The 72,089-nt window shown below is 33.0% G+C and overlaps 2 protein-coding genes across 2 annotated transcripts; one reads left to right on the top strand and one right to left on the bottom strand.

Annotated features, from left to right (window-relative positions):
- Positions 1–16,670: 16,670 nt before the first annotated feature.
- On the bottom strand, positions 16,671–20,743 carry LOC139521697 (universal stress protein Sll1388-like). Its single transcript, XM_071315232.1, has 4 exons — positions 20,574–20,743; positions 18,391–18,471; positions 17,605–17,717; positions 16,671–17,018 (listed from the first exon to the last, which is right to left on the bottom strand). Exons 1-4 carry the CDS (start codon positions 20,641–20,643, stop codon positions 16,818–16,820), a joined length of 465 nt encoding a protein of 154 aa, XP_071171333.1. The 5' UTR covers positions 20,644–20,743; the 3' UTR covers positions 16,671–16,817.
- Positions 20,744–24,499: 3,756 nt separating this feature from the next.
- Positions 24,500–28,386, top strand: LOC139519043 (uncharacterized). The gene is made up of 2 exons (XM_071310802.1): positions 24,500–25,048; positions 27,601–28,386. The coding sequence occupies exons 1-2, from the start codon at positions 24,643–24,645 to the stop codon at positions 28,257–28,259; spliced, it is 1,065 nt and encodes a 354-aa protein (XP_071166903.1). The 5' UTR covers positions 24,500–24,642; the 3' UTR covers positions 28,260–28,386.
- Positions 28,387–72,089: the final 43,703 nt, after the last annotated feature.

Genomic DNA, 72,089 nt, shown 5'->3' on the forward strand with positions numbered 1-72,089 from the left:
GTTAGTTTGACAGTTGTATATAGGTCCGCTATACTGACATAATTGGTTAGTTTGACAGTTGTATAAAGGTCCGTTTTACTGACATAATTGGTTAGTTTGACAGTTGTATATAGGTCCGCTATACTGACATAATTGGTTAGTTTGACAGATGTATATAGGTCCGTTATAATGACATAATTGGTTGGTTTGACAGTTGTATATAGGTCCGTTATACTGACATAATTGGTTAGTTTGACAGTTGTATATACTAGGTCCGTTATACTGACACAATTGGTTAGTTTGACAGTTGTATATAGGTCCGCTATACTGACACAATTGGTTAGTTTGACAGTTGTATATAGGTCCGTTATACTGACATAATTGGTTAGTTTGACAGTTGTATATAATTCCGTTATACTGACGTAATTGGTTAGTTTGACAGATGTATATAAGTCCGCTATACTGACATAATTGGTTAGTTTGACAGTTGTATAAAGGTCCGTTCTACTGACACAATTGGTTAGTTTGACAGTTGTATATAGGTCCGTTATACTGACATAATTGGTTAGTTTGACAGTTGTATATAGGTCCGTTCTACTGACATAATTGGTTAGTTTGACAGTTGTATATACTAGGTCCGTTATACTGACATAATTGGTTAGTTTGACAGTTGTATATAGGTCCGTTATACTGACATATAATTGGTTAGTTTGACAGTTGTATATAGGTCCGTTATACTGACATAATTGGTTAGTTTGACAGTTGTATATAGGTCCGTTATACTGACGTAATTGGTTAGTTTGACAGTTGTATATAGGTCCGTTATACTGACATAATTGGTTAGTTTGACAGTTGTATATAGGTCCGTTATACTGACATAGTTGGTTGGTTTGACAGTTGAATTTAGGTCCGTTATACTGACATAATTGGTTAGTTTGACAGTTGTATATAGGTCCGTTATACTGACGTAATTGGTTAGTTTGACAGTTGTATATAGGTCCGTTATACTGACATAATTGGTTAGTTTGACAGTTGTATATAGGTCCGTTATACTGACATAATTGGTTGGTTTGACAGTTGTATTTAGGTCCGTTATACTGACATAATTGGTTAGTTTGACAGTTGTATATAGGTCCGTTCTACTGACATAATTGGTTAGTTTGACAGTTGTATTTAGGTCCGTTATACTGACATAATTGGTTAGTTTGACAGATGTATATAAGTCCGCTATACTGACATAATTGGTTAGTTTGACAGTTGTATATAGGTCCGTTATACTGACATATAATTGGTTAGTTTGACAGTTGTATATAGGTCCGTTATACTGACATATAATTGGTTAGTTTGACAGTTGTATATAGGTCCGTTATACTGATGTAATTGGTTAGTTTGACAGTTGTATTTAGGTACGTTATACTGACATAATTGATTAGTTTGACAGTTGTACGTAGGTCCGTTATACTGACATAATTGGTTTGTTTGACAGATGTATATAGGTCCGCTATACTGACATAATTGGTTAGTTTGACAGATGTATATAGGTCCGTTATACTGACATAATTGGTTGGTTTGACAGTTGTATATAGGTCCGCTATACTGACATAATTGGTTAGTTTGACAGATGTACATAGGTCCGTTATACTGACACAATTGGTTAGTTTGACAGTTGTATATAGGTCCGTTCTACTGACATAATTGGTTAGTTTGACAGTTGTATAAAGGTCCGTTCTACTGACATAATTGGGTAGTTTGACAGTTGTATATAGGTCCGTTATACTGACATAATTGGTTGGTTTGACAGTTGTATTTAGGTCCGTTATACTGATGTAATTGGTTAGTTTGACAGTTGTATTTAGGTCCGTTATACTGACATAATTGGTTAGTTTGACAGTTGTATTTAGGTCCGTTATACTGATGTAATTGGTTAGTTTGACAGATGTATATAGGTCCGTTATACTGACATAATTGGTTAGTTTGACAGTTGTATATAGGTCCGTTATACTGACATAATCGGTTAGTTTGACAGATGTATATAGGGCTGTTATACTGACATAATTGGTTAGTTTGACAGTTGTATATAGGTCCGTTATACTGACACAATTGGTTAGTTTGACAGTTGTATATAGGTCCGTTATACTGACGTAATTGGTTAGTTTGACAGTTGTATATAGGTCCGTTATACTGACACAATTGGTTAGTTTGACAGTTGTATATAGGTCCGTTATACTGACGTAATTGGTTAGTTTGACAGTTGTATATAGGTCCGTTATACTGACATAATTGGTTAGTTTGACAGTTGTATATAGGTCCGTTATACTGACATAGTTGGTTGGTTTGACAGTTGAATTTAGGTCCGTTATACTGACATAATTGGTTAGTTTGACAGTTGTATATAGGTCCGTTATACTGACGTAATTGGTTAGTTTGACAGTTGTATATAGGTCCGTTATACTGACATAATTGGTTAGTTTGACAGTTGTATATAGGTCCGTTATACTGACATAATTGGTTGGTTTGACAGTTGTATTTAGGTCCGTTATACTGACATAATTGGTTAGTTTGACAGTTGTATATAGGTCCGTTCTACTGACATAATTGGTTAGTTTGACAGTTGTATTTAGGTCCGTTATACTGACATAATTGGTTAGTTTGACAGATGTATATAAGTCCGCTATACTGACATAATTGGTTAGTTTGACAGTTGTATATAGGTCCGTTATACTGACATAATTGGTTAGTTTGACAGTTGTATATAGGTCCGTTATACTGACATATAATTGGTTAGTTTGACAGTTGTATATAGGTCCGTTATACTGATGTAATTGGTTAGTTTGACAGTTGTATTTAGGTACGTTATACTGACATAATTGATTAGTTTGACAGTTGTACGTAGGTCCGTTATACTGACATAATTGGTTAGTTTGACAGATGTATATAGGTCCGCTATACTGACATAATTGGTTAGTTTGACAGATGTATATAGGTCCGTTATACTGACATAATTGGTTGGTTTGACAGTTGTATATAGGTCCGCTATACTGACATAATTGGTTAGTTTGACAGATGTACATAGGTCCGTTATACTGACACAATTGGTTAGTTTGACAGTTGTATATAGGTCCGTTCTACTGACATAATTGGTTAGTTTGACAGTTGTATAAAGGTCCGTTCTACTGACATAATTGGGTAGTTTGACAGTTGTATATAGGTCCGTTATACTGACATAATTGGTTGGTTTGACAGTTGTATTTAGGTCCGTTATACTGATGTAATTGGTTAGTTTGACAGTTGTATTTAGGTCCGTTATACTGACATAATTGGTTAGTTTGACAGTTGTATTTAGGTCCGTTATACTGATGTAATTGGTTAGTTTGACAGATGTATATAGGTCCGTTATACTGACATAATTGGTTAGTTTGACAGTTGTATATAGGTCCGTTATACTGACATAATCGGTTAGTTTGACAGATGTATATAGGGCTGTTATACTGACATAATTGGTTAGTTTGACAGTTGTATATAGGTCCGCTATACTGACATAATTGGTTGGTTTGACAGTTGTATATAGGTCCGTTATACTGACATAATTGGTTAGTTTGACAGTTGAATATAGGTCTGTTATACTGACATAATTGGTTAGTTTGACAGTTGTATATAGGTCCGTTATACTGACATAATTGGTTAGTTTGACAGATGTATAAAAGTCAATTATACTGACACAATTGGTTAGTTTGACAGTTGTATATAGGTCCGCTATACTGACATAATTGGTTAGTTTGACAGTTGTATATAGGTCCGCTATACTGACATAATTGGTTAGTTTGACAGTTGTATAAAGGTCCGTTATACTGACATAATTGGTTAGTTTGACAGTTGTATAAAAGTCAATTATACTGACACAATTGGTTAGTTTGACAGTTGTATATAGGTCCGTTATACTGACATAATTGGTTGGTTTGACAGTTGTATATAGGTCCGTTATACTGACATAATTGGTTAGTTTGACAGTTGTATAAAGGTCCGTTATACTGACATAATTGGTTAGTTTGACAGTTGTATATAGGTCCGCTATACTGACATAATTGGTTAGTTTGACAGTTGTATATAGGTCCGTTATACTGACATAATTGGTTAGTTTGACAGTTGTATATAGGTCCGTTATACTAACATAATTGGTTAGTTTGACAGTTGTATACAGGTCCGTTATACTGACATAATTGGTTAGTTTGACAGTTGTATATAGGTCCGTTATACTGACATAATTGGTTAGTTTGACAGTTGTATATAATTCCGTTATACTGACGTAATTGGTTAGTTTGACAGATGTATATAAGTCCGCTATACTGACATAATTGGTTAGTTTGACAGTTGTATAAAGGTCCGTTCTACTGACACAATTGGTTAGTTTGACAGTTGTATATAGGTCCGTTATACTGACATAATTGGTTAGTTTGACAGTTGTATATAGGTCCGTTCTACTGACATAATTGGTTAGTTTGACAGTTGTATATACTAGGTCCGTTATACTGACATAATTGGTTAGTTTGACAGTTGTATATAGGTCCGTTATACTGACATATAATTGGTTAGTTTGACAGTTGTATATAGGTCCGTTATACTGACATAATTGGTTAGTTTGACAGTTGTATATAGGTCCGTTATACTGACGTAATTGGTTAGTTTGACAGTTGTATATAGGTCCGTTATACTGACATAATTGGTTAGTTTGACAGTTGTATATAGGTCCGTTATACTGACATAGTTGGTTGGTTTGACAGTTGAATTTAGGTCCGTTATACTGACATAATTGGTTAGTTTGACAGTTGTATATAGGTCCGTTATACTGACGTAATTGGTTAGTTTGACAGTTGTATATAGGTCCGTTATACTGACATAATTGGTTAGTTTGACAGTTGTATATAGGTCCGTTATACTGACATAATTGGTTGGTTTGACAGTTGTATTTAGGTCCGTTATACTGACATAATTGGTTAGTTTGACAGTTGTATATAGGTCCGTTCTACTGACATAATTGGTTAGTTTGACAGTTGTATTTAGGTCCGTTATACTGACATAATTGGTTAGTTTGACAGATGTATATAAGTCCGCTATACTGACATAATTGGTTAGTTTGACAGTTGTATATAGGTCCGTTATACTGACATAATTGGTTAGTTTGACAGTTGTATATAGGTCCGTTATACTGACATAATTGGTTAGTTTGACAGTTGTATATAGGTCCGTTATACTGACATAATTGCCTAGTTTGACAGATGTATATAGGTCCGTTATACTGACATAATCGGTTAGTTTGACAGTTGTATATAGGTCCGTTATACTGACATAATTGGTTTGACAGTTGTATATAGGTCCGTTATACTGACATAATTGGTTAGTTTGACAGTTGTATATAGGTCCGCTATACTGACATAATTGGTTAGTTTGACAGTTGTATATAGGTCCGTTATACTGACATAATTGGTTAGTTTGACAGTTGTATATAGGTCCGTTATACTGACATAATTGGTTAGTTTGACAGTTGTATATAGGTCCGCTATACTGACATAATTGGTTAGTTTGACAGTTGTATATAGGTCCGTTATACTGACATAATTGGTTAGTTTGACAGTTGTATATAGGTCCGTTATACTGACATAATTGGTTAGTTTGACAGTTGTATATAGGTCCGTTATACTGACATAATTGATTAGTTTGACAGTTGTACGTAGGTCCGTTATACGGACATAATTGGTTAGTTTGACAGTTTTACATAGGTCCGTTATACTGACATAATTGGTTAGTTTGACAGATGTATATAGGTCCGTTATACTGACATAATTGGTTAGTTTGACAGTTGTATATACTAGGTCCGTTATACTGACATAATTGGTTAGTTTGACAGTTGTATATAGGTCCGTTATACTGACATAATTGGTTAGTTTGACAGATGTATATAGGTCCGTTATACTGACATAATTGGTTAGTTTGACAGTTGTATATAGGTCCGTTATACTGACATAATTGGTTAGTTTGACAGTTGTATATAATTCCGTTATACTGACGTAATTGGTTAGTTTGACAGATGTATATAAGTCCGCTATACTGACATAATTGGTTAGTTTGACAGTTGTATAAAGGTCCGTTCTACTGACACAATTGGTTAGTTTGACAGTTGTATATAGGTCCGTTATACTGACATAATTGGTTAGTTTGACAGATGTATATAGGTCCGTTATACTGACATAATTGGTTAGTTTGACAGTTTTATATAGGTCCGTTATACTGACATAATTGGTTAGTTTGACAGATGTATATAGGTCCGTTATACTGACATAATTGGTTAGTTTGACAGTTGTATATAGGTCCGTTATACTGACATAATTGGTTAGTTTGACAGTTGTATATAGGTCCGTTATACTGACACAATTGGTTAGTTTGACAGTTGTATATAGGGCTGTTATACTGACATAATTGGTTAGTTTGACAGTTGTATATAGGTCCGTTATACTGCCATAATTGGTTAGTTTGACAGTTGTATATAGGTCCGTTATACTGACATAGTTGGTTAGTTTGACAGTTGTATAAAGGTCAATTATACTGACATAATTGGTTAGTTTGACAGTTGTATATAGGTCCGTTATACTGACATAATTGGTAAGTTTGACAGTTGTATATAGGTCCGTTATACTGACATAGTTGGTTAGTTTGACAGTTGTATATAGGTCCGTTATACTGACGTAATTGGTTAGTTTGACAGATGTATATAAGTCCGCTATACTGACATAATTGGTTAGTTTGACAGTTGTATATAGGTCCATTATACTGACATAATTGGTTAGTTTGACAGTTGTATAAAGGTCCGTTATACTGACATAATTGATTAGTTTGACAGTTGTATATAATTCCGTTATACTGACATAATTGGTTGGTTTGACAGTTGTATATAGGTCCGCTATAATGACATAATACTGACATAATTGGTTAGTTTGACAGTTGTATATACTAGGTCCGTTATACTGACATAATTGGTTAGTTTGACAGTTGTATATAGGTCCGTTATAATGACATAATTGGTAAGTTTGACAGTTGTATATAGGTCCGTTATACTGACATAATTGGTTAGTGTGACAGTTGTATAAAGGTCCGTTATACTGACATAATTGGTTAGTTTGATAGTTGTATAAAGGTCCGTTATACTGACAGAATTGGTTAGTTTGACAGTTGTATATAGGTCCGTTATACTGACATAATTGGTTCGTTTGACAGTTCTATATAGGTCCGTTATACTGACAGAATTGGTTAGTTTGACAGTTGTATATAGGTCCGTTATACTGACATAGTTGGTTAGTTTGACGGTTGTATATAGGTCCGTTATACTGACATAATTGGTTAGTTTGACAGTTGTATATAGGTCCGTTATACTGACATAATTGGTTAGTTTGACAGTTGTATAAAGGTCCGTTATACTGACATAATTGGTTAGTTTGACAGTTGTATATAGGTCCGTTATACTGACATAATTGGTTAGTTTGACAGTTGTATATAGGTCCGTTATACTGACATAATTGGTTAGTTTGACAGATGTATATAGGTCCGTTATACTGACATAATTGGTTAGTTTGACAGATGTATATAGGTCCGTTATACTGACATAATTGGTTAGTTTGACAGAAGTATATAGGTCCGTTATACTGACATAATTGGTTAGTTTGACAGTTGTATTAGGTCCGTTATACTGACATAATTGGTTAGTTTGACAGTTGTATATAGGTCCGTTATACTGACATAATTGGTTAGTTTGACAGATGTATATAGGTCCGTTATACTGACATAATTGGTTAGTTTGACAGTTGTATATAGGTCCGTTATACTAACATAATTGGTTAGTTTGACAGTTGTATACATGTCCGTTATACTGACATAATTGGTTAGTTTGACAGTTGTATATAGGTCCGTTCTACTGACATAATTGGTTAGTTTGACAGTTGTATATAATTCCGTTATACTGACGTAATTGGTTAGTTTGACAGATGTATATAAGTCCGCTATACTGACATAATTGGTTAGTTTGACAGTTGTATAAAGGTCCGTTCTACTGACACAATTGGTTAGTTTGACAGTTGTATATAGGTCCGTTATACTGACATAATTGGTTAGTTTGACAGTTGTATATAGGTCCGTTCTACTGACATAATTGGTTAGTTTGACAGTTGTATATACTAGGTCCGTTATACTGACATAATTGGTTAGTTTGACAGTTGTATATAGGTCCGTTATACTGACATATAATTGGTTAGTTTGACAGTTGTATATAGGTCCGTTATACTGACATAATTGGTTAGTTTGACAGTTGTATATAGGTCCGTTATACTGACGTAATTGGTTAGTTTGACAGTTGTATATAGGTCCGTTATACTGACATAATTGGTTAGTTTGACAGTTGTATATAGGTCCGTTATACTGACATAGTTGGTTGGTTTGACAGTTGAATTTAGGTCCGTTATACTGACATAATTGGTTAGTTTGACAGTTGTATATAGGTCCGTTATACTGACGTAATTGGTTAGTTTGACAGTTGTATATAGGTCCGTTATACTGACATAATTGGTTAGTTTGACAGTTGTATATAGGTCCGTTATACTGACATAATTGGTTAGTTTGACAGTTGTATTTAGGTCCGTTATACTGACATAATTGGTTAGTTTGACAGTTGTATATAGGTCCGTTCTACTGACATAATTGGTTAGTTTGACAGTTGTATTTAGGTCCGTTATACTGACATAATTGGTTAGTTTGACAGATGTATATAAGTCCGCTATACTGACATAATTGGTTAGTTTGACAGTTGTATATAGGTCCGTTATACTGACATAATTGGTTAGTTTGACAGTTGTATATAGGTCCGTTATACTGACATATAATTGGTTAGTTTGACAGTTGTATATAGGTCCGTTATACTGATGTAATTGGTTAGTTTGACAGATGTACATAGGTCCGTTATACTGACACAATTGGTTAGTTTGACAGTTGTATATAGGTCCGTTCTACTGACATAATTGGTTAGTTTGACAGTTGTATAAAGGTCCGTTCTACTGACATAATTGGGTAGTTTGACAGTTGTATATAGGTCCGTTATACTGACATAATTGGTTGGTTTGACAGTTGTATTTAGGTCCGTTATACTGATGTAATTGGTTAGTTTGACAGTTGTATTTAGGTCCGTTATACTGACATAATTGGTTAGTTTGACAGTTGTATTTAGGTCCGTTATACTGATGTAATTGGTTAGTTTGACAGATGTATATAGGTCCGTTATACTGACATAATTGGTTAGTTTGACAGTTGTATATAGGTCCGTTATACTGACATAATCGGTTAGTTTGACAGATGTATATAGGGCTGTTATACTGACATAATTGGTTAGTTTGACAGTTGTATATAGGTCCGCTATACTGACATAATTGGTTGGTTTGACAGTTGTATATAGGTCCGTTATACTGACATAATTGGTTAGTTTGACAGTTGAATATAGGTCTGTTATACTGACATAATTGGTTAGTTTGACAGTTGTATATAGGTCCGTTATACTGACATAATTGGTTAGTTTGACAGATGTATAAAAGTCAATTATACTGACACAATTGGTTAGTTTGACAGTTGTATATAGGTCCGCTATACTGACATAATTGGTTAGTTTGACAGTTGTATATAGGTCCGCTATACTGACATAATTGGTTAGTTTGACAGTTGTATAAAGGTCCGTTATACTGACATAATTGGTTAGTTTGACAGTTGTATAAAAGTCAATTATACTGACACAATTGGTTAGTTTGACAGTTGTATATAGGTCCGTTATACTGACATAATTGGTTGGTTTGACAGTTGTATATAGGTCCGTTATACTGACATAATTGGTTAGTTTGACAGTTGTATAAAGGTCCGTTATACTGACATAATTGGTTAGTTTGACAGTTGTATATAGGTCCGCCAAACTGACATAATTGGTTAGTTTGACAGTTGTATATAGGTCCGTTATACTGACATAATTGGTTAGTTTGACAGTTGTATTTAGGTCCGTTATACTAACATAACTGGTTAGTTTGACAGTTGTATACAGGTCCGTTATACTGACATAATTGGTTAGTTTGACAGTTGTATATAGGTCCGTTATACTGACATAATTGGTTAGTTTGACAGTTGTATATAATTCCGTTATACTGACGTAATTGGTTAGTTTGACAGATGTATATAGGTCCGTTATACTGACATAATTGGTTAGTTTGACAGTTGTATATAGGTCCGTTATACTGACATAATTGGTTAGTTTGACAGTTGTATATAGGTCCGTTCTACTGACATAATTGGTTAGTTTGACAGTTGTATATACTAGGTCCGTTATACTGACATAATTGGTTAGTTTGACAGTTGTATATAGGTCCGTTATACTGACATATAATTGGTTAGTTTGACAGTTGTATATAGGTCCGTTATACTGACATAATTGGTTAGTTTGACAGTTGTATATAGGTCCGTTATACTGACGTAATTGGTTAGTTTGACAGTTGTATATAGGTCCGTTATACTGACATAATTGGTTAGTTTGACAGTTGTATATAGGTCCGTTATACTGACATAGTTGGTTGGTTTGACAGTTGAATTTAGGTCCGTTATACTGACATAATTGGTTAGTTTGACAGTTGTATATAGGTCCGTTATACTGACGTAATTGGTTAGTTTGACAGTTGTATATAGGTCCGTTATACTGACATAATTGGTTAGTTTGACAGTTGTATATAGGTCCGTTATACTGACATAATTGGTTGGTTTGACAGTTGTATTTAGGTCCGTTATACTGACATAATTGGTTAGTTTGACAGTTGTATATAGGTCCGTTCTACTGACATAATTGGTTAGTTTGACAGTTGTATTTAGGTCCGTTATACTGACATAATTGGTTAGTTTGACAGATGTATATAGGTCCGTTATACTGACATAATTGGTTAGTTTGACAGTTGTATATAGGTCCGTTATACTGACATAATTGGTTAGTTTGACAGTTGTATATAATTCCGTTATACTGACGTAATTGGTTAGTTTGACAGATGTATATAAGTCCGCTATACTGACATAATTGGTTAGTTTGACAGTTGTATAAAGGTCCGTTCTACTGACACAATTGGTTAGTTTGACAGTTGTATATAGGTCCGTTATACTGACATAATTGGTTAGTTTGACAGTTGTATATAGGTCCGTTCTACTGACATAATTGGTTAGTTTGACAGTTGTATATATTAGGTCCGTTATACTGACATAATTGGTTAGTTTGACAGTTGTATATAGGTCCGTTATACTGACATATAATTGGTTAGTTTGACAGTTGTATATAGGTCCGTTATACTGACATAATTGGTTAGTTTGACAGTTGTATATAGGTCCGTTATACTGACGTAATTGGTTAGTTTGACAGTTGTATATAGGTCCGTTATACTGACATAATTGGTTAGTTTGACAGTTGTATATAGGTCCGTTATACTGACATAGTTGGTTGGTTTGACAGTTGAATTTAGGTCCGTTATACTGACATAATTGGTTAGTTTGACAGTTGTATATAGGTCCGTTATACTGACGTAATTGGTTAGTTTGACAGTTGTATATAGGTCCGTTATACTGACATAATTGGTTAGTTTGACAGTTGTATATAGGTCCGTTATACTGACATAATTGGTTGGTTTGACAGTTGTATTTAGGTCCGTTATACTGACATAATTGGTTAGTTTGACAGTTGTATATAGGTCCGTTCTACTGACATAATTGGTTAGTTTGACAGTTGTATTTAGGTCCGTTATACTGACATAATTGGTTAGTTTGACAGATGTATATAAGTCCGCTATACTGACATAATTGGTTAGTTTGACAGTTGTATATAGGTCCGTTATACTGACATAATTGGTTAGTTTGACAGTTGTATATAGGTCCGTTATACTGACATAATTGGTTAGTTTGACAGTTGTATATAGGTCCGTTATACTGACATAATTGCCTAGTTTGACAGATGTATATAGGTCCGCTATACTGACATAATTGGTTAGTTTGACAGTTGTATATAGGTCCGTTATACTGACATAATTGGTTAGTTTGACAGTTGTATATAGGTCCGTTATACTGACATAATTGATTAGTTTGACAGTTGTACGTAGGTCCGTTATACTGACATAATTGGTTAGTTTGACAGTTTTACATAGGTCCGTTATACTGACATAATTGGTTAGTTTGACAGATGTATATAGGTCCGTTATACTGACATAATTGGTTAGTTTGACAGTTGTATATACTAGGTCCGTTATACTGACATAATTGGTTAGTTTGACAGTTGTATATAGGTCCGTTATACTGACATAATTGGTTAGTTTGACAGTTGTATATAGGTCCGTTATACTGACATAATTGCCTAGTTTGACAGATGTATATAGGTCCGCTATACTGACATAATTGGTTAGTTTGACAGTTGTATATAGGTCCGTTATACTGACATAATTGGTTAGTTTGACAGTTGTATATAGGTCCGTTATACTGACATAATTGATTAGTTTGACAGTTGTACGTAGGTCCGTTATACTGACATAATTGGTTAGTTTGACAGTTTTACATAGGTCCGTTATACTGACATAATTGGTTAGTTTGACAGATGTATATAGATCCGTTATACTGACATAATTGGTTAGTTTGACAGTTGTATATACTAGGTCCGTTATACTGACATAATTGGTTAGTTTGACAGTTGTATATAGGTCCGTTATACTGACATAATTGGTTAGTTTGACAGATGTATATAGGTCCGTTATACTGACACAATTGGTTAGTTTGACAGTTGTATATAGGTCCGTTATACTGACACAATTGGTTAGTTTGACAGTTGTATATAGGTCCGTTATACTGACATAATTGGTTAGTTTGACAGATGTATATAGGTCCGTTATACTGACATAATTGGTTAGTTTGACAGTTTTATATAGGTCCGTTATACTGACATAATTGGTTAGTTTGACAGATGTATATAGGTCCGTTATACTGACATAATTGGTTAGTTTGACAGTTTTATATAGGTCCGTTATACTGACATAATTGGTTAGTTTGACAGTTGTATATAGGTCCGTTATACTGACACAATTGGTTAGTTTGACAGTTGTATATAGGGCTGTTATACTGACATAATTGGTTAGTTTGACAGTTGTATATAGGTCCGTTATACTGACATAATTGGTTAGTTTGACAGTTGTATATAGGTCCGTTATACTGACATAGTTGGTTAGTTTGACAGTTGTATAAAGGTCAATTATACTGACATAATTGGTTAGTTTGACAGTTGTATATAGGTCCGTTATACTGACATAATTGGTAAGTTTGACAGTTGTATATAGGTCCGTTATACTGACATAGTTGGTTAGTTTGACAGTTGTATATAGGTCCGTTATACTGACGTAATTGGTTAGTTTGACAGATGTATATAAGTCCGCTATACTGACATAATTGGTTAGTTTGACAGTTGTATATAGGTCCATTATACTGACATAATTGGTTAGTTTGACAGTTGTATAAAGGTCCGTTATACTGACATAATTGATTAGTTTGACAGTTGTATATAATTCCGTTATACTGACATAATTGGTTGGTTTGACAGTTGTATATAGGTCCGCTATAATGACATAATACTGACATAATTGGTTAGTTTGACAGTTGTATATACTAGGTCCGTTATACTGACATAATTGGTTAGTTTGACAGTTGTATATAGGTCCGTTATAATGACATAATTGGTAAGTTTGACAGTTGTATATAGGTCCGTTATACTGACATAATTGGTTAGTGTGACAGTTGTATAAAGGTCCGTTATACTGACATAATTGGTTAGTTTGATAGTTGTATAAAGGTCCGTTATACTGACAGAATTGGTTAGTTTGACAGTTGTATATAGGTCCGTTATACTGACATAATTGGTTCGTTTGACAGTTCTATATAGGTCCGTTATACTGACAGAATTGGTTAGTTTGACAGTTGTATATAGGTCCGTTATACTGACATAGTTGGTTAGTTTGACGGTTGTATATAGGTCCGTTATACTGACATAATTGGTTAGTTTGACAGTTGTATATAGGTCCGTTATACTGACATAATTGGTTAGTTTGACAGTTGTATAAAGGTCCGTTATACTGACATAATTGGTTAGTTTGACAGTTGTATATAGGTCCGTTATACTGACATAATTGGTTAGTTTGACAGTTGTATATAGGTCCGTTATACTGACATAATTGGTTAGTTTGACAGATGTATATAGGTCCGTTATACTGACATAATTGGTTAGTTTGACAGATGTATATAGGTCCGTTATACTGACATAATTGGTTAGTTTGACAGATGTATATAGGTCCGTTATACTGACATAATTGGTTAGTTTGACAGTTGTATATACTAGGTCCGTTATACTGACATAATTGGTTAGTTTGACAGTTGTATATAGGTCCGTTATACTGACATAATTGGTTAGTTTGACAGATGTATATAGGTCCGTTATACTGACACAATTGGTTAGTTTGACAGTTGTATATAGGTCCGTTATACTGACACAATTGGTTAGTTTGACAGTTGTATATAGGTCCGTTATACTGACATAATTAGTTAGTTTGACAGATGTATATAGGTCCGTTATACTGACATAATTGGTTAGTTTGACAGTTTTATATAGGTCCGTTATACTGACATAATTGGTTAGTTTGACAGATGTATATAGGTCCGTTATACTGACATAATTGGTTCGTTTGACAGTTGTATATAGGTCCGTTATACTGACATAATTGATTAGTTTGACAGTTGTATATAGGTCCGTTATACTGACAGAATTGGTTAGTTTGACAGTTGTATATAGGTCCGTTATACTGACAGAATTGGTTAGTTTGACAGTTGTATATAGGTCCGTTATACTGACATAATTGGTTAGTTTGACAGATGTATATAGGTCCGTTATACTGACATAATTGGTTCGTTTGACAGTTGTATATAGGTCCGTTATACTGACATAATTGATTAGTTTGACAGTTGTATATAGGTCCGTTATACTGACAGAATTGGTTAGTTTGACAGTTGTATATAGGTCCGTTATACTGACATAATTGGTTAGTTTGACAGATGTATATAGGTCCGTTATACTGACATAATTGGTTAGTTTGACAGTTGTATAAAGGTCCGTTATACTGACATAATTGGTTAGTTTGACAGTTGTATATAGGTCCGTTATACTGACGTAATTGGTTAGTTTGACAGTTGTATATAGGTCCGTTATACTGACATAATTGGTTAGTTTGACAGTTGTATATAGGTCCGTTATACTGACATAATTGGTTAGTTTGACAGTTGTATATAGGGTGGTTTCACTGACATAATTGGTTAGTTTGACAGTTGTATATAGGTCCGTTATACTGACATAATTGGTTAGTTTGACAGTTGTATATAGGTCCGTTATACTGACACAATTGGTTAGTTTGACAGTTGTATATAGGTCCGTTATACTGACATAGTTGGTTAGTTTGACGGTTGTATATAGGTCCGTTATACTGACATAATTGGTTAGTTTGACAGTTGTATATAGGTCCGTTATACTGACATAATTGGTTAGTTTGACAGTTGTATAAAGGTCCGTTATACTGACATAATTGGTTAGTTTGACAGTTGTATATAGGTCCGTTATACTGACATAATTGGTTAGTTTGACAGTTGTATATAGGTCCGTTATACTGACATAATTGGTTAGTTTGACAGATGTATATAGGTCCGTTATACTGACATAATTGGTTAGTTTGACAGTTGTATATAGGTCCGTTATACTGACATAGTTGGTTTGTTTGACGGTTGTATATAGGTCCGTTATACTGACATAATTGGTTAGTTTGACAGTTGTATATACTAGGTCCGTTATACTGACATAATTGGTTAGTTTGACAGTTGTATATAGGTCCGTTATACTGACATAATTGGTTAGTTTGACAGTTGTATTTAGGTCCGTTATACTGACATAATTGGTTAGTTTGACAGATGTATATAGGTCCGTTATACTGACATAATTGGTTAGTTTGACAGTTGTATATAGGTCCGTTATACTGACATAATTGGTTAGTTTGACAGTTGAATATAGGTCCGTTATACTGACATAATGGGTTAGTTTGACAGATGTATATAGGTCCGTTATACTGACATAATTGGTTAGTTTGACAGTTGTATATAGGTCCGTTATACTGACATAATTGGTTAGTTTGACAGTTGTATATAGGTCCGTTATACTGACATAATCGGTTAGTTTGACAGATGTATATAGGTCCGTTATACTGACATAATTGGTTAGTTTGACAGTTGTATATAGGTCCGTTATACTGACATAATTGGTTAGTTTGACAGATGTTTATAGGTCCGTTATACTGACATAATTGGTTAGATTGACAGATGTTTATAGGTCCGTTATACTAACATAATTGGTTAGTTTGACAGATGCCCGGCAAAACTGTGTAAACATATCACACACTAACATTACAACTGACTTAAAAAAAAAAACAAAAAAAATATTCAAATAATGCTGACAAAGACGCCAACAACAAAGTTATTGTATAAAAAACATAATGCCGTACTAATATAACAATAGACTGATATAAACGATATAATACTGACTTTTATTCAAAACATTATCTTCAACAAATATCTATAGTTTATGAAAATACCAATTAAATATATATAATATCAAACAGCGTCAAATAATCTGATTACACATTCTGTTCATTTGAAATTGACGATGTTTGCTAATCGTTTTCATTTTTACACACTATTACAGGAACAAGTGAATGATGCAGAACATAGTCACTAACGCTACCTAAAAATGTTCTCCGTATTTTACCCAGTCCCCTGCTTCCGACAACAACATATACCGCTTTTTCTCTATTTGCTACATCAACAATACCTGGCCCTGCATCGCCGTTGACTCGTACTACTTTACCATTTATCTAAAATATAATACAGATAATTTACAAAGTTGTCACTAGTTGTAGATCGTATTAAGTTTTGTATATTTCCAGTATCATGTGGTCTTACTATTATCATTTGTCTATTAATACATAGTGGATCATAATTTTATCATTGCTCCGGAATGGCACATAATCTGTTCTAAAAGCTAACCAGTATCTTCCATGTTCAACGGACAAAAAATATTTAACAAGACCAAGTTTTATTTAGAACCATTAATTTGCGGGAAAAGTAATCTTTGGGTACTGCATTTTACCATTTTAGAGAAATACAATTTAATTAGGATATGATAAATAAAAAAACATTGTTTTTATAAACGTGATTCCCCCCCCCCCCCCACCTATTTAAAGCCAGATCATGGTTGTTTCTGTCGTGTATTGCGTCTCCTCATTTTCTGTATCTTCAAAATCTGATATATATCTAAACTATATTTGAGAAATAAACTTGTGTGGTTTTAATTTTGTACTGATCAGTTCCGCTTGATCGGTAAGCTCGGATTTGTTCCATGCAAAACCAATTTGATTACAATACAGATCCTGAGTGTGTTCAATCCAGATCGATTCTTACCTTATGCTTTTTTACGAGAGCATTGAATTTCTCTGCTATTTCCTTTACATGTTCTTCTTCTTGTGCCACAAGGTTTGTAACTAGCGTCGGGTCTACAGACATCAATGTTACAGCTACAAAAACAACACACATAGATAAATGATTTGTGATACGGTAAGATACAGCATCACACCGTATATCAGTATTAAAGATGTTGCTGTATCTGCCCTGTTTCTATATGAGTAGAATTTGTACTTTTAGTGATGCGAACATTCTTCGAGTTGATATTACGTGTAAGAAGTATTGCATTTTAAATTGTAGCCCCTTGATTGATTATATAAGTCTATGATATTCCTGGACATGTTTAAGTCTTGAATTCTTATTTCTAAAAGTCATTGTATATATATGTCTTTTAATGGGAAATTTTAAACATAATGTTTAACTCAATTCTCAGAAGAGAAGGTAACTGAGAGTTGCTCAGTCTTTAGTGTTCTATATTGTGTTTTGTATATTGGTGTTTGTCTCTTTGTCATTTTCTTTTGTCCCATTGCGTTGTCAGTTTATTTTGACCTAATGATATGAGTTTGAATGTGCCTTTTGTATCTGGAACACTTATGCTTTAGTCATTAGTTTTAAATAAATTGTTTTGTGACTTGTTTGTATTTGTGTCGTCTGTCGTTTTGTTTTAGCCATTGTATTGGCAGTTTCTCTTCAGAATGTTGACCGCTTGTTTTAGTGTGTTAACCTCTTGTTGACATTTAGTTAGCTCACATTCCTAATTATTCATTATAATATTTTGCAACTTACGTTGTGAATTTATCCGATTGTATTCTGCGCAATAAACAATTACCAGTCTGTCACTTGATCTAAAACCATTCTTTACGTACCCTAAAATTGTAAAATATACTTTTGATAACTAGAGGTATTAAAGAAAAGTTGTTATTCATTTGTCAAACAACAACAAAAAACAGGACGTATCCATTGAATTCGTTTTCACAAAAGTTATTAGCAATCCTCAAACTCGTCAGATATATCATTAAAACAAAACAAAACCCACTTATTCATGTACATTCATTGTTGACAAACGTTTTTCTTCTGAATGCTATTTCCAATATCCCATAACAGTTTAATAGATTCGAAGATATCATTAATTATTGGGTTTTTTTTCAAGGTCAAGGCCTTTTTACCATTTTTTTTTTTTGCATTTGCGGAGAAAACTTTGGTTGTATAAATACAACAGTAAAATGATTAGCTAGACAAGGTCTGCACATATATGAACTTAGTCGAAATTGTCTGTCAGCTCCATATAGTAGTCATTGCCCTAAAATGACGATTTTACCCATCTTTACATAGACCAAAGATGCTCTAAAGGGCCTCTGGTTAACTCACCTGACTCAATAGGCCAAGTGAGCATTGGTCATCACTTCGCGTCGTCATCCGTCGGCAGTTAACTTTCACAAAATATTTTCCTTTGAAACTACTAAATTTTACAAATATTGGCCACAATCAATATACGATATTTGAGTGAAAGAAAAATGTGCCCGTTGACTCCGCCTGCCAACCAACATAGCTACCATGGCTAAAAGAAAGAACACAGGGCAAAAATACCAGTTCTGTCTATTATTTTGAAAACCGTTACCAATAGAGAAAATCTGACAGGAGCAAAACGGTTCAGAATGTCGGACGACTACTTATAGGAGTTATTGCCCTAAATGACAAATTTTATCATTCTTTTTTCTTCATTTTTCCTTATATCTTGAAAACTATAATAGATACAGAGAAACTACAGAGACTCCTTATTAGACGAGCAATAGAGTTATTGCTCTTTGATAATTTGTTTAACCATTGTTTGGCGTTTTTGTCTGATATCTTAAAAAATAATATACATAGATAGAAAGTTGAATAATAAAAAAAATAAACAGCAAGACAACATCTACAATTCGGTTTTAGTCTTCAATTTACTTAACAAATTCTCATAAGAATAAGGATAGCCTATATGTATCTGGAATAACAGAATCTTCTTTACTGACTTTTTACGTAACAGTAACATTTCCTTATGGAGTAAGGAGTCTACTGCAGGCAAGATATAAAAAAACAAAAACAAAAGAAACTATTTAGACTTTTAACATGTCAAAGTTAACAAAAATACAATATGCTTTGTCAACATAACTGCCAATCATTTTCCGTATATGGCCGATGATTTCGTTGAGTTTAGCACAATATCTACGTACAATGTGCCTGCATCTATTGAGTATGTACAGTAATATTCTAAACTATTTTGTGGTAACAGTGGACCGTGTATATTGTATTAAATATAGATCTAAAGTAAAAATCAAAGATTGACAAACAAAACTATCCTATGGCTTCATCTCAGTACTTTACGACAACATTTTGTAATTGACATACAAGTCAAGGCTATGAGGATTATTGAAATTTTTATTTAAATATTATAATTTCAAAATGATGCATTATTTGAACAAAGTGTCCTGACTAGCCGTATCATGATCATACTACAAGGCTGTGGCCTCATTTATGGTCATTAAAGGGCTTACATTCTTTCGTATCCACGAGACTGACAACCTTGGTGAATGATAAAAGTCAATTGAAGAAATATTGTGTATCTTAAATGAAAATAAAAAATATATGATATGAAAAACATGTATTTTTACATACACTAATATCAAACAATACGTCAACGAGCTGTATTGATGAAAGCCGTAGGACATCTTGAGACAACAGATGTCTATAAATGGGACATACATTCAAATGAAATGTAGTTACTTAACTGTCTCTTCTTCTTTTCAATAAATGGCGAAAAATTGATTATTTTCCTTCAAATAGTCACAGCATCTTTAGTTTTTTATGTTAATTCACCTTTTGTATGAATTCGCAAGGTCAGAAGGGCAATGAAACAGGAATTTATTGAACTTCAACAATCAAATGAATTTAAACAATCAGATACACATATTGAAAGGATTTTAAAAACTTACAGTTAAATGCATTTTCCGCATTGTCACTTCCATCCATTGCCACAACTACGGTTCTTTCTTCTCCGGACATTTTTAAATTTTATTATGTTATATTTTTAATCAAATTTGATAAACTAAATATTTATCAGGTCGAATAGATTACATACGTAAACACGTAAGACAACATGTGTACATAGAGAAGTCACTATCGACTGGTTTCCGTTGTTAAAACAATCAGTAAAACATTGTGTACCAGATGAAATGAGGTGTTGTGTTATCCTTCATATAAAACTTAAAAAATCAATTAAATGATTAAATAAAATATTGCTGTTTTAACACACAATTGTCAAATTTTAAATACCGAGCGCTAAATTGTCTAAAACGTGAATTGAGACTGAAAAATTAGTTATACTATCACTTCCATTTAGAAACAGAAAATATAATTTTTGTTAAATAAAATTGAGAATAGAAATAGGGATTGTGTCAATGAGACAACAACCCGATTAAAGAGCATATGACAGTCGATGGCCACAAATGGGTCTTCAGATTGAAATAAAGTGATACACAATTAAATTTCCCCATAGGCGACAATGATTTCGAGATACAGACTTTAAAAAGTTGATTTTTTTTTAACGAAACCTTGCTAGAATTAAAGAACAGTTATAAGAACAGTATATTTTGGTTAAAAAAATATAGGTTCGCGTTGTTTTTCTAGCGTAATTTGTACTTATCTCCCATGCCTTTCAATTTTGCTTTTAGAAATACGTCTCATCCTAGCGTTGAAAAGACATCTCAGTTCCGTTACTGCTAAGGAAAATGATTTATTTGGCCTTTGGCATAACCAGAATGCACGAAGTCTCTAAAAATAAGAAATAACGGGCGCACATATCAACCAATAATGATTAGCTATATTTGTAATTCTGAATACCATGTTACGCCAATTAAATCTAATGGTTTATTGTAACCTTCAACGCAACGAAAAATTCCTGCACGCACAGGCATGCTTCATTTGGCCCCTAAACAAAATGTACACTAGTTCAGTGATAATGGATGTCATACTAAACTCCGAAATATACAAATGAGAAATAAAACAAAATTGATTGTTATTTTATAAGTCTGATATCGGTGACTGAACTTCAAAGAAGATTTAAAACAATAACGTCTTAAATTCATGGTAAAGGAAGAAACAATCTTGAGCAATTATCACAACAAACTGTACATTTGAGTCTTCAAAAACTCATAAAAAAAAACAGGTTCATCATTTGTTATGCTAAACGCGCGTTCCATCTACATATAACTCCCCAGAGGCGCTGTACTAAATAAAAAGTTGGAATGCAATATAAAGCACTAAGTTGGAGAGCTTTACAAGCCGAAAAATGCCGTAAAAGCAGTGCCAAAAAGTGGATAACATGATTATTTATGGTTAAAAAAAGATCGGCTTTGAACTACCCATAGTTCACTTAAAACAAAACTAACAGTATCAGTTTTATTGTGTATCAATGAGACTACAGAGACAAAAAGAGATCTTCAATTTGGACGCAAAAAGGAATTTTCGATTTTCGATTTGGGTGCAATACACCATTTTAATGCCTTATCACTCGATAAAGCTTATCAGCGTACTTTATAAGAGTACCACAATGGGTGTCACATAATAAGCAGGATCTTCTAATCCTTCGTGAGCACATGCGATCATCCACGGTTTTTAGTGGGGTTTGAGTTGCTTAGTCTAGTTTTCCATGCTGAGTGTGTTCGATCAGTGATCGTATCGTACCGACAGGGTAAAACAATAATCCTCTAACTAAAACGTTGCGGGGCATAACAATGGGGTTGATCTCAGTTACTGTGGTGAATATAAAGAAATACTTTTCTAAAAGATTGAGGACCGAGTTATTCTAAGTGAATGACACCGTTAAAATAACGAGTGGATTTCTCAGCATGAAAGCATAATATGTATTGATGTCGAATAATGCGAATGAACCAACGAATATTAACAAATAAAATGACTTTCTTATCTACTGGTGATTTAAAGCATAACCTTGTCACCAAACAAACCTCTATCATACAACCTGACCATAGTCAAATACCAATGTAGCCAAGAATACAGAAATTTGCTTTATCTATACAATAACTCGGTAAGCATGCAAGCAGCAGTTAATACCCGGTTCCGGGAAACTGCTCATCCCGATAATCATATTTCGATGGTACCCAGCATCAGTTGGTACCACCCGCTACCCGGCGGCTGCTTATTCCTGTACTCGAACACTACTCGTACATACACAAATCTTTTTGGTGTCTCCAATTTCTGTGTAAACGTAATATTATCAATTTAAAATATGCCTTTTTACTGATTGTTACTACTAGTATAATTTTCAGTGTCGAATATTTCATTTATATTCAACACTAGAATAAGAATATGATTATTTCAATAAGATATGTCGACCATTCTAGAGGGTGTAACATTTTAGCTGATATAGTGAAAAGTAAAGGTATGCTAGATAGTGGCAGACATTCTGCAACTATATATATATATATATATAAAGGATCCGTCTGAGAATTGTCGCAAGGGTTCTATAACATGCAGAGATCGCGAAACTCATCCTAGGCCTTAACGAGGAATCGGATTTAACATCAATACTTCGACCAGATGTAGCTACGTATTTATACATTTTAGACGCCTTATTTTAAGAAGGGTTTAACTGTTGGTTGGAACATAAAATTTGTTCAGGGATGACAGTATTTCTAAACATTGTACAAGGGAAGAAGTTTGTGCAAACAAATTTAAGATGTTACGTCTGATGTTTTTGTGGTGGTTTTTTTCAACGAGAGTGAAGATGTTGTAATCAAGAAAGAATAAGTGTGTCTTAGGTTGTTTCTTTTTCCAACGTAGTCGGTATAGTTTCGGTTTGTGCCCTTTGAAATTAAGGACGCTTAACTATGGCAACAGAATACGCATGCTCGAAAATCCTTTCTGTGATTTGACAAAATGCTGTCATGGTGGGTGATTTGGTTGTGTTCGAAAAAACGTCTCGTTAATTATATCGTGATGGAAAGCAAGTGAAAAACTATAAATATTTGAAATAGATTTTACAAAGATTTATATTATTTTTATTAAAATAATTGTTTCTCCAATAGCTCTTTGCATCCGTGACAGCTGTTTATTCGGGACAATTATATAATTTTTAATGTAAACTTTGTTGTACGAACGTACATGACTTTTAAAACGCACCTACGCATGTGAGATTTCCGCGGGGTTTTGGTGAATGTAAACAGAAAGATAAGAGGACCGAGAATACTACAACACAAACAAAGAAAACGTTTTTTTAAATGGTATCTTTGTGCTTCTGAAGGTTATCGAAATGATAGTTTTAAACATATACTCAAATTTTAATACGTCGGATATCTTTTTTAAAGATAGTTCTTGTTAACTTGTAGCTAGGATATCTAAATAATCAATATCTCTTGAATTAAAGAAAGTGCTGAAACATTCTTAGTTTATTCTTAGTAATCGTGTAAAACATCATTAGTGTTGTGTTCAGTCCTATTGTTTTGCCTATTATAGAATTCCCTTTCCCCGTTGTACATTTAAAAATGGTAAGATTCTTTCTTTTATTGAAGAAACCATTAATTGTTTGCACTCAAACACAACGTTCATGCATCAGATTATAACACAAGATATAATTTAAAATACAACTTTTCGAAAAATGTTATTCTTCTAGTAATGTGTATTTCATTAGTATAATCAACAATAGATTGGAAGTTACTGTAGTAAAGCATTAATTTACATTTAAATAATTTATCACATTTTAATGTGTACTTTGAACTCGTTAATGGTCTCATTATCCGACATGGTATTATATTAATGATTAGCAGACGACATAAATCGATCGCATCACGTTCTACTGAGTCATTAAATTAATGTATCGTATTTATAAAGTGATTTTCCATAGCAACGGACTAGTGAGCTCATTAAATAGTTAAGATACAACTCTCAAGGACAAAGAAAAGGTTACAATTTGTCTGTTGAATACTTCTCGTTATAAAACACGCGTATAAAGTGTACACCTGTTAGAATTTAGAGGACAATAATAACATGGATACGAATAGACGCTTTGATCAATTTCCGGGTTATATGTTTGGGAAGTCAAAAAGGATTCGTAACAAAAATTGGGAATTGTTGGAAATACAAGTATTGAAAAAAATGATTGACAATCATTACGAACTTCTAAATTCGCGCCACACTAATGCCATGATAAATGCCAGGAAAAATCTCGTTTGGAAAAGAATAACTGATAGTATAAATGCACTAGGATTACATCGACGAACTGTTAGAGAATTGAAAATCAAATGGTCTAACATGAGATTAACAGAGAAGAGAAAGTCGTCCGGAAGTCAACACACATCACAAGATTATGATGCCGAACGTACAGACGATGTAGTAGATGTTTCACAGTCGTCGTACGAGTCTGAGAGCCAGCTTAAATCACCCATTGGACAAGGTTTGTACAATATAAGATTTAGATATGTGTTAGCTGTCTTGATGCTAAGGTGCCTCCAATCATATGAGCTATTTACATCACTTGGCGTCCGTCGTAAAATTTTGTAAAATTTTCTAATCTAAGCCATATAAATCCTATTTCAACCCTCATGACCAACCAACTTAGCATAAATGCCATAAACGGTTATTAGTAAGGAAAATCCGTCAGGATAAAACAAATTGTATGGTTCACTCACTTATATATTCGTATAATCCTTGTTATACATTCATTTTTTTTTATATAAACATGATAAATAAGGCCGTTAGTTTTCTCGTTTGAATTGTTTTACATTGTATTATCGGGGCCTTTTTTTTTAGCTGACTATGCGGTATGGGCTGCTCATTGTTTAAGGCCGTACGGTGACCTACAATGTATAGTTGTTAATGTCTGTGACATTTTAGTCTCTTTTGGACAGTTGTCTCATTGGCAATCATACCACATCTTCTTTTTTATATGACATATTTTAGTTGGTGGTGTATATAATAAAATTGAGAATGGAAACGGGGAATATGTGAAAGAGACAACAACCTGATCAAAAACAGCTTACAGGAGGCGGGCTTTAGCTGGACCCTCAATGAAATGTGTACTAGTTCAGCGAAAATGAACGTCATATTCAACTCCAAATCATAAATGAACTAAAATTTAAAAAAAAACATACAAAGCTAACAAACATGAAAAAAGCCAGAGGCTCCTGACTTACGACATGATCAATAGTTGTCATTGCTCTTTAACCATATCACACTTTGAAATAACTCATGTTTACCAATTCTGGTTTTATTTTGGTTATCTTTGGTGTACTTTTTTTTATCCATTTTAAAAACTTGAAAACACAAATACAGTCCTGCAACTAAGCCCGAGAAATCACATCAAAATGATGTTGGGCTTATCATCTGCACCACTTAAAAAAACACCATAATATCAAATTAAACTGTCACTCCAATTAAAATTTGTTAGATGACAGGAAGCACATGTTATTGTATCCTGATCCACAAATGGCAATTGTTGCATAAATGGATTAATAGTAAATACACAGCACTGCCTCCCACTTTTTTGAGAGGTTTTATATAAAAATGACCCTCCTTTTTATAACATATTATATAAAAATACATTTACGTTTGATAACTATATATATTGAAATGGGGTATGTATGATCTTCATTTCATATATGAATATGCTATTCAGAATCTTGAATTATAAATAGTAAATGTTATTATACTAAATTAAACTAATAAATTAATATGAAAGTTCACCTTCTAAATAAGTTCCAAATGCCTCCCCCCCTTTTTTCATGGGAAAAATTTGGTTTATTATTTAGGGAATCACTGATGACTAGAGCGGCCCCCTATTAGGTCAGTCAGCCCCCCCCCCCTTTTTACAAAAAGTTCTGGATCTGCTCCTGACTTTAGGTGCTGAACGTTATGTTACATGTATATTAAAATTGTTCATTTTTTAGGCCAGAATGGCACACCCCTACCATAAAAATATTGAGGTATCATTTAGTATCAATGGGATCTATCCCCTAGATGAGAAAAGACCTAATTGTTCTTCTTATATTCTTTTCTTTTTTTTTCTTCTTAACATCTTTTGACAATCTATCAAATTGACAATACATGCAATAAAAGGGTATGGTTGAGCTCTCATAGTATTTTAGTAACAACAAATTAATGTATATGTAATGAACTTAATTAAGCTGTTGAAATTTACTGAAATTTACCATATTAAAGATTCAAAGCTTAAATATAACATATAAAACTATGAAAAATAGTACGTTATTCAAAACTCGTGCTTCTTCTTTTTAATATCTGATGAGGTAATGTGTAGATGTAAAACTAAATCAGAATATTTACTTTTTACTTTTGTAATTTCTTAACTTGAGGGTTTATCAAAAATTTACACACTCAGTTTTTGTTTTAAACATCTGTTTATGTTATATCATCTGTCCCCTAATCAGTAGTGGATGACATATTTATATCTCTACTTAACCATTTTATAATTGAGAGAAGATATGAAATTTTCACTCTGAAGGGCTTTTAATAATAGTTTGAAGACTGAATAAACTGAATACAGAAAAATCATCACCGATTCAGGAACTACGTACATGTATGAGTATAATGACTGCATTCATTTATTGACTACACGTGTACTGATAATAATACTTTTAGAACTAATTGCATCTATTGATGAATGACGATAGCTCGCCTATTATAAAATGAATGATTGATTCTTCAATTGTTGCTTGTGTATCATCAACATGATCAAGTCGCAATTACTGCATGCATATTGAGTACGAAAAACATATTAATAATTGATACAATAGTTAAATTTAGAAGAAATCGTCACGGACTGAAATGAGGACATGTTAGAAAAAGGGACAGAAATTCAGGTAGAGTCCTGAGTATATTGGTTTTTTTTGTAGAACATTTATGTATTAAAGTATAAAAAAATATTTTTGAGTTGTTCCTCTTTGACAGAAAAAATATATGCATTGTTGAAAGTTTTAATGTTTATTGCAGGACTTACACAAAATCAAGAAGATGCAATCGTTTCAAATAACGTTACAAGCGTGAATAGTACTTTACAACACCAACAACTTTCGTTTTGTGAATCTAATGTTATTCCAAACCATCACCTTGGAAATAATAATGAATTAAACAGACCTACCGGGAGGCTGAATACTGCTGAACCAACCTTGCCAGTCCAAAAGCACCATTCCGTTAATATTGAAAATGAAATGTCAACTAGTCAAATAACATCATGGCCTCTTTCAGAATATTCTTCGACAAAACTCAGACAAAACTCGGGTGAAAGCACTATTCAAAATTCGTCAAAAGACAATGTTTTGGACTTTAGTCAGGATAGAATCTATATGCCGGGTGTAGTGATAAAACCAGAACCAAACAACTTTCAACAAATGGTTAATGTGAGGGACACAGACAGTTCTGTACGTCGAATTCCAGAATTTCGATCGATTGCCATTCAAACCGAATGGAAATTATCTGGTGTCGGAGATAACGTATGTCCATCATTATCCGTTTCCGAGAGAGATATTTCAGCTATTAAATTCGAAATTTTGAATCTTGAAAAAACTAATCTACTGTTGAAAAACGAAAACATGGAATTACAAAATGCCAAATTAAGATTGGAAATTTCAAGACATCAAAGTGGCTTGTAACATATGGATCCAACATATATATATATATGTTCCAGACCATTTGAGTATCTGGCTTATTTAAGAATAAGATGTCAAGTTTATTAGATAGTATTGTATATTCCTGATCAACAAAACGGAAATCTCTAAAAAGTTTAAATATTAAAGAAACCAAAACTTAGCAATTTAAGTACCGGTCTTTGTAAAAATCATGCAGAAGGTGATTCATGGCATGTCACAGAAGTAATTTTTTTTGCCCTATATCATAAGAACTTTGGTAGATGGTCAAAATTCTGTCTTTATTTTCCCTGTATTATGCCCGTTGCCATGGTAACCATCAAATCAACATTTTGCCTGAATATGTGAAAAAAGACCCTTTTTGAAAATATAAAATAAGGGAATTTAAAGTCCCAAAGAAATAAAGTTAATCAATACAAAGGATATGTATATTTACAGTATTGACAAACAAAACCCCAAACTATATAAAAACGTTAAAATTTTGAATTTACTAAATAGTTTGTTTCCATAGCAACCATTTAAAAATGTGTTAAAATTCGAAAATGAAAAATTTCAAAAACTTTAAAATTTTAAATCTGTTTATCTCCCAAGACCAACAATACCATGACATGTCATTGACAAATTTTGAAAGACCACATTCTATATATTCAGAAAATAAAAAGAAAGTCGTGTGTTTTTTTTTTCTTTAAAAAAAAAAATTTAGTCAAAAATTGTCAATTTTCACCAAAATTCAGATTAACAATCAGATGAATAATCAAAAATTTTGAACTTAAAAAGCTAAAACATTCCATTTATATGTGCAATTCTGACACACATTTGTTAATTTTAAAGGAGAATATATGATAAATGAAGATATACTTGTACAAAATGAAAAATCATCACTCTGGGTATGGTGCACCCCCCCTTTTTTTTCGATTTTTTTTTTTTTTTTTCAAAATTATAAAATTTGTTGAAAGAAATGTGGTATCTCATTGTGTTTACTTGTGAACTAAGTATTTTAAGAATTTAAGCATAACACAACTTCTAAAGTTGAGGGCAGCATATGTATCCCCTCCCTTCAATCTTATATGTAAAAAAAAATGGTAATACGCATAACCCGTTGTCGTGTCTAAGACTGATGCTGTCAGTGAAAAAGAATAAAGTTGAATCCAAAACTTAATTACTAGTAAGTCTATGTATAAAGATAAGAGGATGTGTTGTAATTGTCAATGAGACAATTAACTCTCAACCAGAGAGAGCAAAGACATAGAAATAAACAACCACAGATCACCGTATATCCTTCAACAATGAGCATAACATGATTATCTATAAAACAAATCTTACTGAACATTTAAAAAAAAATAGCTTAGGATACTTTCTCTTTCAAAATGGCTATAAAGAAGTTACAGTAACAATTTAATGCAACTCATTGTTGGTTTTTGAAACAGATTGATGCTTTAAAAACTTTAACCCTAGACTAAGATCTGCTAAACAAGAAGACTCACCCTGAAATGTCTGGTTGGTTTTATTTATAATTGAATTACTTTTGAAACTCTGTAAGTGTTATGTAAAGATTTTAATACAAGTATCATATTAACTTAACATTATCAATGTTCTAAGAAAATGAGGTCAGGGTAAGATGAACTATGTCAGACAGACGAAAAAAAGAGAACGGAAACGGAAAATTCAGCATTTTTTCCATTTTTAAAGGGGCATAACTTATTGACAGTACCTGTTACACCAATAACATTCTAACTGTTTTGAATTTTATGGAAATAAGCATTGTGTATAAGTTTCAAAACGTTTGGTTGTGGCAAACTTAAGTTAGAGAACGGAAACAAAAAAGTCAGCATTTTTTTTCCATTTCTATAAGGGTATAAGTCTGAAACGGACGTACTTACAGACAAGGGTACAACTTAATGCCCCCTTTGCTACAGTGGGGGCATACAAATTCTACATGTTCTATCTGAGGAAATATATACCAACGATCTACATTAATTGTGCAAGAATTTGTCAATGTTTCTATTGTATATGGTGGAAAAGGACAGCTTGTCTATTATTTTTTTTTAAACCTAACTGAATTATTATTTGTATACCGCATTATAATTGCGTTTTTTTTATGGTTCTCAAAAATATTATCCTTGTGGCCCTGAGGAAAATTTGCTGGTCCGAACTATTGTATACTGTTTTGATTCTCAAACCTTAATGACAACCATGTGCAATGGCCATTCTTGAATTTTGCCTAATTTAATCAATTGTTATATTTACATATTTTTATGCCCCCGCAGTGGCGGAGGGGGCATTAAGGTTAACCCTTGTCCGTCCGTCAGTATGTCCCAACGTTGGTTTCTGTTCTCTATCTTTAGTTTGCCTCAACCAAATGTTATGAAACCTAATCACATTGCTTATTACCATAAAACAAGACTAAGTTTGGTGGTGTCACTTAAACCGTCCAAGAGTTATGCCCCTTTACAAATAGAAATATTGCTGAATTTCCGTTTCTGTTCTCTAACTTTAGTTTGTCTTTACCAGATGTTATTAAAATTATACACAATGCTTAAAACCACCAAATGCAGATCAACTTTGAATTTTGGTGGTGTAACTTTCACTGTTCTATGCAATGCCTCTTTATAGAGGGAAAAAGTTGCTGAATTTTTTGTTTTGTATTTCTTTCTTTAGTTTGCCTCAACCAAATGTTACGAAACTTTTACACAATTCTTATCACCATAAAAGTTAGTACACAATTGGTCAGTGTCTTCAGTCATGTCCGTTTATGACTTTTATGATATGGAAGCGGGAGCATCATCTGTGTCCAATGGACACATTCCGCATTTATTTCAAATCTTTTAGATAAGTAAGATTATTATATATTAGAATAAAAAGAAAGGTTCTGTAGTTCTTCTTCAATTTCGATACATGTCGATTTACATGGGAGGTAAATAGTAACAGCCATTATGTGTACATAATCTGACTCTGTGCAATAGTATACTAGTCCACAAAAGAAACGATGCAAGGCAATGTATTTTCCATAGATAATGAAATTGGAAACACTGTACCAAGATTAAAACTGTCCCATTTGTCTAATCTTTACAGAGTGTTATTATCTTATCAACACCACTGATTTAAGACAAAAAAAATATTTTATTTTTTTATTTTTGTTACATCAAAAATAGTATTTTTATAAATAAACCAGATGCTCCGCAGGGCGCAGCTTTATACGACCGCAGAGGTATTGCACAATACTTAACATAATAATTTTGGACCCCGATTTGGACCAACTTGAAAACTGGGCCCATAATCAAAAATCTATGACCATGTTTAGATTCAGCATATCAAAGAACCCCAAGAATTCTTTTTTGTTAAAATCAAGCTAAGTTTAATTTTGGACCCTTTTGATCTTAATGTAGACCAATTTGAAAACAGGACCAAAAATTAAGAATCTGAATACACGGTTAGATTTGGCATATCAAAGAACCCCAATAATTATTTTTTTGATGAAATCAAACAAAGTTTAATTTTGGACCCTTTTGGCCCCTAATTCGTTGGGACCTAAACTCCCAAAATCAATCCAAACTTTTCTTTTGTGTTTATAAACCTTGTGTTAAAATTTCATAGATTTCTAATAACTTACGCTTAAGTTATTATGCAAAAACCAAGAAAAATGCTTATTTGGGACCTGTTTTTGGCCCCTAATTCCTAAACTGTTGGGACTAAAACTCCCAAAATCAATCCCAACCTTCCTGTTGTGGTCATAGAGACCTTATGTTAAAATTTTATAGATTTCTCTTTACTTATACTAAAGTTATTGTGCGAAAACCAAGAAAAATGCTTATTTGGGCCCTTTTTTGCCCCTAATTCCTAAACTCTTGGGACCAAAACACCAAGAATCAATGTCAACCTTTCTTTTATGGTCATAAACCATGTGTTTAAATTTCATAGATTTCAATTTACTTTTACTAAAGTTAGAGTGCGAAAACCAAATGTCTTCGGACGACGACGACGCCAACGTGATACCAATATGCGACCAAAAAATTTTCAATTAATAAAAATCGAAATTAGAACTTAATTTTTTTCGTTTAAACATGGTCTGCTTAAAATTTTGATTGCCATCCGTCCTTGTGTCCATCTGGCTGTCCTTGCAGCGCTCGCACATGTACAAATTATGTCAGATTTTTAAGAAACTAATACTTTAGGTTATTATAAGCAATATCTCGAACAAGTTAGATATTGGTGGTCAATCGACTTTAATAAAAACATTTATAACCCTTGAAAATAATAAATTTATGGAAAATAGCCCCTTTAACGCTCCCACAGGTACAATTCTTGCCAGATTTTTAATAAAACTTATACACTAGATTAATATCAACAATATCTCGGATGAGTTCTATAATCATGGACAATTGACTTTTTTAAAAGAGTTATGACCCTTAAAAATATTAAAATTTATGGAAAGTTGCCTTGTTAGCGCTCTCGATGGTACAAATTTTTTATTTTTTATTTTCAGTTTATTTCTGATAGAACGGACGTAGTTTTTTTAGGTCACCGTTTCAAAGGAACTGTGAATTTTGCCATCACTTTGCTTCCGTTGTCGTCTGTCCGGTGTAAAATATTTGAAACATTTCCACTGAAACTACTTAACCAATTCCAGTAAAACTTATAAACTGAATGATCCTTAGGATATCTAGAATTAAGTTTGTGTTCTATTTTCTATTTTGTAAAAAAACATGGCCGCCATGAGTAAAATAAGAACATAGGGGTAAAATGCAGTGTGTAGCTCATATCTCAAACACTAAAGCCTTTTAAGAGCAAATTTTCAGATAAATCTAACAACCCATTGTTGGGTTGCTGCCACTTAATTGTTAATTGTACGGAAATTTTGCAGTTTTGGTTATTATCTTGAATATTATTAATGACAAAGATAAACTGTAAACAGCACAACTTTCAGCAAAGTAGGATCTACAAATAAGTTTATATGACCAGAATTGTCAATTGAATCCGTATGGAGTTATAGCCCTTTAAAGAAATTTTTCACAATTTGTTCATCTAGTTTGCTTCCTTTAAAAAAAAATCTTCTTTTGATATTGAATATGCTTAATCAATTTCAGTCCAACTTGGGAGTTATAATCTTGTATAAATTTAGTTTTTTATTTCCTTGTACTTCAAGAAACTTAGCCACTATGGCTAAAATGGAACATAGGGGTAAAATTCATTTTTTGCTTTTGAAGAAAAAACGACAGATACAAAGAACATTTAAATGGAATTGTTAAGCCACTCATTGATATATATTGAAGGGACAAATAATCATTGATGCGATGCAAGATTTAACCAAAAATTACAGGTGATCGATTCAGGTTCTTTAGAGTCAATTTTAAAGACCATGAAATAGAATCTAAAGATTTTAAATTTCTGTTTGGGTTGTTCTCTCTTTGACACATTCCCCATTTCTAAAAAAAAATCTAATATATAAAAATGGTGTAGGGGGTTCTATTATTGCCCTCACCCTTTGAAGAAATTTCATGTTTTAATGCTCAAAATGTTCACAATTGAATTCCATCTTTTAAATTTATTAATGATTTTTTGAATTTTGAAAAAAAAAGGGGGGGGGGGGGCACCATGCCCAGAAAGAAAAAATGTCCTTCTCTACAAAAATATCTCTATCAATCATATTTTCTCATTTATAATTACCAAATTTGTGTCAGGAATGCACGCATAAATGGAATGTTTTAGCTTTTTAAGTTCAAAATGTTTCAGTATTCATCTGTTTGGTAATCTGAATTTTGGTGAAAATTGACAATTTTTGACTAAAATTATTTTTTTAAAGAAAAAAAAAAACACACGACTTTCTTTTTATTTTCTGAATATATAGAATGTGGTCTTTCAAAATTTGTCAATGACATGTCATGGTATTGTTGGTCTTGGGAGATAAACAGATTTAAAATTTTAAAGTTTTTGAAATTTTTCATTTTCGAATTTTAACACATTTTTAAATGGTTGCTATGGAAACAAACCATTTAGTAAATTCAAAATTTTAACGTTTTTGTATAGTTTGGGGTTGTGTTTGTCAATACTGTAAATATACATATTGTTTGTATTGATTAACTTTATTTCTATGGTTCTTTAAAATCCATTATATTTCAATTTTCAAAGGCTACTTATGGACGTATTTAGGCAAAATTTTGTAAGGATGGTTTCCATGGCAACCAAAGTTGAAAAGAAAAAATTAATACAGAAAACTTATTTTCATACCATACCTTCATCATAAACAAAATATAAAGACATTTGAAGAGGGGTCATGAATCGCCCATCAACAGGAACCTGCATGATTCTTACAAAGACCGGTACTTAACTATTTTAAAAAGTCACATTAATTCAATATTTTTAGCTTCTGTATTTAATACGTCAGTAATACATATTTAATTTTACTCACTGAAATTGAAGTTATCGGACTGTTGGAAGAAAAGATTTTAGAATATTTTGGAACTTTACCACAAAAAACCGTCAAAGATCATACTAGACAAAATCTATAAAAAAAACCGTCGAAAATATAATTAAAACGTGTCGAAAATTAATGCAAAGAATGAATACAGTAGCTTTGTTCAATACTCTAACAATACCAGTTGTTGATAGCATTTTTCCTGATTAGTGTGTAAGGTTGATGACATATATTTCACGTTATTCGTCTAATTGCAATAAAATTAATTTGTAAATTCAATAAAAGATTTAGATAAATGTTTATCTAAAATTAACCCATATTGTTCAAATACATATATTGTCTAGTTCGTCCTAGACCGTATGAGTATACTCATATGGTCCGACCGTACACGTATGGTCGGACCGTACGCGTACTGTCCAAATACTCATATGGTCTGGAACATATACATGTATATGTAAATGCAAAATCATCATATTACTATCGAACAATGGCCAGGTTATCCGTTTTACTTTGTCGGTATAAGTGTAGTCAGAATTAAGTTCAAAGCTTTGTTAACCATCTGTAAAAATGCAGTATCTATAATTTGTTGTCATAAAGGGCAAAGTATCGCTCAATAGGCAACTATATTGACATAACATTATCTAACCATTTGCATCAATAATAAAATGTATCGGTTGATGCCTTTCATGTCATAAATTAAACATTCATCCGTACTTTAAACTATAATGTAAAAAAGAAGATGTGGTATGCTTGCCAATGAGAAAACTCTCCACAAGAGACCAAAATGACACAGAAATTAACAACTATAGGTCACCGTACTGCCTTTTACATTTTTACTTAGTTTACTTTTACAAAGTTGTGACTTGGATAAATAAACTTAATATCATATTTACCAGGATTGAAATTTTATATTTGCACCAAACGGGCGTTTCGTCTACAAAATACTCATCAGTGGCGCTCGAATAAATAAATGTTAAAAAGGCCGAATAAACTACAAAGTTAAAGAGCATTGAGGACCAAAATTCTTAAAATTTTTGCCAAATACAGCTAAGGTAATCTATTCGTTAGGTAGAAAAGCCTTAGTCATGTAAGTTTTTCAAAAATTCAAAGTCTTGTAAACAGTTAATTTATAATTTGAACATATCAATGATGACTCAAGTCAACACAGAAGTACAGACTACTGAGCTGGTGATACCTTCGGGGTATTAAAACTCCACCAGCTGTGGTATCTACCCAGTGGTTTTAAATAAACTCATCATAGTCCAGTCAATCTAGCATACATTTGACCCTAAGGCAGCAACCATTTGATTTTCTGGGGGGGGGGGGGGGGGGGGGCTATGTTTTTTTTTCTGTACAAACTTTTTTTAGCATTGCATATAGTGGCAGCTGAATTCAAAACAAATTATTTTTTTCTCCAAAAACTGGAAACAAACTTTTTTTTCCAAAAAAAAACCATAGCTCATTTTGAGTTTTCCTCAAGTTAGATTTTATGGGACTTTTTTCTGTGTATATACAGGGCATAATGCTGTAGATAAGAACATTTTCTGTTGCAATTAGTTTCAGGTTAAATCTTAGTTTGACTGGACTATCATAGATACAAGGATCGAAATGTTATTTTTTCGCCAGATGCGCGTTTCGTCTACAAAAGACTCATCAGCATGATCAGTGACGCTTGAATCAAATGGAGAGTTGTCTTTTGGCACTCATACCACATCTTCTTATATCTATCAAGGTATTGTCGACGAGAAAATCGGCTTAGCAGAAATAGGTTGAAGGTCAGTGACGTTAATTCAAGTAATAATATATTGGTAAAAACGGGAAAATCTAATGAAACACAATTTATAATAGATTACCCTAGCAGTATTTGGCACAACTTTTTTGAATTTTGGGTCCTCAATGCTCTTCAACTTTGTACTTGTTTTGGCTTCATAATTATTTTGATCTGAGCGTCACTAAGTCTTATTTAGACGAAACGCGCATCTGACGTATTAAATTATAATCCTGGTACTTTTGATAACTATTCAACAGTGTACATGTATTAAACATAAATATTAATATCTGAATATAGTCGCAATGTCTGGTAAAGGGGATAATGCGCAATAAATAAGTTAAAAACAAAAATAATTCTGTAGTAGAAATGTGTTGTAAATGACGTGAAAACATTTAAATCATTTATTCCGTCATGTGGTTTATAATAAATAGTGTCCGAGAACACGACAAATTTGAAGGTGGCAACAAACTATATTTAACAGGTAACGCTCTTTCTGTGATAAATATTACACCGTGTTGGGATACATATCCCTCCGACTATTCTGAACACACACACATATGGCCCATATGGTGTACAACCTCTATCTTTGTGATGAAGAATTGTTCGTACAAGTGCTGACCAACTTGAAAAACGTGTGAATCGTTCCGGTTCTATATCTAGTACAACATTCGTCACATTGAAGTTTAAACATATTGTTTGGTTATCGTCTGGATCAACAAGTAGATGTACGTTTTTGTAAGTTTTGTTCAGTCCCAGTAAGTCTTCGCCCTTGTCGCACACCAGTCATTCGTGCCAATTGACTTGAAGTAATATATTTCTGGAAACGTTTTCTATCGACGACATAGATAGAGTATACCATTGTTCCATTACTTGTACTTCCAAAGAATACTTTATTGTCCTTAACGAATTCTAGAGATTTGTAGGTAAATCTAGATAATCCATACAACACTATGTGATTTTATATTTGGTAAATGCTTTCGGATACTCCGTTTTGAGTATGACTGCATCCTCTATTAGTTGGCATGATTTTAGAGCATCATTGCCGTACCAGTACATTATCACAGCCTTTGTCACGTGACTGTCCAATTTTAGTTCAGAATCAAAAGCTGAAACAGTTTGTGTGACGAGTTATAGGCGACAACATAATCTGTTTGTCTAGCTGCAAAACGTAAAGTAACAAAAATATCAAACTCCGAGGAAAATTCAATACGGAAAATCCTTAATCAAATGGCAAAATCAAAAGATCAAACACATCAAACGAATAGATAACAAATGTCATATTCCTGACTTGGTACAGGCATTTTCTTATGTAGAACATGGTGGGTTTAACTTGGTTTGAAATATCTAGCTATTAATTTAAAACCTCTCATGTGTATGATAGTCGCATACAATTTCATTACATGTATATTGCCATCGATGTGTGAACAAAACAAACATAATAGGTAAAAATGCCAAAAAAAAAAGAAGAGTGAACGGCAGTCAACATTGTGTTATAATCTTAATAAATAAACATTGTGTACGTCGAATGGTGTGGCAACTTTTGGGTACAATATTCGCTTTCCCAACCAGGTGTGATGAGGAATCATTCCACACTACCATTGTATTTTCGAAAATATTTTAAAGAAGACATGTGGCTATTTCGTTATTTGAACACCGAGAGGAAACACTTGAGTTCAATTTATGTAAAAAGGTTTAACACATCTTCAAGGATTTTTTAAACTACGATTCCAATTCATTAGCTGTATCAAGAGAGAAGGGTCGGTCTGCAGTCGACCGTTTCTGACATTAATTCTCAAATAAACTTTTCGTGTTTTAAAACCGAAGCTAAAATTAAACCGTTAATACTTTTAAATGTTTCTAATGGTCCTCTCTTGGAGATGCGATCTTCTTCAGACGATTATTTGACTAGAACATAATCGTTGGTAAAAACCTTAATCAATCAAAGCGTCCGTTGCCAAAGTTTATTGTCTGCGCCAAAGATCCCTATTTGCTCGTCTATTCATTTAACTGTTTAATGTTTTGGGATTGATTGTATATATTATATTCACACAGACTTGACTGATGTTAACCTTTTAAAAAATGTAAATTTTACACCTGTGAATTTGTCCTTATATATTTCATCTAAGTACTAAACTAATATTGCATCGAAGTGCTAAATTAAAGCGACAGATCGAAGGAACCGCCACTCTTACAATGCACGAATCACCTGCCATTGGAATCCATACTCCATCAAAAAGTCAAAATCGGAATTGGGAGACCATCGATGAATTAACAGATCAAACGACTGCTTACCCTTCCGGAGCACCTGAGATCACCCTTAGTTTTTGGTGGGGTTCGTGTTGCTTATTCTTTAGTTTTCTATGTTGTGTCATGTGTACTATTGTTTGTCTGTTTGTCTTATTCATTTTTAGCCATGGAGTTGTCAGTTTATTTTCGATTTATGAGTTTTAATGTCCCTCTGGTATCTTTTGTCCCTCTTTTATGTTATAGTTATCCAATGAGAAAGACCGAATGGGATAACTATTTTACATCCCAGCTGCATGTATTTTGGATTAGACGAACAAACATTATCAATTCATGAAATCTAGTTTAGAACGCCACACAACAAATAAAATATACTTTATACATTACTATATAATATATCCCTCTTATGACCCCGAACATGAAGTAAAATATGTCAACTCGCCCCACTGGCCAATCGGCCCACATTCTATCGCCAATATCTACAAAATCACCCCACTCCTGTTATCAACTCGCCCCACTTATGAAAAGGGTAAAATCCCATTTTACAAACCTGTGCATGGCAATTTCTTTGTTATTCAAAGAAGAATTATATTTTAAAAATATAAAACAACACGTTTAATAATTTATTGCGTCCGAAGCGCTTTTCTGGATTTACCTTCATCAGGAACGCTCAAAGCCAAACATTTGAAATCCGAAGATGTATAAGTACCGAAAATCGTTGAAGAGCTATATGTTAAATATACCTAAAATAAATAGCCAAATTCATCTAAAGCCAACTTTGCCTGAGGGAGTTGAAACCTTAGTTTCATAATAATTTCAAAATTTATAAACGAACAATTTAAGTAAAGTTTGTTTAATCATGTCAGTACCGAAGCACTGACTACTGAGCTGATGATACCCTCGGGGACTAATAGTCCACCAGCAGAGGTATCGACCCAGTGATGTAAAAATATAAAACAACACGTTTAATAATTTATTGCGTCCGAAGCGCTTTTCTGGATTTACCTTCATCAGGAACGCTCAAAGCCAAACATTTGAAATCCGAAGATGTATAAGTACCGAAAATCGTTGAAGAGCTATATGTTAAATATACCTAAAATAAATAGCCAAATTCATCTAAAGCCAACTTTGCCTGAGGGAGTTGAAACCTTAGTTTCATAATAATTTCAAAATTTATAAACGAACAATTTAAGTAAAGTTTGTTTAATCATGTCAGTACCGAAGCACTGACTACTGAGCTGATGATACCCTCGGGGACTAATAGTCCACCAGCAGAGGTATCGACCCAGTGATGTAAAAATATAAAACAACACGTTTAATAATTTATTGCGTCCGAAGCGCTTTTCTGGATTTACCTTCATCAGGAACGCTCAAAGCCAAACATTTGAAATCCGAAGATGTATAAGTACCGAAAATCGTTGAAGAGCTATATGTTAAATATACCTAAAATAAATAGCCAAATTCATCTAAAGCCAACTTTGCCTGAGGGAGTTGAAACCTTAGTTTCATAATAATTTCAAAATTTATAAACGAACAATTTAAGTAAAGTTTGTTTAATCATGTCAGTACCGAAGCACTGACTACTGAGCTGATGATACCCTCGGGGACTAATAGTCCACCAGCAGAGGTATCGACCCAGTGATGTAAAAATATAAAACAACACGTTTAATAATTTATTGCGTCCGAAGCGCTTTTCTGGATTTACCTTCATCAGGAACGCTCAAAGCCAAACATTTGAAATCCGAAGATGTATAAGTACCGAAAATCGTTGAAGAGCTATATGTTAAATATACCTAAAATAAATAGCCAAATTCATCTAAAGCCAACTTTGCCTGAGGGAGTTGAAACCTTAGTTTCATAATAATTTCAAAATTTATAAACGAACAATTTAAGTAAAGTTTGTTTAATCATGTCAGTACCGAAGCACTGACTACTGAGCTGATGATACCCTCGGGGACTAATAGTCCACCAGCAGAGGTATCGACCCAGTGATGTAAAAATATAAAACAACACGTTTAATAATTTATTGCGTCCGAAGCGCTTTTCTGGATTTACCTTCATCAGGAACGCTCAAAGCCAAACGTTTGAAATCCGAAGATGTATAAGTACCGAAAATCGTTGAAGAGCTATATGTTAAATATACCTAAAATAAATAGCCAAATTCATCTAAAGCCAACTTTGCCTGAGGGAGTTGAAACCTTAGTTTCATAATAATTTCAAAATTTATAAACGAACAATTTAAGTAAAGTTTGTTTAATCATGTCAGTACCGAAGCACTGACTACTGAGCTGATGATACCCTCGGGGACTAATAGTCCACCAGCAGAGGTATCGACCCAGTGATGTAAAAATATAAAACAACACGTTTAATAATGTATTGCGTCCGAAGCGCTTTTCTGGATTTACCTTCATCAGGAACGCTCAAAGCCAAACGTTTGAAATCCGAAGATGTATAAGTACCGAAAATCGTTGAAGAGCTATATGTTAAATATACCTAAAATAAATAGCCAAATTCATCTAAAGCCAACTTTGCCTAAGGGAGTTGAAACCTTAGTTTCATAATAATTTCAAAATTTATAAACGAACAATTTAAGTAAAGTTTGTTTAATCATGTCAGTACCGAAGCACTGACTACTGAGCTGATGATACCCTCGGGGACTAATAGTCCACCAGCAGAGGTATCGACCCAGTGATGTAAAAATATAAAACAACACGTTTAATAATTTATTGCGTCCGAAGCGCTTTTCTGGATTTACCTTCATCAGGAACGCTCAAAGCCAAACATTTGAAATCCGAAGATGTATAAGTACCGAAAATCGTTGAAGAGCTATATGTTAAATATACCTAAAATAAATAGCCAAATTCATCTAAAGCCAACTTTGCCTGAGGGAGTTGAAACCTTAGTTTCATAATAATTTCAAAATTTATAAACGAACAATTTAAGTAAAGTTTGTTTAATCATGTCAGTACCGAAGCACTGACTACTGAGCTGATGATACCCTCGGGGACTAATAGTCCACCAGCAGAGGTATCGACCCAGTGATGTAAAAATATAAAACAACACGTTTAATAATTTATTGCGTCCGAAGCGCTTTTCTGGATTTACCTTCATCAGGAACGCTCAAAGCCAAACATTTGAAATCCGAAGATGTATAAGTACCGAAAATCGTTGAAGAGCTATATGTTAAATATACCTAAAATAAATAGCCAAATTCATCTAAAGCCAACTTTGCCTGAGGGAGTTGAAACCTTAGTTTCATAATAATTTCAAAATTTATAAACGAACAATTTAAGTAAAGTTTGTTTAATCATGTCAGTACCGAAGCACTGACTACTGAGCTGATGATACCCTCGGGGACTAATAGTCCACCAGCAGAGGTATCGACCCAGTGATGTAAAAATATAAAACAACACGTTTAATAATTTATTGCGTCCGAAGCGCTTTTCTGGATTTACCTTCATCAGGAACGCTCAAAGCCAAACATTTGAAATCCGAAGATGTATAAGTACCGAAAATCGTTGAAGAGCTATATGTTAAATATACCTAAAATAAATAGCCAAATTCATCTAAAGCCAACTTTGCCTGAGGGAGTTGAAACCTTAGTTTCATAATAATTTCAAAATTTATAAACGAACAATTTAAGTAAAGTTTGTTTAATCATGTCAGTACCGAAGCACTGACTACTGAGCTGATGATACCCTCGGGGACTAATAGTCCACCAGCAGAGGTATCGACCCAGTGATGTAAAAATATAAAACAACACGTTTAATAATTTATTGCGTCCGAAGCGCTTTTCTGGATTTACCTTCATCAGGAACGCTCAAAGCCAAACATTTGAAATCCGAAGATGTATAAGTACCGAAAATCGTTGAAGAGCTATATGTTAAATATACCTAAAATAAATAGCCAAATTCATCTAAAGCCAACTTTGCCTGAGGGAGTTGAAACCTTAGTTTCATAATAATTTCAAAATTTATAAACGAACAATTTAAGTAAAGTTTGTTTAATCATGTCAGTACCGAAGCACTGACTACTGAGCTGATGATACCCTCGGGGACTAATAGTCCACCAGCAGAGGTATCGACCCAGTGATGTAAAAATATAAAACAACACGTTTAATAATTTATTGCGTCCGAAGCGCTTTTCTGGATTTACCTTCATCAGGAACGCTCAAAGCCAAACGTTTGAAATCCGAAGATGTATAAGTACCGAAAATCGTTGAAGAGCTATATGTTAAATATACCTAAAATAAATAGCCAAATTCATCTAAAGCCAACTTTGCCTGAGGGAGTTGAAACCTTAGTTTCATAATAATTTCAAAATTTATAAACGAACAATTTAAGTAAAGTTTGTTTAATCATGTCAGTACCGAAGCACTGACTACTGAGCTGATGATACCCTCGGGGACTAATAGTCCACCAGCAGAGGTATCGACCCAGTGATGTAAAAATATAAAACAACACGTTTAATAATTTATTGCGTCCGAAGCGCTTTTCTGGATTTACCTTCATCAGGAACGCTCAAAGCCAAACGTTTGAAATCCGAAGATGTATAAGTACCGAAAATCGTTGAAGAGCTATATGTTAAATATACCTAAAATAAATAGCCAAATTCATCTAAAGCCAACTTTGCCTGAGGGAGTTGAAACCTTAGTTTCATAATAATTTCAAAATTTATAAACGAACAATTTAAGTAAAGTTTGTTTAATCATGTCAGTTTTAAGATACCCGGACGATCCTATTTAACAAAGGTTGACTATTGTTTACTTGTTGTCCTTTTAACTTAAAAACCCGGTGCAGGTCTTTAAGTTGAGGTTGAATTATAAAAACTCTCTCACTTTCTCACTAATGAGACACGCCAAATAAATGACCAATTGGGGTCACGAAAGGAGAGAAAAATCCACCAGCCAACGTTGATTTCTTTATAGGAAATTGCTTTACATCGAAACACTCTAGATCTTACAACATAATACAACTACAATAGACCTACAAACACTGTACAATTCATGAACATTTACAAAACGTTCATAATTTTATTTTTGAAATAGCGTTATTTAACATGAAATATTTAAAGCTTTATATTGAATATGAAACTTAGTGTTGTTGGCTCAGCGACGGATTCTCTTCGGACAGCCTCTAATTATTGTTAACAACCTGGTAGGAGTGTCATGACTAGTTTTTTCCTCTTGCGATTGTGATTACGTCTCTGTGCACGTGGTAGTTTTCTGCTTTTTGCCATACCAGATCTCTGATGACTCATTTTGTTGGAAGTTTGCTGTCCTTTTGTAACTACGAACAGTATTACGATGACGTAGAAAAATTTGTTATTTTTTAGTTAGAATTTGATAAGAAAAAAACTGACTATATGTATGCAGCGATTACATGTTTAGAAAAGAAACGTAAAAAGAGCATTTATACCTATTCGATTATTTAAAAAAAATACAAAATGTTTTTTTTTCAATGTCTTCCACGCGAAAATTGACCTATTGACTCCTCTCAAAAAGTCTTTTTGGTTATCCTCATCAGTTCTGAATTTATTTTAATGTCTTACAGTTGAATAGTTTTAACAGTTTTGTATGATGTTCGAATTGCAAGTATAAACTTTTCATTATCATTTATAGTTGCAGGACAATTGCAAGGACCCCAATTCCGTAAGAAAAAACTTATCTAGTTTATGAGGTAAAATGGTTCGACCGTTCAGGGTATTTTTTTCTTTTTCAAAGCAGCATCTAGTTATTCCGGGCGGAGTGTTTTTTTTACACGGGCGAAATGGTAATTTACAACTTTTGCTAGTACGACTTATTTTTTTAGTATTTTGTCTTTATTATTGCTTTCGTTGTTCGGTAATACTGTGGCCAGAATATTTATTTCAAAATTCTTCTACGAATAACAAAAATATCATGGTTAAATATTCGTTTTAGTCGCAGAAATATTCAGAAGTATATATAAAACAAGATGTGGTATAAAATGCTTTAATTTTTACATTACGCGCTAGATTTTTTAAAGATAAAGTACAATTTGCCTTACACTTTAAACGTTATCAGTTCAAATTTAAAAAAAATCAAAACAATTAGATAACTTATTGAATGTAATAAAGGAAACTATTCGCATAGAGATATATCTGGGATGTAAATATGGATATTATGAGAAATGAGATATGAAAATAGTAATACAGATGTCAGAAAATTATCGAAAAGACGGTAAGCGCCTCGAAAGATGACGTCAAAAACAGGACGCCTCATTCGATGCAATAACAGATCCGAATGGAAAAGATTAAGAAACTGAAATATATAAATGACACCCTCTTCATTCTGTGCATATTTTCCCTATAAAAACATAGATTGTCTGTTGCTTCGTGTAAAGTGGCAAATATTTCATGCATTTAAACACAGATTTGTTGACTCTAGATAAAGTAAAGTGTTGATTCTTGTTTTAATATCGGAAAAAAAATCAATTGTGTTATTGTATTAACATACCATAAGCGTTTGTACAATACATCTGTCTGGATATTCTATATTTTCATAAGCTTTGACAGTCTTTGGTGTATATATTTTTGTCTTTCATGCCACCAGCATTTGTTTTGGATATGTCTTCCTTGTATAGAATATATTTTTGTGTAATTCCGAATCAATGTATGGCCCTATTATCTGTGGATTTTTTACTTACTTACTTACTTACTGCCCTTGTACGCCATTTGCGTGTAGGGCAGTAACGAAGATTTTCCACTTTTGTCGGTCGTTGGCGGTTTTCTGTAGTGTGCCCCATGTCTGTTGGTATGTATTAGCCTTTGCCTCTACAGTTCTTCTCCATGTCATTTTGGGTCTTCCTCTCTTTCTTTTACTTTCTGGGGTCCAGTGGAGTGCTGTCTTTGTGATATCCTCCTGGTCTTTCCGTAGGACATGCCCAATCCACCTCCAGCGTCTCCTCATTATTGTTGTGGCTATATCTTGTTGTTGGCATCTGATGAAAAGGTCCTCGTTTGAAATTTTATGTGGCCAAAAGATTCGCAGAAATCTTCTCAGACTTTTAGTATGGAATACAGAAAGCTTGTTTTGGTCTTGTTCTGTCATCATCCAACATTCTGAACCATACAAAAGTACAGACAAGACAGCTGCTGTAAAGTTTGAGTTTGGTCCGGATGGTATATTGAACAGATCTCCATACAGCCTGCAGGTTGTAAAGAGCTGACCTTGCCTTTGATAGTCTTCTTTTGATGTCACATTCTGCGCCGCCATTGGTAGTGACAGTGTTGCCAAGGTATGTGAAGGTATCAACATGTGGTAATGTTTTTCCATCCAGCAATACTGACCCTGGGTTGTTTTTTATATTAAGTGTCATGACTTCAGTTTTCTTTAAGTTGATTTTCAGCCCCATTTTATTTTTCAACCTCAAATTACGGTGTTCTTTACCGCCACGTAATGCAAAATGTATACCATTTAAATAAACCATTGTATCCAACAGCTTTGTGGGATTATCCGACCCTATGACTGCTCTCTCCCACAAAATATTTTCCTCAAGACGTGAAATTGGTTCTGCCCTTCTTCGACTCGCGGCACCTAACCCCTCTGCGGATCTTTTTTTCATCATAGAGTCCAGTACTTTGCGGCACTTGACATAAGGTTGGGTTAGTAGATTTACGGCTGGATCACTCAATCTTATTTGTCCTTGTATAGCCACAAACAACTGGTACAAGGACGCTGACGGAACAGTCGGGTAGTCATTTCCATCGGTCTTTTTAGCTTCAGCTAGGAAATACTGCAATGCTGTGTCCCTTATACATGGTTCCATTTCAATAATAATCTGTGTAATTGCTTCGACTGGGATGGGTAAATTGTCGGTAACTGGGCGAGCCCTCCTCTCCTTTTGCCAATTACTGAAAACGGTATATCCCCATTTATAATGACATCGCGTCGATTGAGGAATTGCTGACTCTATTAAAATTCGAAATTTCTCCAGGGGTCACGGGTAGTTTATGTCTAATATACTCTGGACCATTTTCAGCACTACAATTTGAGGTGCAGTTTCTAAAATTGAATAAAAAAATACAATTTTAGGTTCGAAAAAAGTTGTTGTATATCAAATGTCATGAAAAAATCGCATTTTAACTAGTTTTTAGTTCAAAGCTGTTTATAACAGTTTACTGAGGTATACAGAGAATCATCTAATATTAATTTTGAAATGTATTTTATTCTTGAAATACCGAATCTAACCGTGTATTAAGATTTTTGGTTTCGGGGTATTCATATTTGTCGACGGTCTAAAGTTTGACTAATTAGAAAAAAAGGAATCTAAGGAGTTCTTTGAAAGCTGAATGCAACCGTATATTTAGGTGACCGTGTTATTTTACTTTAGGACTGTTTTTTTACGCTAACGTCCAAAGGGTCCAAAGCTAAACTTCTAGGAGTTCTTTGGTATGCCAAATCCAGCAGTGTATTTAGAGTTTTGTTTTTGGGTCAAGCTTTCAAGTTTGTTCAAATCGGGGTCTAAAATAAAGCTTTGTTTAATTTCAACACAACTTGAGTATATATGAGGTTCTTTAAAAAGCTTAATCTAATTGTGTATTTATATTTTGGATCTTGGGCTCTGTTATCAAATTGGACCACATAGAGGTACAAAGGATCCAAGATTAAATATATTCGTTATTGTAACGTGGATCTTAACACCCCTTTTTGTTCGTAGGTCTTTTAATTTCAATATCAACTTATAATTGAACTTTTACAATTACATAATTCTAAGTTTTATTGTGAATTAGGCATTCCCGTCAAAATATAACAAAACAAAGGAAGGCATGCAAAACAAAGAAACTCAAGCTGGAGTGATCTGGCAGGAATGATCCGGAGCTGGGATGTAAGTCATCTAACATGTCGAAGATCACGGAAGTATGTTGGAATACAAAGTTAATATTTGTAGTTTTATTTGTTGGATAATTTCATCGAAATACCAATCATTTGACGGCTATGTCAAACCAAACCAGTTAAAAGCCCAAATCGATTAATATTGTAGATAAAAAGAGTAGTTTTGAACGTTTTTTTACGTTTTATAAAAAGTATGCTACAAAAAATATCTTTGAACGTACATGTATCAATAATCAATGATATTTCATTCCAGCACAACGACTCAAACGTATGAATGCAACCATATTATTTACATATTTTTGGTATGACATCTTTATTTTTTATGAAACAAACCAGTGATTGGTATTTGCATGTGAATTGATTATATCGCAAAGACCCACATTTAATATTTTGACCAATTTCAATATGAGCAACACGACGGGTACCCCATTACTGGATTATACCTGATGACAGTAATTCGATTCACGTTCATCCAAAGACGGCGGTTGAAAAATTAGGTCGGTATCTGTATTGTCTTTTGAAGGTTCTATATTATTTTCTTACATAAACATAAATTGGTATGATGTAAATTTATATAAGATTCACACAGAAATCACAAATTACTACGGAGAAATGTGTATAAAACAGGAAATTCGATTTGAAAAAATCGCGAAGTACTTGCATCAATTATTTCTGAAATAAAAAAACAATTATAAAGATAGAAAAACTAAAAAAAAACTACCTAAGTTTCACCTGTAGATCAAACAATAATAAGATATAATACACAACTAAATATTAGAACGAAATTTTCTCATGACTATCAAATAATTGTACTTACAATTCAAGTATTAATTGGTTACCGTGTGATATCGAATTTATAGGTTTGAAGTTTAATAGAAAATTGTAGACGAGTATATTTCAAATGATGAAAATATGCCAGGGTCACATTGTAATATAATATCTTATCCTTTTTCTTCCTCGGAGTGTACCAAGACATTATAAATAATAGTATGTGTCAACTTCATTAACTATACAACTTGAATAATACATTATAGGTGCTGATGTGTACCCTTTCATTTACTTTGCAGTTTCCCCCTTGATTAGTACAAAATGACGTAGTCGGTATAGTTTCGGTTTGTGCCCTTTGAACTTAAGGACGCTTAACTATGGCAACAGAATACGCATTCTCGAAAATCTTTTCTGTGATTGGACAAAATGCTGTCATGGTGGGTGATTTGGTTGTGTTTGAAAAAAACGTCTCGTTAATTATATCGTGATGGAAAGCAAGTGAAAAACTATAAATATTTGAACTAGATCTTACAAAGATTTATATTTTTATTAAAATAATTGTTTTTCCAATAGCTCTTTGCATCCATAACAGCTGTTTATTCGGGACAATTATATAATTTTCAATGAAAACTTTGTTGTACGAACGTACATGACTTTTAGAACGCACCTATACATGTGAGATTTCCGCGGGGTTTTGGTGAATGTAAACAAAAAGATACGAGGACCGAGAATACTGAACACAAACAGAGAAAACGTTATTTAAATGGTAAATCGAAATGATAGTTTTAAACATATACTCAAATTTAAATACGTCGGATATCTTTTTTAAATATAGTTCTTGTTATCTAGTCAGATTACTCTAAACGTTATCTTTCGTTTCGTTATATCTTTTATCTATATGTTTCTTTATTTGTATTTTTTTTGGTTAGAAAAGTGTGTTTATGTCATTACATGTATGTTCTACTAAATGTGTGCTGGACCATCAACTATACAAACCTTTTTGGATGGCGTATTAGTTAGATGTATTTGTATGTTTGTTATCAACCGATGGGGAAGTCTAGGTCGTTAAACACCCCCTCCCTTGTTTCCCTAGTGTTTGAGTGTTAGGATTTTTTTTGTAAAGTATTTTTTGTTGTATATCTATGATGTGTGTTAAAACAATTTTGGCTACTGGATCCAAATTAATGTCATGTTAACCAATTATGTCTGTTGAGGTTGCTCACATCAAACAACTGTCACACATGTGGGCGGGGTCTCTATCTTCATAAACAGATTGAACCCACAACTTTCTTCGAAACAAACTTGTGCCAAGTCAGGAATACGACGGTTGTTTTCCGGTCGTTCCGTAAGTTGATATAGTTGAGCTTTTTGGATTAAACATACTTTAACTAGTTGAAGCCTAATTATATCTAGTCCTTCGTGTAGCTCGGTGAATGTGATGAATATTTTGATTATTTTCAACTCAACTCCTCGACGTAGACGCAGTCATGGTCATGGTCATTATACATTACCTACTCGGCATGATGTTTCTGTTAATGACTTACTGCCATTTATACAAAAGCTGCAAGGAACTCATCACATTCGCACGAAATCTTCATTACAACTTTCAAAACTTCCTTCTTGGTTCAACCACAGTTAAAAATTCTCATTCAAACCAATACAAACTTACAGCTATCATCTCGAATATTGCAAGTCACAGACTTTTCAAACATGTTCGCATTAGAAAAGATGAAAAAAAGTTTTCCTTTGCCAATAAAGGTCTCGATAGCGTTAACTTCGGCAATATCCTTCATCATGAATTATTTCAGTCAAAATACCTCCTTTTTTCAAAGATCAGTCTGTACCTATCATTTCTTATACCTGTTATTTCCTATACCAAACCAATTGCAACTAAAATTTTCAATTACAAACACGTTTTGCAGGACTTCAAGTCTAAACCTCCTGATTGCACTTGTGCTAGTTTCCTATTCACATATAATCCGGCTTGCCACGTTATTACCGTTGACCTCAACCTTATCAATAACACTTCCCTGCGAAATGTCCGAAACATCGTGAGCCTAAATCCATCAATTGGAAATACAACTTCAAAATACTGATGGATTCAGTCGAGGATTATGCCAGGCAATGGACTAAACGCGAGAAGGAAGACGATATACTCATTCCGAATGGATTAAGTCTTTGAGGTCGTTGATACAAATCATAATTAAGAAACTGAATGTGTCTATCAATACTATAATAAATATTAAAAGTAAATTTCCAGTACTGCATTTTTTTAGTACAGAAATAGTACCTATGCAAAAGTAGCTGTGTAGTGCTCCACGAAACCTCTTTTTAAATTATAAAAATCTATTTATCAGCAATCAAAGCCGGGCTTCAAAGTTATTGTGAAACTACCTATTCTAGAGTTGTTGTGAATCAGATGTTGATACTGAAAAATTCCAAAGATCTTTTAGAGTACATACAATCTTACACGCTTTCATCTTGCAATAGTAATACATACAAGTATCTTGTCTCAGGGAGAGTTAAATCCTACTTTGTAAAGGATCACACTAATTCAAACCAAAAAGTCTCTGAATCTGACATTATCAAGATGCTTGATATATTGATTGACAACATATTTGTTTAGAGGAGTGTTTTTAAACAGACTGCATTCCAATGGGAACCAATTGTGCCCCTGTTCTTGCCGATTTGTTTCTTTATTATTATGAGGCTGACTTCATACAGTAACTTCTGATGATAAAAAATAAGAAGTAAGCAATATCCTTAAACTTTACTTTCCGCTATATAGATGATGTTCTTTCACTAAATTATTCAAAATTTGGTGACTATGTTGAAAGCATCTATCACATCAAACAAGAGATAAAGGATACAACAGATACAGTTAAGTCTGCCTCATATCTGGACTTACAGCTAGAAATTGACAATGAGTGTCAGTTGAAAACAAAGCTTTACGACAAACGAAATTATTTCAACTTCCCAATTGTGAACTTTCCATTTCTATGTAGTAACATTCCAGCAGCGCCTGCATACAGAGAATATATCTCCAAATTGATGAGATATTCCCGCGCATGTATTTCCTAACATGATTTCCTAAGATTTCCTAAGAGGTTGCTGGTCACAAGGAAGCAATTAAACGAAGAGTTTCAAATTGTGAAGTTGAAAGCATCCCTTCGTAAATCTGTCACGAGTTTGTTGACCGTTATGGAATTACCGTTTCAAAGATGATATTGGATATGTTTCTTACGTCGTAACTACACTCCGCTTCCCTTTTCATGAATGTGGCCTACCGAATTAGACTGTTTACCGGGTTTGTAATAACATGAGCAACACGACGGGTGCCACATGTGGAGCAAGATCTGCTTACCACTCCGGAGTACCTGAGATCCCCCACAATTTTTGCATAGTGGGGTTCGTGTTGCTCAGTCTTTAGTTTTCTATGTTGTTTCTTATGTACTATTATTTGTCTGTTTTGTCTTTTTCATTTTTAGCCATGGCGTTGTCAGTTCATTTTCGATTTATGAGTTTGACTGTTCCTCAGATATCTTTCGCCCCTCTTCTAATATTTTTTTTGGGTTAAATATCGTAATTCGTCAGATCGATCGACATTGAAGTTTTGAAAATTAGTAGAAATGAGTGTTTACATTTTTGATTTTGCTCGTATGACAATTACCACATTATAAGTATACATATTGTATACAATATAAAGTTTTCGGCATGTATTTTAAAAAAAATTATCTAATTGTAACAGCTTTAGACCAATAAATCAATTATCATAGTCAAAAATAGAAAAAAGGAAAGAAAAAAAAAGAAAATTATCTTCCGACTGCCTTGCAATCATTTTTTTGTAACTTAAATAAAAAATTCAGGTAAAAATTGATGCAAAGTCTATTTTAAATTTAAAAGCAAGAATTTCGGACTTCTATGATTAACCATTTATTAGTTGTTTTTACTGATTTGTGTTATATTGAGTAATTGTACAATACACGTATGCATTAAACACTTTGGGTTTTTCTTAGTAAACACAAAAACTCATTCATTTTCGTAAGTGGTATGCATAAAATATTTAAAACTCCGTTAAAATATAATAATTATATCAAGATTTGTATACTATTTCTTGAGGTACAGAAAAATCATAGTGTTCGGAGGGAAATTATGATAATTGTCAGTTTTTACTTGTAAACCTATATAAGGCATTTTAAGAAGTAAAAGTAAACAGATTTATTTGAATTGTTCTTTGTTGTTATTTCTTAATTGTTGAAAGGTACATGGATTGTGTTTTCAATAATTGTTATATTGTCAAAAAGACTAACTGACTAAATGAAAGTTTAATCTTGAATACTGCCCGAATCACTGTTTGAAATGTATATAGTCGGGTATAATATATTTAAAATGTTTTACTGTTAAAGGGACACTAGCTACGAGATATATAAACAATGTAATTTATTATTTATTTTGCTCAATCATTAATGAAATGCAAATAGTGAAATAATTATTCGCTTTTAGCAGCCAGTATGGTTCAATTTTGTCAAAATAAGCCAAAAAATCATTGATTATGAATTATTAACTGGCAAGTAAATAATTCGACCTCATTGAATTCGTATTCATATGAACTTCAATTTAACCCCGTAGCTTGAGAGACGTAAATTGTATGTGTTTAGTTATTTAAATAAAAAGAAGGTCAACATGGAAAAAGAAACAAAGGCAAATCATTTGAATGACTGATTCGATCCACAAAAATCATTCTATTACAAGTAAAAACGATGATAAACATTTATTTTTCATCTATAATATGGTATTAAATAGTTCTAGAAAAAAAATCCAACAGCATAAGTTTGCTTAATCTATTTATATCTATATCTATGTTTACATCGTTAATATGGTCATCGAATGACTTTAGAGGTCAACTCGATAGTTAATTAGATGGCGTCTAGACTAAAATACACACGAAACGAAGCTACGTATTTTCTTGCCCGTGCCCTGTTAATGGTTTTATTCAGATTTTTAATAGTTTGGATAAATGTTTTACATTGTTATAAATCAAATATGAAAAATAAAATAAAATCGGTGAACATGAATTTGACAGCTAGTGCCCTTTAAAAATTTTTCTTTTTACCCTTATTACCGAATATATATAATAATTTTATTTTTTTGTCAGTTGGTTAATATATGATATAGTGTAATTCAGGAGCCGGTTATACAGTGGTTTAAAATTCGATTTATTTCTTTCATGAACAAGCTTTTAGAATTGATTTATTATAATTATTCAAAATTCATTGCTCCCACGTTTTTGTGGAAATAATAATCGCCCAGATGATCTCTGAATTGAAATTGAAAATTTATAAAATCTGTTTGTTATAATATTATGATAAAAAAATAATAGTTTAATAATAAGCAGACACATTTCCGTTCTCAATTTAAAAAAAAAGATTTTCCAAAACACATCTTCCTTCAATTTAACCTTATGACGGTATATGAACAAGAAACCCCAAAACAATTCTTTTAATACGATATCCGTCTTTTGAATAAACAACAATGGTCCTAGATATCATGTAAAGTTTAAAAGAAATGTTTCCCTCTCGGATCCATATATATTTCGTCCAGTGCTACGGTACACAAGGTACATGTTCGATATACTTTCCGTTTAAAAGTATACACTAGTACGAAGTGTCAAATACAAAACTAGTTGTGAAAAAGTATTAAAAAAACGTTACTGAATATTTTAAGAAATTAAAGAATTTTAGAAAATGAATCTTTCACCACAAAGTGTTCACATTTTGTCTTTAAGGAAATATTTCTTTATATTATTTTATTTCATTTATTGTAAATTAGGTTTTACACACGAAGAAACTAATTTTGATCTCTCTTTATAAGTAGTTAATTGTTGTTCATATCTATAATCAGTTAGGAAGAGGCAAATCTAGTTTACAAAATAAATCTGAGTGAATGGCATTAAATACAAAAGAAACAAGACCGGGATCGTAGTTGACGATGATAAAAGGATTACATAGTAAATTGATAAAAGAGGGACGAAAGATACCAAAGGGACAGTCAAACTCATAAATCTACAATAAACTGACAACGCCATGGTTAAAAATGAAAAAGACAAACAGACAAACAATAGTACACATGACACAACATAGAAAACTAAAGAATAAACAACACGAACCCCACCAAAAACTAGGGGTGATCTCAAGTGCTCCGGAAGGGTAAGCAGATCCTGCTACACATGTGGTACCCGTCGTGTTGCTTATGTGATAACAAATCCGGTAAAAAGTTTCATTCGGTAGGTCACATTCATGAAAGGGAAGGGGATTGTAGTTACGACGTAAGGAACATATCCGATATTGTCATACATGTATGTTTGTTCTGAGGGTCCCCTCTCATTTAAAAGTATTCTTAATTCAACAATAATTTATTTTGTATATAATACCAGGCCTTACGGTCATAAAACTATCGAGTCAGTTTTTTGTACTCGTACTCGAAAATCAACCAATCAAAATGCTGGATTTCATGTTTCGAGCATGAGTTTTGTGCTCCAAGCACTGATCAAAGTTTTATGACTTCAACCCCAGGTATGCTTTTAAAGCATAAAAGAAAACAAATATGTATTTTCTTCCGTAATTTACTATACGAAAAGTGTAATCAACCTTTATTTTAACATTTACAAGACTTAGATATATTTCGGCTTGTTATTATATCCCACATAATTACATAATTACTCAAATTCTTCAACTCATTTAAATAGAATAGATTGCAAGTACCTTTTCCAAGACTACGTTTTACAGGATTTATATAACATTTTGGCCTAAAAATTCTTATTTTCATGAGCAAGGATAAAAATCCACTACCATATACATCCTCCAACCATAGAAATGGAACTTTGCTTGTAGCATGATACATTTTTCTTACGATGTCTATTGACATAATAGAACTGTGTCCAGCACAATATGGTAAGAATTTTGAAAATGGATATTCCTCTAAAGTTATAAACCATTTATCTTTACGTCGACGCTGAGGCTTGTTTTGAGTTATAACGTGACATTCCAAAATATCAGATGTAATGTTGTTGTGGATTTTCTTTGACAGGTACGAAACTAAAAGTGGAACATTGATTATAATATCCTCGTCCATTTTTACAACAAATGTAGCATTAGAACAGAAGGTATTCACCCAGAACATACTAAAGACAAGTTTGTATGTTAAATTTCTATATGAATCTATAAAAGATCCCTGAATAATATCTTTATGTCTTTCACTTTCAAGTTCAATATACCGCTGACGTTTGACATCTGACGTCTGTCCAAGCACAAAAACATACTCAATGTGTTTATGATCAAAATTAGAGATAGATCCGAACGTCGAACGAATCAAATGACGTCCTTCAAAGTTCGAAGTGGATATATGAACAAACACTAAAAGAAAGATGTCTTTCCCGTAACATTTCATTTCGTTGTTGAGCAACACTTTATATCGATGGTGATGGATGAGAGAGTCATTTAGTTTACTATCAGACACATTCTTATAAAACGTTTCAAAATGATTCAATACATCCTTATTTTTTATAAGTCTTTTTATGTTGGTTATATTTGTCGATATTGTCTCAGTTGTAGTCCTTCTATTCGAATTCTCTTTTATCTGTTCTGAATATTGTGTAACAATCCCTTTTTCCATAGGTATGACGTAATGCTTTTCGGCCAATATTCTTGTGACTGTGCGATTGCATGTTGAACAACCATAAACGATTTTTTGACTGTAATAATTAACTACGACCCAAGATAGAATAGTAAGTACATATATGATAAATATTGTTTTAATCAACCTCATAGTTGATAACACGTAGATAATGTTAGAGTTATAATATAAAGTTTTGTGCGCACAAAAAAGAACATAAAAAAGTCGTGATATTTGTCATGAATAAAAGACGATGTAGTATGTATCATATTCGCTTAGTTATATGACCTTTTGTACCTTAGGATAATTTTTCATCCTCATTTTCACATTGTTTTTTGTGTAACATGTAACTAATACTCAAAATTGAATGCAAGAGGAAATATGCACAAAGCGGTAGGCATTTTCCCGCGGTATTTGTGAAATAGACCATGTTGAATGGGTTTACTTTTGAATGTTGTGAAAACCGTCTGATCGTTTAGTGTCAATGTTTTATATACGATACTTAAAATGAGTAGACATATTTTTGAATAGTTTTTAAATATGTTATCCAGCGCAGCACATTGATGTTGACATCTTAGGATACAACACCTAAATTTGCAAATCTTAGAACCTTCTTTGATCCATTATGGGTCGGTCAGTTTGTAGAAATTCTTTATAAAATAAAATTAGTAATTAGGTCTTTCCACTTTTCTGTAGAAATACCTATTGTTTTTCTTCTGCTTCATCTTCTTCTTATTTTTTTCTTATTCCGCCACCTTTTTCTGACGGTGCTTTTTTGTTTCGCAAGATGTTGCGTTGATTTTTTGCGTATGATATCGAACAGTTATTACGATTTTTAAACTGACCCTGTTAAGCCGAACACTTTTTATTGTAACAGTTATCTCCCCAAACACTGTTTTTCTTGTGTAAAAATCTCCTTCGCAACCGTTAAAGATTACGACAAAATTATTTCACCAATATGCGCGTTATATCCTCAGGATTTTAAATAAAATGTTGACCAAAGCGGTCCAGAAACTCCATATGAGAGATATTTCCCCTTCTGTATTTAAAATAAGTAAAATGTAATTGTAATTGGTAAAGCATAAGTGATAGAGACCTAGGTTCTTTTGATTTGAGGTCCTTGGTCCAAAAAAAAAAAGAAAACAGGGTCAAGGTCTAAGGTCAAGGTAATTTCTTAATTTAGTTTTTGCCTTATTTTCACCTCTTTGCAAACACGATATAAGATATCGACAACATATATTTACTTAATTGTTAGTTGCGACATGTCGTAGCACATACATATTGGTTTAAAGGGAACGCTTACTTCAAATTAGAGTGTTCTTCCCTCTTTTAAAAAAAAATAAATATGCATATGGCGATATTACTCATGAACCAAATATAATCAAGACCTAGGGTCTTTTGATTAGAGGTCCTTGGTTGATGACCTTGAAATTGAGCTCAAGGTCATAAGTTAAATTGACGTTCTAGATTTTGACCTTTGCTTTTACTTCATATGTATACATGATACGGCAATGGGACTTTTTGCATTAGGTTTCAAGCCATTTAACCTTGGAAAAGCCAACCGGAAGTGGCCTTGTGTAAACCGGAAGTAGCTATTTTTTTGTAATTTATAAATATAAAAGTTTATAAAACGAGATATTTTTGGAATCAGTGTCAAGTAAACTTTCAAATAATACCAGAAGAAACATTTTTTAAACCGGAAGTAACAAATTATCTCCCTTATTTAAAAAAAATATTTCATAGAAACCATATATTTTTAAAATCAGCGTTCAATAAGCTATCATTTGACGATGGAAATTACATTTAAACCGAATTTTACTACATTCATATCAAAATACATGGTTTTGGGTGGAAAGACCTTCAATTGTTCTCTGAACAATTGTTTTTTTTATTTTATATATTATAGGTCAATAATTTATAAAAACTTGTTGAATTTTGCGAATATCAAAATGGAATACAATTCTGAATTTAATATTTTCATATGAAACATATGTATTTTTACAATTTGCACATTAAAAGATTATATAATGATTATATTTGATGTAAACAAGATGATCATGTATAATTGATAGTCGAGTATCTATATGTGAATGCATAATACACAAAAACAAGGTACGACAATTATGAACGCAGAAAAACGATTGCTTTTGAGCAGCTTTTACTACACTGTATTTTGGGGCGATATCAAATTGTAGTATGGAACTTAAAAATTCTTTTCTTTCATATTCCATTGAAATGAAAAGCAAAGTTTACGAATTAAATGTTTTTTTTTTATATATTGAACACTACTATAATTTAATCGAATTAAACAGAAAATCATCATGTCGTGTTTTCTAGGTCAAAATCATATTAGCAAAAGTATCCAAGACATTTGAAATATCTATTGGTTAGATATTGTATACAAAATCATCATAAATGACAGGTTTAAAATTGTGTACGCAATACGCGCGTTTCGTCTACAAAGGAAAGATATAACACTAAATAAGTTAAATAACAAAATGCTAACAAATTATCAACTGGACAAATTAACATGTAAGAACGATTTAGAGTTCTCGCATTTAAAGAAAGCTAGTTAAAAGCAAAAAAAAATTAAAAATATTATTTAAAAATCATGTAATAGAGATTCATATATCCACTATAACACATCCCTGAAAAAAGTAAAATCTCAAAGAATTGAATTCCGAGGGAAAAGTTCCTAATTAAATGGCAAAATCAAAAGCTCAAACACATCAAACGAATGAATATCAACTGTCATATCCCTGACCTGGTACAGGCATTAAGTGTTAGCCATTATGCTGTGTTAACCAATGTTTGCATCTTATAATTGTTTGGAACAATGTAAATAAAGCTGTTTTCGTTACATTACAATTCAAACACTGATTAACAGTTGTTGTCCATTCGTTTTATGTGTTTGATTTTTTTATTATGCCACTTGATAAGGGACTTTCCGTTTTGAATGTTTCTCGGAGGTTTTTTTTCAGCTAATCTTACTTTATTTAAGACAATTCAAACTCGACTTGCATAAGAAAAATCTATTTGATAGACACGGAATGATGTCAATGACATACATTACATATACAAAGAGTGCTGTTAAGTATAACAAAAAAGGCGATGTGATGAGATTTTCAATGAGATAATTATCAACCAAATTTAAAATAAGATGAATTAAACATGTTAAAGCCATATAGGCAATTGTACGGCCTAAACATGAGAAAAATCAACACTGAAATGTTGGCTAGAAAAGACCATGACATAAAATATGAAACAATTTAATTGAAAAAAAACTATAGGACTAATTTGTGACAACACCATTCACGAAAGGCAAACCTGACAGACATGAACAAACTATAACTACTGAAGTATCGGCTCCTGACTTTGGACAGACACACAAAGAATATGGTCGGGTTACACATGTTTGAAAGATAGTATTGTGCAGACGAAATGTCGGTTTTATTATCTATGGATAACAATGAATCGAAACTAAGTTGATTTGATAGCTCTACAATTTTTTATATTGTTCACAAATAGAGTTGTCTCTCTTACACTTAATTGATAAATAATAGTTGGTCTTGACATCATAAACGGAAGTTATAATATTTATTAGTTAATAATATACTACCTCTGAAATTAGAGAAACATTAACGAGGGGGAAATATACAGCTTTAACAAGTATAATAAAACACAAAAAGAGTAGATACCGTACTTTTGGGTGAACTCAAGGCGAGTAGATAAAGTTAGCTTTTTCTAATTAATTTAACCATTTTTGTGACGTCATTCTACTAGTATTCCTTTTCCATAGTTTCTTTTTTTAGTATAAAATCTTCCTAAATAAGTAATTGAAACTAACACAACATACATGGCCATTTTAGTATGTAATTCTATATAATTATCATCGTCTAACCTACTATTTTCATTGCCTGTACAAAATCAGGAATATGACAGTTGTTTGTCTTAGTTCTGTTGGTTGATAAATTATAACGTTTGATTTTGTCAGTTTTCCTCGAACCTCATCCTTTTTGTATTTATCTTATGGTTGAAGTTCGGTATATTTGTTATACTTCTTGAATATGTTGAAATTGGCTAATTGTACAGATATCTTTCATTGTAAAGGTTGAACATAACCGAAACTGGGAGACAGGTGACAGAGCGGTCAAATCCAATTTTCAAAATTTGCAGAGAATACCATAGAAAGTATGATATACTCTTGGTGTTGACATTGCAAGAGATATAAGTTTTCGAAGGACAACAAATGTACCAGGGCTTCAAAACGAATATAGTGCAGTTGTTTGTCCTAAAACTAATGCAATTCTTTAAATGATAGCTGTATGTTCACATGCAAAAACAATACAAATACTATTCTAGGTGTGCTAAATGTGGCAAAGAGCACACGGATAACCAAGGTAAATAAAGGCAACAGTAGTATACCGCTTTTCAATAGTCGTAAATCGATTGAGAAAAAACAAATCCGGGTTGAAAACTAAAACTAAGAGAATCAAATATAAGAGGAAAACAACAAAACAACAGAAACAAAGTGCAAAAAAAAACCAAACGACAATGCAACACACATTTTTCCTGACTTGGTACAGGACATTTTAAGAAAAAATGGTGGGTTGAACCTAGGTCTGTTTTTGTGGCAAGACAAACCTCCCGTTATATGGCAATGTTAAATATAACATTAAAACGACAACATTGCATGACAGGACTACAATACAAATAAATGAAATAACATACAGGAGAGAGAAATATACAAATAAACAATACAATAGCTCATAACGACATGATAATAGTTATTAAAGGTATCAGGCTTATAATTTAATACGCCGGACGCGTGCTTCGTCTACACAAGACTCATCAGTGACGCTCAGGTCAAAATAATAAAGAAAGCCAAACAAAGAGGAAAAGCATTGATGACCTAAAATTCCCCCCCCTAAAAAATGTGCCAAATACGGCCCAGGTTATCTCCCTGGGATAAGAAAATCCGTAATATTTAGAATAATTCATACTTTTGCAAACAGTAAATTTATAAAAAAAATTGACTTTATAATTGATATACTTGTCAACACCGAAGTGGTGACTAACTTCAGAAGAAAAACAAACAAGTTAAACACCTAGGTCAGCACATAAAAACAGCACAGCCGAACCAGGCATTATATATGTCACCCTACTAGGGACGCACATAAGTGACGTCACATGTAAATTTCTAAAAAAAAAGAAAAAGAAAAAAAAAAGGATAGTTCAAGATTAGGTTTGTAATAATGATATTAGTTGTATTTATTAATCATGCAAATTGCAATACTATTAATATAAAATTGTGTTACTAACCAAACATCACGTAGATGTGCCAATGTTGAAGGGGATCACATTACTTTAAGCAAAAATGCCCAATCAAGAATTGCTTAATAAATTTTACGGCAGAAAATCCAATGATACAATTTCAAGCTATTAGGGTTATTTTAATAGTAAAGGAATCGAAAACTCGTAATGAGTTAGAAAGGAAACAAAGCAAAAAGCATTAAGGCAAAACTAAAACAGATGAATTTTGTATTTACACCAGACGCGCGTCTCGTCTACAAAAGACTCATCAGTGAGGCTCGAATTCTTTAAAAAGTTAAAAAAAAAAAAAAAAAAGGCCTCAAATACTGTCCTCCATGCAATCAGAAGACGCGTTACATCCAAAATTTAATTATTCAATGTGTACTTATTTTGTGTTGTATCTCGTCTCACTATTTTCAACATGTACCACCTTTGATTAGGATTAAGTATTTAGATAAATTTTCAAAGTTAATTGTGTACCAGGTATAGTGTACGTGTCTTTCTATGTTGTAATGTTATACTACATTTTCACGTTAGGGCGAATGTTGGCGCCTATTTAGACCCACTGAATTTGTTTGAGATCAGTTTTCGACAAGGGACGCTAGATATTCCGTGGAACGCTTTTAAAAGATGGAGAGTGTGTCCATTCTTGACAAAAAGTTGTTTGATTGGTGTATATTACATAATGAGTTCAAATAAATTAAATCGAGTTCAAACCTGAGATCTCTTGTGAGCAATTCGTAGCTTGCACGACTTTTTCCTCAACCTCTTTCGTCCTAAATTACTTCATTATTTCTGCCTGTCTAAACTTGATGCATTTTCCATGATGCACTTTAAAAAAAATGGTGACATACATTTGATATTACTTTTCATATTATTGTTTACGCTAAATCTATCTACATTTTGATATGCTCGATACATACATCCTTTATTTATGAATAAAAAGGAAAATAGCATTCTACAGACATCTCACAAACAGAAACCATTCAATGTCGGAACAAGAATAAAATCACATAATATTTCTTTCATTTGATAAAGAGGTTGTCGACATGTGGATAGACTGTTGACCTAATTAAGGAAATAGTAATAATTGATATAGCTAAAGAATAATTAAGAGTGTGTTTTATATGTCATCCCTTGTATTTCTTTCTTCCTACTTCAGTTCAATAACTTGACATAATGATTTATTTTCTAGTTATTCAATTATTTTTTCAAATTTCTATAGGTTTCAAATACCATTTTAAATTCTTACATCTATAATTTTATTATTCCTGTGGGGGATGAAGACTCCCGTAAGTTCAAGTTATGCCTGTTTTAAATTGGTACAAAATAGAATTAAGGGTACTTTGAAATAGGCACGTACCTTAACGTGTCTGACAACGAGTTCAAAATCCCAAACATTCAACCAATGCTGAGTTAAATTTCTTTTAAAAAATGTCCTGTACCAAGTCAGGAATATGGTCATTGTTATATTATAGTACGTTTCTGTGTGTGTTACATTTTAACGTTGTGTTTCTTTTGTGTCGTTTGTTTCCCCTTACATTTAAGTGTGAATTCACATTATTTTAAGACATGTCACGGTACTTTTCTATCCCAAATTCATGTTTTTAGTTTTGATGTTATATTTGTTATTTCTTATCGGATTCTGTCTAATGCTTAGTTCGTTTCTGTGTGTTTTACTTTTTATACTAAATCTGTTCAGAATACATCACACTCGTGAAAATATATTACCTCCTACTCAAGTGATATCTTTTCAATTTGTTTGAATACACTTCTTTTTAATCAAAGTTGTAATGAAAACAAATTGCAGTGGTCATAGTTTAATCACAAACTTTGAATAGTTTGTTTCAAGAATGGAAGACATATGTTCCTTTCTCAATATCTATTATCCGACAAAAGACGTTTTCATGGTGCTATTTATTTATAAATAATTAAATAAACAGTTCAATTTAAAATTTATTTCCTATTTTAAGAACCAGTTAGTAACCATAATTTTTTTTATAAAAACACTAAAATTACGACAACGATCACAAATTCAAAGATTTTAACTTTCTTTTTGCATGTGTGCAGGTTCTAAATTTATACATCATTCAACAAATAACTTATCAATAAGTTACCTGTAAAATTGATAATGATATTTCTACGGAATGTCGTAACCAAAAGACCGAAATATCATAAACATAGACTCATAATTGAATTCTGTCTAAGAATGTAACGTGTTGGACAAGACATAGATTTATTCCACAAAAATTTTAAATTTGAGGTAGTTGATACATATTAGTTATGTTTTTTTTTTAAAGATTTTAGCGGATCCTCTGAACAACCCTAGTAACAAACATTCAGTTGTTGACAGGGTTTGATTTATTTTTATTTAATTTTGGATCAACGAAATTTACACTTTATATTTGGTTTGCATAATAATCAGAAGAAACACCCACAACGCTAGATAATACAATTAATTATCTAATTACTACTACTATTAAATATTAATTAGTATTATAATTTTCACTGTTATTAATATAAGTTAGATAAGTCATACAAATCTAATCTTGAACTTCATCCAAATTCTTTCTTAATTTTCGGAACACGTTTTAGAATTTAAATGTGACGTCACTTTGGGCGATGCATTGACTATGGCTAACAGGGCTTTTATTTTGTAATGTATTCATTTTTATTCTATTGCTAGTCGGTAGGCACTTAAAGTTAACCATCGAGGGACGTTAACTACCGAGGGTAGTAATGAATATTCATCTTTACCGGATGATTGACAGCGATGTAAATAAAAACATGAGAGTGATTACCGTGTGTCAACGTCATATCAAATTAATTCAATTTAATTGTTAGAAATACTGTTTTCTTCTGAAAATTAAAAAATAAATAAAATTGAATGGAATGGAATGGAATTGACCTATGTACAATACAGTAAATAATAGCAATTAGAATTAGACGGTAGACAAGCATATTTTGCCTATTGATTCTTTTTTGCATGCCTATTTGGTTATATTATAATGCACTAATTGTTTTAATACTGTTTAATGTTTAAATAAGACCCATATGTGAACCATTTATGCACTTTTAATATAAAGATCAGATTCACACAGGATCATACAGTTCGAACTAACTATTTTATGTACGAGAGCTATTACTAATGTAACGGTGATGCTGAGATAATCTCCCTTTGCTAGAATATGGGATGACGCAAAATTAACTATATCACTGTGCAAGAACGGAATAGCAAAGTGAATATATAAATCAAACTGTATTGGGATGATTTGGTAAACGTTTATCCAACTTACTGGATATTTTATGAAAGATTTTGCCATTTGTATAGAGGAATTATACCTTTTCAAATAAACTTGGGAGAATAATACACTAATTATAGAATTAATTGGTAATTTAAACGAACTAATCTTGTCAAATATACACCAAATTCATAGTCTTTGAATATAAATTTGTTGCGTGCAATAGTGAAATATTAATGCGATGAGTGTCATTATAGCCTGAAATGAGATTTTGATTACAACGATTAAGAAAAAATCCTGATTAATTCAAACGCAATACTTCAAAATGCGAGTCTTAATTATTGTCGCAATAATAAAAACCTCGCATTAATTTCTGAATTTACAGACATCTGTACCGTCAGCGTACCGTGATCTGTTAAAGGTTTTTTTTAATAGTTAATTCCGGTGTCACTTTGTCTCTTTTAGAGAGTTGTCTCATTGGCAATCATGCCATATCTTCTTTTTTTATATAATAAAACAAAAACCTGAACGACTTTACATTATAAATTAAAATGCATCCTAGTCGTGATTGAAACAGAGTCAAATGAACAAATGGACTAGATGAAACTGAACGAAAAAAAGAAAGAAAACACCAATTTTATCTGATAGGGGTGAATTCTATTCTTTATTCAAACTAGAGTTTGGTTTGGAACCGTATCTATTGCGATTATTACCCAAGGACAGATATAACATATTTAAACTTCGATGCTCGAATTTGAAGTTACCTATATTGAGACCGGTAGATGGGCGGGGATCGCGAGGGAAAATAGAATATGTACATTATGTAATGAGGGAATAGGGGATGAGTTTCATATATTGTTTACCTGTAAAAATGCTGATGTTTCTGCTCTTAGATCAAAGTTTGTACCAAATTACTGTGTAATGAATCCAAGCAAGAAGAAATTCACTGGCTTGCTGTCTATATGTAACGTACAAGTTCGAAGGAAATTATCAATTTTCGTGAAGAAAATCATAAAATACTTAATCTAATTATACCAATTGTCTTTTAAAATATACTATGTATTTGTGTTTCGTTTGTCCTGTCTCGCTATGTATTATCTTAATATGGTTGTATATATTATTGTCCTCTTGTACACAAGTATGTGTCTGAGGTTATGAATAAAATCTTGAAATCTTGATACAAGGAAAGATTATATTTGCTTCGGCTTTTTCCATTTGCGCCAATCTGCACTTAATTAGCGCCTATTTTTTTTATTTCTTTGTGCCAAATTTATTTTCTTCATTTGCACAAATTAACAGGTAAACACAAGTCATGAGGCATATAAGATGTATAGAATTTATTTATATAATAACAAAAATATTTCGTCTGGTCTTTTGCCACCTGCCACTTGCTCACACGTGACGGGGAGGAGGAGGGGGATTGAAAGCAGGATAAGTTTATTGCAAGTGTACATCACACTTGAAGTAGCACTTTATAAAATAAGATTGTAACAGTTTGACATAAAAAGCACATTTGCATATGCACAAATCTTTTTTAACTGAGTATTGTCATGCAACACTTCTGTTGAACTGCAACCTTGTGATATCTTCCCTACAATAAAGCATCCCCTTTTTTATCAAAATTTTTATAAGTTAAAGCCTGTTTTTTTCTTTATGGCATCGGTTCCATATATGAAAGTAAATGTTCGGGTACCAGAAGTGTGATTAAATGAAGATACCCATGATCTCAACATGTGTCTATATACACATTTATCTATATTGTAGCTTGTGTTCATTGAATTGCTGTGTTTGGTTAAACAAGTTTAATTTTATCATCTAAATTTATCAGACCTAACCTTTCGAATCAATTTGGCGCAAATTAAAAAATGTCAATGTGCGCAAATGAAAAAAAAATATGCTTTTTCAAAATTGGCGTAATTGTCATACGTACATTCACCGATCACATATTACTGGTTAGATTAAAAAAATATAGATTAAGAAGTACTTTAAGAAATTGATTGATTGTTGTTTGCCATCAGTACAGCCGCAAATATTTCAGACAACTTCAGGGAGAAAACTAAATAATGAATACAATAGGGAATGTTACTGTTCAAATAAATGTCATCGGTCATTCAGAGTGAAGTATATAGATACGAAACTTTGGACCGTCGATTGAAAATAGTTTGTTTTGATAACAACCGCCGGTAGGTATAGACAAATACGGTTGATAGACGGTATATAGGAGCACTAAATTCTATGTTAACCACCGACACTAGGTATAAAGAAATACTATTGAAAGACGGTATATAAAGGAACACTATATTTTACGTTAACAACCGACGGTAGGTATAAAGAAATACTGTTAATAGACGGTATATAGGAGCACTATATTGTATGTTAACCACCGACGGTAGGTAAATTCAGATACTTTTGACAGACGGTATATATGAGCACTATATACGGACCATATAATACGTTATATTGACCATCGACGGTAGGTCTAAATGAAAACTTTTGATAGACGGTTTATAGGAGCACTTTATTGTATGTTAACCACCGACAGTATGTATAGACACATAATTTTAATAGACAGCACTATATTTTACGTAAACCACCGACGGTAGGTATAGACAAATACTTTTGATATACGGTATATAGGAGTACTGTATTGCTTGTTAACCACCGATGGTAGGTATAAACAGGTACTGTTGATATACGGTATATAGGAGTACTATATGTCATGTTAACCACCGACGGTAGGTATAGACTAAATACTGCATGTTGATAGACAGTATATAGGAGGACTATATTGCATGTTAACCACCGACGATAGGTATAGACAAATACTGTTGATATACGGTATATAGGTGCACTGTATTGCATGTTAACCACCGACGGTGGGTATAGAAACAGGTTAGAAACATAGTGTTGATAGACGGTATATAGGAGCACTCTATTGCATGTTAACCACCGATGGTAGGTTTAGAAAAATACTGATAATAGACGGTATATAGGTGCACTGTATTATATGTTAACCACCGACGGTAGGTAGAGAAAAATAGTATTGATAGACGGTATATAGGAGTACTGTAATGCTTGTTAACCACCGATGGTAGGTATAGACAGGTACTGTTGATATACAGCATATAGGAGTACTGTATGGCATGTTAACCACCGACGGTAGGTACAGACAAATACTTTTGATATACGGTATATAGGAGTACTGTATTGCTTGTTAACCACCGATGGTAGGTATAAACAGGTACTGTTGATATACGGTATATAGGAGTACTATATGTCATGTTAACCACCGACGGTAGGTATAGACTAAATACTGTTGATAGACAGTATATAGGAGGACTATATTGCATGTTAACCACCGACGATAGGTATAGACAAATACTGTTGATATACGGTATATAGGTGCACTGTATTGCATGTTAACCACCGACGGTGGGTATAGAAACAGGTTAGAAACATAGTGTTGATAGACGGTATATAGGAGCACTCTATTGCATGTTAACCACCGATGGTAGGTTTAGAAAAATACTGATAATAGACGGTATATAGGTGCACTGTATTATATGTTAACCACCGACGGTAGGTAGAGAAAAATAGTATTGATAGACGGTATATAGGAGTACTGTAATGCTTGTTAACCACCGATGGTAGGTATAGACAGGTACTGTTGATATACAGCATATAGGAGTACTGTATGGCATGTTAACCACCGACGGTAGGTACAGACAAATACTGTTGATAGACGATATATAGGAGTACTGTATGGCATGTTAACCACCAACGGTAGGTATAGACAAATACTGTTGATAGACAGTATATAGGAGGACTATATTGCATGTTAACCACCGACGGTAGGTATAGACAAATACTGTTGATAGACGGTATATAGGAGCACTATATGGTATGTTAACTACCAACAGTAGGTATAGACTAAAACTCTTGATAGACGGTATATAGGAGCATTATATTGTATGTTAACTACCAACAGTAGGTATGGACTAAATTTCTTGATAGACGGTATATAGGAGCACTGTATTGTATGTTAACTACCAACAGTAGGTAAAGACTAAAACTCTTGATAGACGGTATATGTAATAGCACTATATCGTATGTTAATCACCGACGGTAGGTATAGACAAATACTGGTTATAGACGTATATAGGAGCACTATATTGTATGTTAACTACCGACAGTAGGTATAGACAAATACTGGTGATAGACGGTATATAGGAGGACTATATTGCATGTTAACCACCGACGGTAGGTATAGACAAATACTGTTGATAGACGGTATATAGGAGCACTATATGGTATGTTAACTACCAACAGTAGGTATAGACTAAAACTCTTGATAGACGGTATATAGGAGCATTATATTGTATGTTAACTACCAACAGTAGGTAAAGACTAAAACTCTTGATAGACGGTATATGTAATAGCACTATATCGTATGTTAATCACCGACGGTAGGTATAGACAAATACTGGTTATAGACGTATATAGGAGCACTATATTGTATGTTAACTACCGACAGTAGGTATAGACAAATACTGGTGATAGACGGTATATAGGAGCACTATATTGTATGTTAACCACCGACGGTAGGTATAGACAAATACTGTTGATAGGCGGTATATACATTGTAGGAGCACTATATTGTATGTTAACCACCGACGGTAGGTATAGACAAATACTGTTGATAGACGGTATATAGAAGCACTATATTATATGTTAACTACCGACAGTAGGTATAGACAGATACTGTTGATAGACGGTATATAGAAGCACTATATTGAATGTTAACTACCGACAGTAGGTATAGATAAATACTGTTGATAGACGGTATATGGGAGCATTATATTGTCTGTTAACCACCGACGGTAGGTATAGTCATATACTGTTGATAGATGGTGTATAGAAGCACTATATTGTATGTTAACTACCTACGGTAGGTAAATTCAGATACTTTTGACAGACGGTATATATGAGCACTATATACGGACCATATAATACGTTATATTGACCATCGACGGTAGGTATAAATGAAAACTGTTGATATACGGTTTATAGGAGCACTTTATTGTATGTTTACCACCGACAGTATGTATAGACACATGATTTTAATAGACAGCACTATATTTTACGTTAACCACCGCTGGTAGGTATAGACAAATACTTTTGATATACGGTATATAGGAGTACTGTATTGCTTGTTAACCACCGATGGTAGGTATAAACAGGTACTGTTGATATACGGTATATAGGAGTACTATATGTCATGTTAACCACCGACGGTAGGTATAGACTAAATACTGTTGATAGACAGTATATAGGAGGACTATATTGCATGTTAACCACCGACGATAGGTATAGACAAATACTGTTGTTATACGGTATATAGGTGCACTGTATTGTGTGTAACCACCGACGGTGGGTATAGAAACAGGTTAGAAACATAGTGTTGATAGACAGTATATAGGAGCACTATATTGCATGTTAACCACCGATGGTAGGTTTAGAAAAATACTGATAATAGACGATATATAGGTGCACTGTATTATATGTTAACCACCGACGGTAGGTAGAGAAAAATAGTATTGATAGACGGTATATAGGAGTACTGTAATGCTTGTTAACCACCGATGGTAGGTATAGACAGGTACTGTTGATATACGGTATATAGGAGTACTGTATGGCATGTTAACCACCAACGGTAAGTATAGACAAATACTGTTGATAGACAGTATATAGGAGGACTATAATGCATGTTAACCACCGACGGTAGGTATAGACAAATACTGTTGATAGGCGGTATATACATTGTAGGAGCACTATATTGTATGTTAACCACCGACGGTAGGTATAGACAAATACTGTTGATAGACGGTATATAGAAGCACTATATTATATGTTAACTACCGACAGTAGGTATAGACAGATACTGTTGATAGACGGTATATAGAAGCACTATATTGAATGTTAACTACCGACAGTAGGTATAGATAAATACTGTTGATAGACGGTATATGGGAGCATTATATTGTCTGTTAACCACCGACGGTAGGTATAGTCATATACTGTTGATAGATGGTGTATAGAAGCACTATATTGTATGTTAACTACCTACGGTAGGTAAATTCAGATACTTTTGACAGACGGTATATATGAGCACTATATACGGACCATATAATACGTTATATTGACCATCGACGGTAGGTATAAATGAAAACTGTTGATATACGGTTTATAGGAGCACTTTATTGTATGTTTACCACCGACAGTATGTATAGACACATGATTTTAATAGACAGCACTATATTTTACGTTAACCACCGCTGGTAGGTATAGACAAATACTTTTGATATACGGTATATAGGAGTACTGTATTGCTTGTTAACCACCGATGGTAGGTATAAACAGGTACTGTTGATATACGGTATATAGGAGTACTATATGTCATGTTAACCACCGACGGTAGGTATAGACTAAATACTGTTGATAGACAGTATATAGGAGGACTATATTGCATGTTAACCACCGACGATAGGTATAGACAAATACTGTTGTTATACGGTATATAGGTGCACTGTATTGTGTGTAACCACCGACGGTGGGTATAGAAACAGGTTAGAAACATAGTGTTGATAGACAGTATATAGGAGCACTATATTGCATGTTAACCACCGATGGTAGGTTTAGAAAAATACTGATAATAGACGATATATAGGTGCACTGTATTATATGTTAACCACCGACGGTAGGTAGAGAAAAATAGTATTGATAGACGGTATATAGGAGTACTGTAATGCTTGTTAACCACCGATGGTAGGTATAGACAGGTACTGTTGATATACGGTATATAGGAGTACTGTATGGCATGTTAACCACCAACGGTAAGTATAGACAAATACTGTTGATAGACAGTATATAGGAGGACTATAATGCATGTTAACCACCGACGGTAGGTATAGACAAATACTGTTGATAGACGGTATATAGGAGCACTATATTGTATGTTAACTACCAACAGTAGGTATAGACTAAAACTCTTGATAGACGGTATATAGGAGCACTATATTGTATGTTAACCACCGACGGTAGGTATAGACAAATACTTGTTGATAGACGGTATATACACATGTAGGAGCACTATATTGTATGTTGACTACCGACAGTAGGTATAGACAAATACTGTTGATAGACGGTATATAGGAGCACTGTATTGTATGTTAACTACCAACAGTATGTAAAGACTAAAACTCTTGATAGACGGTATATGTAATAGCACTATATCGTATGTTAATCACCGACGGTAGGTATAGACAAATACTGGTGATAGACGGTATATAGGAGCACTATATTGTATGTTAACTACAGGTATAGACAAATACTGGTGATAGACGATATATAGGAGCACTATATTGTATGTTTACCACCGACGGTAGGTATAGACAAATACTGCTGATAGACGGTATATAGGAGCACTATATTGTATGTTAACCACCGACCGTAGGTATAGACAAATACTGTTGATAGACGGTATATAGGTGCACTATATTGT

The sequence above is a fragment of the Mytilus edulis genome, chromosome 4 (assembly GCF_963676685.1).
Source record: "Mytilus edulis chromosome 4, xbMytEdul2.2, whole genome shotgun sequence".
Lineage (NCBI taxonomy): Eukaryota > Metazoa > Mollusca > Bivalvia > Mytilida > Mytilidae > Mytilus > Mytilus edulis.

Excerpts from the sequence above, each read along its gene's own strand:
- LOC139521697 (XM_071315232.1), bottom strand. The coding sequence starts at position 20,643 with ATGTCCGGAGAAGAAAGAACCGTAGTTGTGGCAATGGATGGAAGTGAC. Across the intron at positions 17,718-18,390 it reads CAATCGGATAAATTCACAAC|CTGTAACATTGATGTCTGTA; the intron begins GTAAGTTGCAAA and ends TTGTTTTTGTAG. Across the intron at positions 17,019-17,604 it reads CTCTCGTAAAAAAGCATAAG|ATAAATGGTAAAGTAGTACG; the intron begins GTAAGAATCGAT and ends ATTATATTTTAG.
- LOC139519043 (XM_071310802.1), top strand. The coding sequence starts at position 24,643 with ATGGATACGAATAGACGCTTTGATCAATTTCCGGGTTATATGTTTGGG. Across the intron at positions 25,049-27,600 it reads TAAATCACCCATTGGACAAG|GACTTACACAAAATCAAGAA; the intron begins GTTTGTACAATA and ends TGTTTATTGCAG.